A 72089-nucleotide genomic window follows, 5' to 3' on the forward strand; every position below is an offset into this window, starting at 1 on the left:
AGCACTCACCCTCCCCACTCACCCTCACCACTTAACCTCACCACTCAAACTCACCACTCACCCTCACCACTCACCCTCCCATTCACCCTCAACACTCACCCTCACCCCTCTCCCTCACCACTCTCCCTCACCACTCACCGTCACCACTCACCCTCACTACTCACCCCTCACCATCACCACTCACCTCACCACTAACCCTGATCCCTCACCACTGACCACTCACCCTCACCACTAACCCTCACCATCACCACTCACCCTTACTACTCACCACTCAACCTCACCACTCTTCGTCATCACTCACCCTCACCACTCACCCCTCACCCTCACCACTCACCCTCACCACTCACCCCTCACCATCACCACTCACCCTCACCACTCTCCCTCACCACTCACCACTCACTCTCACCATTCACCCTCACCATTCTGCCTCACCACTCACCCTCACCACTCACCCTCACCACTCACCACTCACCGTCATAACCACCACTCACCCTCACCACTCAACCTCACCACTCACCCTCACCACCCACCACTCACCCTCACCACTCACCCTTCCTACTCACCACTCAACCTCACCACTGACCACTCACCACTCACCCTTACCCTCACCACTCACTCTCACCACTCACCCTTACTATTCACCACACACCCTCACCACTCACCCTCAACATCAACACTCGCCCTCACCACTCACCATCATCACAAATCCTAACCATTCACCCTCACCACTCACCCTCACCACTCACTCTCACCACACCCTCAGCACTCACCCTCCCCACTCACCCTCACCACTTAACCTCACCACTCAACCTCACCACTCACCCTCACCACTCACCCTCCCATTCACCCTCAACACTCACCCTCACCACTCACCCTCACCACTCACCACTCACCCCTCACCATCACCACTCACCCTCACCACTAACCCTGACCCCTCACCACTGACCACTCACCACTCACCTTCACCACTAACCCTCACCATCACCACTCACCCTTACTACTCACCACTCAATCTCACCACTCTTCGTCATCACTCACCCTCACCACTCACCCCTCACCACTCACCCCTCACCCTCACCACTCACCCTCACCACTCACCCTCACCACTCACCCCTCACCATCACCACTCACCCTCACCACTCTCCCTCACCACTCACTCTCACCATTCACCCTCAACATTCTGCCTCACCACTCACCCTCACCACTCACCCTCACCACTCACCACTCACCGTCACAACCACCACTCACCCTCACCACTCAACCTCACCACTCAACCTCACCCTCACTACTCACCATTCATCCTGACCAATCACCACTGACCAATAACCACTCACCACTCTCCACTAACCCTCACCACTCAACCTCACCACTCACCCTCACCACCCACCACTCACTCTCACCACTCACCCTTACTATTGACCACACACCCTCACCACTCACCCTCAACATCAACACTCACCCTCACCACTCACCATCATCACAAATCCTAACCACTCACCCTCACCACTCACTCTCACCACACCCTCAGCACTCACCCTCCCCACTCACCCTCACCACTTAACCTGACCACTCAACCTCACCACTCACCCTCACCACTCACCCTCACCATTCACCCTCAACACTCACCCTCACCCCTCTCCCTCACCACTCTCCCTCACCACTCACCGTCACCACTCACCACTCACCCTCACCACTCACCACTCACCACTCACCACTCACCCCTCACCATCACCACTCACCACTAACCCTGACCGCTCACCACTGACCACTCACCCCTCACCCTCACCACTCACCATCACCACTCACCCTCACCACTCACCCTCACCACTCACGCCTCACCATCACCACTCACCCTCACCACTCTCCCTCACAACTCACTCTCACCATTCACCCTCACCACTCACCCTCAACATCAACACTCACCCTCACCACTCACCATCATCACAAATCCTAACCACTCACCCTCACCACTCACTCTCACCACACCCTCAGCACTCACCTCCCCACTCACCCTCACCACTTAACCTCACCAATCAAACTCACCACTCACCCTCACCACTCACCCTCACCATTCACCCTCAACACTCACCCTCACCCCTCTCCCTCACCACTCTCCCTCACCACTCACCGTCACCACTCACCACTCACCCTCACCACTCACCACTCACCCTCACCACTCAACCTCACCACTCAACCTCACCCTCACTACTCACCATTCATCCTGACCAATCACCACTGACCAATAACCACTCACCACTCTCCACTAACCCTCACCACTCAACCTCACCACTCACCCTCACCACCCACCACTCACTCTCACCACTCACCCTTACTATTGACCACACACCCTCACCACTCACCCTCAACATCAACACTCACCCTCACCACTCACCATCATCACAAATCCTAACCACTCACCCTCACCACTCACTCTCACCACACCCTCAGCACTCACCCTCCCCACTCACCCTCACCACTTAACCTGACCACTCAACCTCACCACTCACCCTCACCACTCACCCTCACCATTCACCCTCAACACTCACCCTCACCCCTCTCCCTCACCACTCTCCCTCACCACTCACCGTCACCACTCACCACTCACCCTCACCACTCACCACTCACCACTCACCCCTCACCATCACCACTCACCACTAACCCTGACCGCTCACCACTGACCACTCACCCCTCACCCTCACCACTCACCATCACCACTCACCCTCACCACTCACCCTCACCACTCACCCCTCACCATCACCACTCACCCTCACCACTCTCCCTCACAACTCACTCTCACCATTCACCCTCACCATTCTGCCTCACCACTCACCCTCACCACTCACCCTCACCACTCACCACTCACCGTCACAACCACCACTTACCCTCACCACTCAACCTCACCACTCAACCTCACCCTCACTACTCACCATTCATCCTGACCAATCACCACTGACCAATAACCACTCACCACTCTCCACTAACCCTCACCACTCAACCTCACCACTCACCCTCACCACCCACCACTCACTCTCACCACTCACCCTTACTATTGACCACACACCCTCAACATCAACACTCACCCTCACCACTCACCATCATCACAAATCCTAACCACTCACCCTCACCACTCACTCTCACCACACCCTCAGCACTCACCTCCCCACTCACCCTCACCACTTAACCTCACCAATCAAACTCACCACTCACCCTCACCACTCACCCTCACCATTCACCCTCAACACTCACCCTCACCCCTCTCCCTCACCACTCTCCCTCACCACTCACCGTCACCACTCACCACTCACCCTCACCACTCACCACTCACCCCTCACCATCACCACTCACCCTCACCACTAACCCTGACCGCTCACCACTGACCACTCACCACTTACCCTCGCCACTAACCCTCACCACTCACCCCTCACCACTCACCCCTCACCCTCACCACTCGCCCTCACCACTCACCCTCACCACTAACCCTCACCATTCACCCTCACCACTCATGCTCACCACTAACCCTCACCACTCACTAATCACCTCTCACAACCGTCACTCACCCTCACCACTCACTCTTACCACTCACCCTCATCACTCACCCTCACCACTCACCCTCACAACAACCACTCACCCTCACTACTCATCCTCACCAATCGCACCCTCACCAATCACCACTCACCCTCACTGCTCACCCTCACCGCTCACCACTCAACCTCACCCTCACCACTCACGCTCACCCTCACCACTCACCTCTCACTAATCACCACTCACAACTGCCACTCACCCTCCCCACTCACCCTCACCACTCACCCTCACCAATCACCACTCACCCTCACCACTCACCCTCACCATTCACCCTCACCACTCACCCTCACCATTCATCCTCACCACTTTCCCTCACCACTCTCCCTCACCACTCACCCTCACCACTCACCAGTCACGCTCACCACTCACCCTCACTACTCACCACTCACCCTCAACACTCACCCTCACCGCTCACCACTCACCCTCAACACTCACCCTCACCGCTCACCACTCACCCTGACCACTCACCACTCATCCTCACCAATCACATCCTCACCAATCACCACTCACCCTCACTGCTCACCCTCACCGCTCACCCTCACCACTCACCCTCACCACTCACGCTCACCCTCACCACTCACCCCTCACTAATCACCACTCACAACCGCCACTCACCCTCACCACTAACCCTCACCACTCACCCTCACCACTCACTAATCACCTCTCACAACCGTCACTCACCCTCACCACTCACTCTTACCACTCACCCTCAACACGCACCCTCACAACAACCACTCACCCTCACAACAACCACTCACCCTCACTACTCACCCTCACCACTCATCCTCACCAATCACACCCTCACCAATCACCACTCACCCTCACTGCTCACCACTCAACCTCACCACTCACGCTCACCCTCACCACTCACCCCTCACTAATCACCACTAACAACCGCCACTCACCCTCCCCACTCACCCTCACCACTCACCCTCACCAATCACCACTCACCCTCACCACTCACTACTCACCCTCACCACTCTCCCTCACCACTCTCCCTCACCACTCTCCCTCACCACTCTCCCTCACCACTCACCACTCACGCTCACCACTCACCCTCACTACTCACCCTAACCACTCACCACTCACCCTCAACACTCACCCTCACCGCTCACCACTCACCCTCACCACTCACCCTGACCACTCACCACTCATCCTCACCAATCACACCCTCACCAATCACCACTCACCCTCACTGCTCACCCTCACTGCTCACCCTCACCACTCACCCTAACCACTCACGCTCACCCTCACCACTCACCCCTCACTAATCACCACTCACAACCGCCACTCACCCTCACCACTCACCACTCACCCTCACCACTCACCCTCACTACTCACCACTCATCCTCACCAATCACACCCTCAACAATCACCACTCACCCTCACCACTCACGCTCAACACTCACCCTCACCACTCTTGCTCACCACTAACCCTCACCACTCACCCCTCACCAATCACCACTCACTCACCCACACCACCACCACTCTCCCCCTCACCACTCTCCCCCTCACCACTCTCCCCCTCACCACTCTCCCCCTCACCACTCTCCCCCTCACCACTCTCCCCCTCACCACTCTCCCCCTCACCACTCTCCCCCTCACCACTCTTTCCCTCACCACATGTTAAGGGCGCTCCTAAAGGAATCTACAACCTTCGATGATTCCTTTGCGCGATTCAAAGAATCGATTCCTGGCGCATAGGAGGTTTCCATTTTTAATTACAGAGTTTTATTTTCATTCGTATGTTATGTTTTAAAGTTTTCAGGAGTTTTTAATTATATTTTAGCCCCGGTCAACGCCGGATATTTCCCATTCGTAGCAGTTTATTTCAACTCTATAACCAACTTATATTAAACGGAAATAAGGCGATTCTAAGTGAATCTACAACCTTCGATTCGCGATTCAGAGAATCGATTCTTGGCGCGGTCGGGTTTAGAGTTTTAATTACACAGTTGTATTTTCATTGGAATGTTATGTTTTAAAGTTTTCAGAAGATTTAAATGTATTTTCCCCCGGGCAACGCTGGGTATATCGAGTTTATACCACAAATTCGTCGCCTGACAGAGTTGCGTGTCGAGGCCTAGTACCGTGCAGAGCCTCCGGCCTCGCCTAGATTGCCCACCCGGCTCAGGCTGGGTGCTGGGGCCGTTACGCCCCCCCCCCCCCCGCGCTACAATAATACTGTCTAATCGCTATATTTTTATTTTCTACCGACCCTATAATAGTAATTGCACACATTGGGGTGGGGGGGGGAGTGAAGAGGACGTGAAACTTTGATGAATTTACCTCAGAGTCGCGTGTTAATGCGTGCACATATTTTTAATGGTAATTCAAAATGGCGTCCACCCCGCAGCGAACGCGTTGCTATCCGTTGCCAGGGGCAACCGCCGTGGTCCGCGCCGGTCGGCAAGAGTAAATAAATGAATAAAACGTTAAATAAATAAATAAAGATATATCGCACTAAATCGATAATCGGTCCGATTTAAAGTTTAGAGACGAAAAATCGGAAATGCCTAAGTTTACCGCGGGGCCGGGGGCGTGCCCACCTGCAAAATGTAATCTCGCCGAACCCCATGGTCCGAGAGCTAAATCCCCCGGTAGGGAGCGTACGCAGACGGATGGACGGACGGACGGACAAAAAATGAATTATATAGGTTAGATTGTGTATATGGTTGTACTTTATACTGGTAGGAACGAAGTGGACCAGACCACCAATAGATTATATCGTCCGTCCGTCCGTCCGCGTTTGTCCGTCCGTCCGTCCGCGTTTGTCCGTCCGTCCGCGTTTGTCCGTCCGTCCGTCCGCGTTTGTCCGTCCGTCCGTGTATCAACATCGCCCCCTACTGCAAACACTTGGCATGACCCTGTCCGACAAGATGGCCGCCCGCTCCCCCTGCGATGTGAATTAAAAAAGATGGCCGTCGCTTCCGGCGCATCACGGCAAAACTTTAAACTTCGCTTCAAAATTACTTTACTGAAACGCAGCACGTTTATTTAAAAAATTACTTTACTGAAACGCAGCACGTTTTTATAACACAGAGACAAGAAACATTTATTAACACAGAGACGAGATACATTTAATCGCCTTATTTGTGCACGAAAAGCACGGCGCGAGGCCTAGTGCGGCAGGCTTCGCGAGGCCTAGTGCGGCAGGCTCATTAACACAGAGATGAAACGCAGCACGTTTATTAAAAAAAATTACTTTACTGAAACGCAGCACGTTTTTTTAACACAGAGACAAGAAACATTTATTAACACAGAGACGAGATACATTTAATCGCCTTATTTGTGCACGAAAAGCACGGCGCGAGGCCTAGTGCGGCAGGCTTCGCGGGGCCTAGTGCGGGAGGCTTATTAACACAGATGAAACGCAGCACGTTTATTGTTGTTGTTGTGCATATTGGCAGTGGTGCCTGACTCGGCTGAATCTGCAGCCCAGCAGCGGCAGAGCAGAGGCAGCGAGAGGCCTCGTCGCTGCTGCTATTCACTCGCTTATAGTTCTACCGTGTTCACTACATCTCTGTCGTGTTCACTACATCTGCTGTGTTCACTACATCTCTGCCGTGTTCACTATCATCTCTACATCTCTGTCGTGTTCACTATCATCTCTACATCTCTGTCGTGTTCACTACATCTCTGTCGTGTTCACTATCATCTCTACATCTCTGTCGTGTTCACTATATCTCTGTCGTGTTCACTATCATCTCTACATCTCTGTCGTGTTCACTGCATCTTTGCCGTGTTCACCACATCTCTGTCGTGTTCACCACATCTCTGCCGTGTTCACTACATCTCTGCCGTGTTCACTACATCTGCTGTGTTCACTACATCTCTGCCGTGTTCACTATCATCTCTACATCTCTGTCGTGTTCACTATATCTCTGTCGTGTTCACTATCATCTCTACATCTCTGTCGTGTTCACTACATCTCTGCCGTGTTCACCACATCTCTGCCGTGTTCACCACATCTCTGCCGTGTTCACCACATCTCTGCCGTGTTCACCACATCTCTGCCGTGTTCACCACATCTCTGCCGTGTTCACCACATCTCTGTCGTGTTCACTACATCGTATTCACACGCAAGTATTTCTACTTGTGCTGCAATCTTTGATTATTTAGCTGCTGGCTGCATGTTTGGTTGCGATGCTACCGTTATAGCAGCACCAACTGCGGTTGGTTCTGGGTCCATGGAAACGATGCTTTTCACTGCGAGTTTGTAAAGGGTTCCAGCAGCAAATGCGGTCTCTGTTTCAGCAAGCATCTTTTCAACGTGGGCGTCCAAACAACCATTGGGGTCTTCAAAGTCGTGGTTGTTTTCGGTATCCATGTCGTGCGCGCAAATAAAAACTCGAAGTGCCAAACAAACACTGCTCAATGTAGTACTGTTATATGAATATGCCAAACGCCCGTTTATTCAACTCTATGTAGACGACATAAAATGCACCAAGGTGCCGTTTATTCCCTCTATTTTATTTCACCTTTATACTAGTAAATGCATTCGAGTTTCCCCATCTAAGGTCAATTAATCTCAGATGTGATCGTTTGGAAATGAAAGACTACGAGTCTTTAAATCTCACAGCGTTTCTTGTCAAAACAAACACTTTTAATTAACGTTACACTAGAATACAGTAATTTTTTCTTTAACTCCTCTATACCCGGTCGATATCCCTGTACCGGTACTAAGTATTATTCCTACCAGCCCACCCCGCAGGGTCCTGTTTAATCCCTAATCTCTGCCATGACATGAAACAAGAAAAGGTAAAAAAGAAAAAAACAGAGCACTGTAATACAATGCGCTATTGGACATTATTGTAAAAAATAAATAAAAAGTCAATCCTATGTGTTAGTGAATGTTTTTATATTTTAGGCAGGAAATTCTTTTCAAATGTAGATTTTTTTTCTGGGGGGGGGGGGGGCCCAGACGCCCTGGAAGTTTTGGTCCCCCCCCCCCGTCCCCAATGTTGACTCCATGGCTACGGCCTTGGTACTGAACATCTGTGACAAAGAGCTTCACAGCGTGTCTCTGTCTCCCTGTGTCTCCCCGTGTCTCTCTGTCTCCCCGTGTCTCTCTGTCTCCCCGTGTCTCTCTGTCTCCCTGTGTCTCCCCGTGTTTCTCTGTCTGTCTCCCCGTGTCTCCCTGTCTGTCTCCCCGTGTCTCCCCGTGTCTCTCTGTCTCCCCGTGTCTCCCCGTGTCTCTCTGTCTCCCTGTGTCTCCCCGTGTCTCTCTGTCTGTCTCCCCGTGTCTCTGTCTCCCCGTGTCTCTCTGTCTCCCTGTGTCTCCCCGTGTCTCTCTGTCTCTTGACGCATCCCATCAGCCCCCAAATGACTTCTTTATACGGGGGGTGCGGTTCCTCCTCGTGACGTCAGCGCGGTCACGCTCCGCGGTTACGTCACCAGCAATGTACGGGGGAACACCCCGTGACGTCCCCACCATCACGCGCCCCGGTGACGTAACCCCCGTCACGCGCGCTAGTGACGTAATCCTTGCACACACCCCCCCCCCGTTGCGCAATCCACCATCAATATATTCCGAATGGTCGATAGCTGTTTCCCATTGGCTCTCTGGCCACACGTGATAACCACAACATAAATTAGCATATTATTATCTCGCGACCACATCTTGAACTCTGGTTGGCTGCTCTGAGTATAAATTAACATAATGATGTTGCATGGAGCCAATCACGACACGAGCTCCGCGAATAAATTAATCATCATACACACATGCGACCAATCGGATGTCCGTAACTAAATTAACATAACATGAACGCCTCGACCAATCACATCGCGCCGTGGTCTGCTACTGTCTGAGCTCTGGATGCGAACTGTAAGCGGCGAGTCCAGAGTCGTGAGTACGTAGTTGTTGAGTCCAGAGTCGTGAGTTCGTAGTTGTTGAGTCCAGAGTTGCTACACGAGGTTGACGAGCGGACACCTCTCACGACAAAGCGAGGAGCGGCAGCAACAAGCAGCGGCGTCGTCATGTCGGCGGCCATGGAGAGTATCCTCCCTCTGCTGCGGAAGTAGCGGCGCCCAGGCCTCAACAATAACACCCACTACTACTACAACCACTATTACTACTACAACAACTACCACTACTACAACAACTACCACTACTACAACAACTACCACCACTACAACAACTGCCACTACTACAACAACTACCACTACTACAACAACTACCACTACTACAACAACTACCACCACTACAACAACTACCACTACTACAACAACTACCACCACTACAGCAACCAACACTACAACTACCACTACTACAACAACTACCACCACTACAACAACTACCACCACTACAACAACTACCACCACTACAACAACTACCACCACTACAACAACTACCACCACTACAACAACTACCACCACTACAACAACCAACACTACAACTACCACCACTACAACAACACCCACAACAACTACCACCACTACAACAACTACCACCACTACAACAACTACCACCACTACAACAACTACCACCACTACAACAACTACCACCACTACAACAACTACCACCACTACAACAACTACCACCACTACAACAACTACCACTACTACAACAACTACCACTACTACAACAACTACCACCACTACAACAACTACCACCACTACAACAACTACCACCACTACAACAACTACCACCACTACAACAACTACCACCACTACAACAACCAACACTACAACTACCACCACTACAACAACACCCACAACAACTACCACCACTACAACAACTACCACCACTACAACAACTACCACCACTACAACAACTACCACCACTACAACAACTACCACCACTACAACAACTACCACCACTACAACAACTACCACCACTACAACAACCAACACTACAACAACAACTACCACTACTACAACAACTACCACCACTACAACAACACCCACAACAACTACCACCACTACAACAACTACCACCACTACAACAACTACCACTACTACAACAACTACTACTACAACTACCACCATTACAACAACCACTATTACTACTACAACAACTACCACTACTACAACAACCACTACAACAACCACTATTACTATTACAACAACTACCACTACTACAACAACCACTACAACAACCACTATTACTACTACAACAACCACTATTACTACTACAGCAACTACCACTACTACAACAACCACTACCACCACTACAACAACCACCACTACAACAACTACCACCACTACAACAACTACCACCACTACAACTACCACCACTACAACAACTACTACCACCACTACTACTACACTACTACAACCACTACTACTACCACCACTACTACTACAACTACCACTACTACACTACTACCACTACTACACTGCTACAACAACTACCACTACTACCACTGCTACCACTACTACACTACTACAACAACTACCACTACAACTACCACCACTACAACTACCACCACTAAAACAACTACCACTACTGCAACAACTACCACTACTACAACAACTACCGAGGGTCACAATGGCCAGCGCGATGGGTGGTGGTGGTGGTGATGATGGTGGGTGGTGGTGATGATGATGGTGGGTGGTGGTGATGATGGTGGGTGGTGGTGATGGTGGTGATGATGGTGGGTGATGGTGGGTGGTGATGGTGGTGGTGATGATGATGGTGGTGGTGATGTCAGTCGGTGGAGCGGTAGTGTAGAGGTTGTCAGCGTGCTGCGTTACGAACCTGGCAACCCGAGTTCGATTTCCGCCTGAATGAGTCCTGGACCTCCCCTAGGTTGACTCAGCCTCAAATGAGTACCTGGTGCGGTGTGTAAATATCGCCACTAGGGAGACAAAGGCAGCCGGGCGTGGTGGTGGCCACCCACGTCCTTGTGTGCCGTGCCGGCCTTAATAGGTGCTCGCTAACAGCACTTCCTCCAACAGCCTGTTCAGGTTATACGGGGAACTTTTGTCTTTAGTGGTGTTGGTGACGGTGTTGATGCTGTGAGGTGCAGTGGTTAGCGTGCTGCGCTACGAACCCGGCGACCAGTGCTGGGCCTCCCGTAGGTTGACTCGGCCTTAAATTAGTACCTGGTTCGATGTTTAAACCTGGCCACGAGGGAGACAAAGGCGGTCTGGCGTGGTTCTATCCACACCACCCCCTCATGTTCCGTGCCGGCCTTCATAGGTGCTCGCTAACCAGCCCCAACCATTTGTTAAGGCTCCACGGGGGATCTTTGGTGATGTGAGTGAAGTATTTTGAATGCTCACTGTGGAGAAGCTGCCATTCCTCTGTTGGGAGCTTAGTTTATTGTTTTTACCCTGTGAGCCAAGATGCTCTTAAATCGGGTTTCATCAACAAAAAACTTCACCGCCTGGATCTCTGGAATACAGGAGGTCCGGTGAACTGGTTCTGGCTCCAGTCACTGAGTGGTCAACACCAGTCCTCCTCAGGGTAGGGAATCGCCAAACAACAGGGAGTGGCTCTGCTTTTGAACAAAATAATGAAGGGAGTGTGGGAGCATGGGTGTGAGGTGGGAAGCTGTACATCTCGGGCTGCTGTGGGCTCGTGTTCCCATCAACAAAAGGTCGGGTGCCATGGTGGCGAGATGTTAACTACCTCGCTTCGTATACAGAAGGTCGTGGGTTCGATCCCAACTCTGACACCTGTTTATTTGAAGTTTGCGTGTCTCTCCCCTTGGTGGTTTTTTCTCCACATTTAGAAACATGCTTTTTAGAGTATTTGGCTGATGCTATACATTGCCACAAGATTGGCCACTTCATGAGCTGTCAATTGTGGTTCTGAAAAAGAGCAAATCGCTTGGTGGGCCTTACCTGGTAAAATAAAAAAAAAATTAGTTTAAAATAGTTTTAAAGTGACTTAACAGCGGATGCAGGTCCATGTCCTTGACACCAGGACTTACCGTGGGAACTGATCTGCCCAATTACCATCAGATTGTCATCTGTGCCTGCCATTCTTCCACTGCGGTGGTGGGCGTCCAGCCGTCCACCTAGGACCCCATTTAAACCCACAGTGGGCTGGTTTCGGCTCGCTAGTGAAGGTTGTAAATTATATTTGTTTTCATTTACTTGCAGATGCCACCCCCTCAACTCCCCATTGGTGAAGGAGCAGTTGTGGAGAGAGTGGAGAGCTTTCCATACCTGAGCAGTGTGCTTATGACCAACCCTGGTTTCACAGCAGAGGTCTCACTCAAAAAATGAAGCAAGTTTGCACAGTAGGGGGCACGGGTGATGCATCTGTCGGTCATCTCCGTCAACCCATGGCACCTGGGTCTGTCCCGTCATCTCCTATCAGTGAGCCTTCAACACTTCACGTGGCCTCAAAGTGCTCCTTGTCTGGCAACAAGCGCCGTGATGACGTCGCCGCCACTTAGTGGCGAATGGTGGCTGTTGTGGTTGTGCTGGTGTGAGCTCCATGACTGTGATGGATGGGAGTTGTGATGATGGTTGTGGTGATGGGCGTGGTCGTTGTGGTGGCTCTGGTGGTTGTTGCGGCTGTGGTGGTGATGGTTGTGGTGGTGGCTGTTGTGTTGACTGTGGTGGTGGTGGTTGTGGTTAGAGCGATGGTCTTGCTGATGACGGTTGACCCCTTGACCGTGACCTCAGAGCACCTTTTCAATCTGAAGTTCGCGGCGAAGGAGCTGACCCGGAGCTCCAAGAAGTGCGACAAGGAGGAGAAGACTGAAAAGGCTAAAGTGAAAAGGGTGAGGGAGTGTGCACCTAGCCTGGCATGGGATGTGGGGGGGGCGGAGAGGGAGAGCATGCCCCTAGCCTGGCACAAGGGCGTGTCTGTGAGTGATTTGGCGAGCAGCGTGTTGCACTACGAACCCCAAAAATTAGTACCTGGTGTAGCGGTGTGTAGAGATAATATCACCAGCAGGGAAACCAATGGGGCCAAACGTGGTGCTGGCCACCCACACTGCCGTGTACTGTTCTGGCCTTCATAGGCGCTATTCTGTCATAGCACTTGCCCCAAAAGTATGTCAAGGCTATACGGGGAGATCTTTGTGTTGTGCACCTAGACTGTGAGTATGTGAGCTTTCTCTTAGCCTGGCAGACACATGCGTGTCTGTGAGTGAGTGAGTGGGAGTGAGTGTGCACCTTGACATCTGTGACAAAGAGCTTTATAGGTCATCGGATTTGTTGTATATGTTGGTTATCAAAATTTGTTATGTTGTATGCGTGCGTGGGTGAAATTATTATGTTGTATATGTGGGTTATGAATATTCAGTGAAAATAATAATAATCAAATGAAATTTGGCCAAATGTGTAATTATCCGGAAATATGTTAATTTATGTAATTATGCACATTTAATTATGCCAATTCGAGAGGTAATCGTAGTAATTATGCGAGTGGGTGTAATTATGATAATGCAAGTCGTTATGATAACCAGACCCCGCCTCGGTGACGAGGGTGGGTTATCGATCGGAATAAGGCAATTAATCGTATGCAGTTATGCAGGTGTGGTGTAAGTATGCAAGATTGACTTAGATTAACTCGGCATCGTTGTCTAGGTTCGTCTCATTCTCGCTTTAACATTCCCAGAGTGGGTATTCGTGGTTATATTTTAGGTCCCCGGTTCACCCCGTTATCGCTTTAACATTTACTGAGTATGTATTAGTGTGTTTATTAAGGTCACCAAGTTCAGATCTCAACGCAGAAGCAGATCTTATGCATAGATTTCAGGAAAGAATCACACAACCACTTCTGTATTAATCAATTTATTACTAATTCAACCTCAACTATGATATAGTATGCGAACTCTCAATCCCGGAACGTCAACACGGCATCAATACAGTATCATCAACGATTGTCTGATTTCACTTTGACAACGGCACATGGATCCCGCATAACGCGATGGTTTGTTAGTGAGAGAGAGAGTCGTTAAAATATGCAAATACTATGCTCAGAAAAACCTTAACGTTAATGAATGATTATACTCAATATTGTTCACGCAGTACCGCACTCCTTATTGATCATACGCAACCCTTATCACGTTGTTAGCACCTTGGGTCACGGGACAGTTGAATATTCTGTAGAGGATGCGAGTACGTGCGGCGATTATGACTGAAAGATACTTGAAAGATTATACGGCGATAAAAAAAACACAATCAAAAACAGTTATTATTCTTAAAGGCACCAATCTCAACAAATACATCGGCAGGTTATCTGACAACAGAATGGCTCGGAGTAAGGGCCTGCGACGGTGCTCCTTTTCCGAAGATCGTTATCTTATACCAAGTTTACTAATTGGGGACCAGATCACCTGATAAGGATCTGGTGGGCCACCACTCCCCACGTGAGCGTGGCTCGGCGGAAGGAGGTGCCAAGAATCAATTCGTATTGATGGATCTGTTGGGAATTTATGCGATTAAGAGTACAGCCCACTAAATATTAAAGATAAAAATTACGAATACACTTATAAACGACGGATGGCCATCACTCGGTCTCGTTGTGATGCCTTCACAGCCACGGATGGCTTATGGGTTCGAGTGTGTTTGAGTGGTAAGAGTTGTCTTGAATAGTCAGTGTTCGGAGTCGGTTCTTTATGTCAAACAGACGCCTGGTGGTCGTGTGGTGAGGGGGCGGTGCGCGTCATACGTATCAGTCGCTCCCCTGTCACCGTGGTGAACGGGTTCGGATGCCCGTTGATATGCTGTCGCAGTTCGGAACCCGGTCGGTAGGTGGCGCCCACAGCTCGCTCGCAGCGTGCAGTGTTGGGTCGTCGACCAGGGTGAGCACGGAGCCTCGTCGCCAAACCGCGACCCTCCCCACTCCGGCGGCAGCAGAGACCTCCGACTCGGCAGAGGTTGACCCACGCAGGCCGAGTTGAGCTGTCAAGCGGGTCTTGCCCGCCTACAGAGGAGATGGGGAGCCGCTTGAGTCGAGCCCCGAGAGCCGGCTCCGGTGAGCCGATCAAACTCGGCTGAGTCCCAGACGAGCTGAAGAGTCGAGCCGACCCGCTGGTCGCAGCTCGCTCCTGAGTCGACCCTCCCGGTCGAGCTGGTTTCCAATGCTCAGGGTCCTTTCTTTTATGCCGAAAAACCCCTTTGGATCCTGCCCACAAGGCGGGGTTTCTTTCGATTTTTGCTGTGTCAGGATCTGTCCGTAGGTAGGTGTGTCCATGTGTGTGTCCGTACGTCCGTTTGTCCTTGTGTGCATCACCCACGGTATATTCCGTTGTCATACTCCCTCCATAAAATCCACGAGCAAACAATCAGATGTTACAAATTGCCTCATAGTCGTCTCTCTGTCTGGGTGCGATATTATCTCTTGTCTGGCCTTCTTCATGAACCAAAACACAGACGTTACAAATCGTCTCATAGGCGTCTTTGTCCGTGTTGCACGACCTGGAGGGAGGGGCAACACTCCCTCCGACCCTCACCGACGCACAAAGAAATGGTTAAAAAGTTTTAACATTTGTCCCTTACCATTTCACAGTTATGATTCGGTATGTAACCTAAGGTCTGTCGTTTCCCATCGTGGTGCTTGACTCAAGTGGAGGTGTTTCCCCGAGCGTATACACACTCCTATCCCGCGCTGCGGGGATACAAAGACGGCCGGGATCTCCCTTTCTCTCCGACCCTGGGTTTAACATCGCTCTTTTATTATGTATTTTATATTCGACCTGGTGGTGATTCATCCCGTTATCCTGGCTTTTCCATAAGTTTTACTTTTGTCTTTTCATGCATATGCTTATTATTATTAATTTATTTCCGATATCTTAGGTTAAGGGGTAAGTTTCTTGATCCTAGGAATTCGTATTCCTTGGTGTCTGCATGGTTATATAAGCGGAATATAGTTTACGGTGAATAGCGTTAACATTGATGTTATGTACGATATTATGTATTGTGATGTCTTTAACTTAACTTGTTTGTCAGGGCTTTACTGACATGAAGTTGCATTTCATAGCCCCGCAGTCTTTGCCCCACCCTATCTCTGCTCGCCGTTGTTGTTGCTGTCCAGCTGACGCCGTTAACTCAAGGCCTCATTAATTTCCGTCACTCCTTGTAGGTGAGGGCGGTTGAACCTTGGAGTCAGTTCTGGTTTTTGTCTGCCTGCTTCTTCTTGTGTCCCCTGACCCCGGGAGTTATTATTTCTACTTTTATGGCCTGTCGAAGCCCGACTCGCTGTTGCTGGGCTGGTGGGTCGCTGGGTTGGTGTCGTTCCCGGCTTTTTGCTTACGTTTGCAGTTCGCCGTGCTCTTAATTTCCTTCCCTCTTCAACCTTATATCGACTATTCTCTCCTGTCTGGGTGCGATTCAATTTTGACTTAGGAAGGTTCTGATTGTCATATGCTTCGGGTCGAGTTGTATAGATGGAAATAACATTTCATATTGACTTAATGATGGTGATGGTTCAGTAGGCGTAACTTGTGGCCTGGTTTAATTGGAGTGGGTGTGAATATCAATAACTTTAGCCTACCCTGTTGTTAAATTCCGACTTTAACGTTACTTTAATAGCAATACAGAATAATTGAGCTTTTTGTCTTAACTAGGCGAACGCGAACTTCTGGTGACCCCCGCAGCCTTGTTGTTCAGCTGAGTCTGCATCCTTGAGATATACAACACTCTTATTCGTCTCACTGTGGCCATCCAACCTTCTGCTCTGGGAGTGTTATTCTTAATTTCAGGTCAAAGGCCCCCTCACGTTCAGACGTGCAGGGTTGTTTAAATCAGCTCCCTCCCCTGTGCACACAGCCTTGAGCTGACCCACTTCGTTTGACCACTCACCCTGGATTTAATAATTTAATTCCTTGGCCTTTTTGGGTTTATCTTTGCTCCCTCAGCTGCAGGAGGACAAGGCGTATTTCTACCTCCTCCCTGTGTGCACGTGTTCCAACTAGCTCGGAATCCCTAAACACACAATCAGTGATGATTCCTGGCTTTCTGTGGTTGTGATTTAGACAAAGGCGCCTCTGCTTCCTTCCATTGCCTTTGAGTTGACACTGCCCTATTATTCACCCATGTGCTGAGGTCATAGAATTCGTTTTGACTTCAGTAATATTAACATTCAGTATTGGATTAGCAAATGGCAATGGTTCATTGATGTAGCTCGCAGCCTGGTCTCCAATTTGAGCGAGCGCGAGGATCGATAATTTAGCCTACTCTGTTGTTGAATTTCGAATTTTGACGTTACTTTAAAACCATGCAGGATGGTTGGGCTTTTTGCCTTAACTATGTCTGGCTGACTCTCCCACTGTCTCTGCCGCCTGCACGGGTGACATGTGCCCGTTCATCAGGCCTTATCTTTCCTTGAAGCAAGGTTGCAAATTCTGCCATCCTAGCCCTCCTCCAGTTCATTACTTAACAACACCTGGTGTTTTGCAGTTTGCTGCGCTTTGGTGTGTTTTCATTCATTAAAAAAACAAGTAAAAAGATAATATATAAAAATATCATCAAACATTATTAATATCAATTTTGGAAGAAGGGTTAGTATACAACAGATTCCTCTCGGATAAACAAACTTTCTGAAAAATTCTGATTCTGACCTAGCATGGCACACACGTATGTCTGTGAATGAGCATCACCTAGACTGTCACACATGTATGCATATCTGTGTGCGAGTGTGAACATGGTACCTATCCTGGTGCACACATGAGTATATGTGAGTATCTGTGAATGAGTGTGCACCTAGCCTGGCGCGTGCGTGCTGTGTAGGCGATCGCGAAGGGCAACATGGAGGTGGCGCGGATCCACGCGGAGAATGCGATCCGACAGAAGAACCAATCGCTCAACTACTTGCGCATGAGCGCTCGTGTGGATGCCGTGTCGGCCCGCGTGCAGACAGCCGTCACCATGGGCAAGGTGCCAAACCCATGGACACTGCGCATGCACGCTACGTGCACGTAGAGACACATGGTCACTTACAGTTGCGTACAGACACGCGCCTCATGTACAGACATGCACATTCACACAAAGACACATCGAGGCACACAAAGACACTTGTACAGACACAACAACAATCGCCATTCGCCACTAAGTGGCAGTGACATCACCACTGCGATTGTGCCAGGCTATGTGCATGTTAAGGCCACGTGAAGTGTCGAATGCCTGCTGGCAGGAGGTCAAGGGACAGACCCAGGTGCCATGGATTAACTGACTGAAATCACTGGCAGATGCACCAGCTGCACTCAACTCCAGCCCGTGCCATGCCCGTTTAGCCCCCTCTATCCAGCCAAACAAGCTGCTTGGGCATGCAGTAGCTGGGCATGCAGCCTACATGACCCAGCCATCACAGCCTCATCTGCAAGAGGAGCTCAATGATGGGACTGTTTCCATATCTTTCAATAAATTGTGGGTTCCTCACACAATCAAGCCTGATTAATACAAGGATGGATTGTAGGCAAGCCAACCTGAATGTTTCAAACCAGCAGAGATGTTCGTTGAAAGGGGGTCCACGTTTTGCAAGCATAGACAAGGGAGGGCATAACTGTGGCCGAGAAGACCCGGAGCTTCGTATGGAGCGACAGACCAGGTAGCTTCGACACAGCAGCATTACGCAGCCGATGAAAACATAATGCCGCTCGTCTGATTTGGAGTGAGACCTGCACTGCCACACCGCAATTGGTCATAAGCACACTGCCCAGCTACAGGAACTTCTCCACTCTCCCCAAAACTGCCCCCACCACTCATGGGGAGTGGAGGGTGTGGAGTGTTTGACATAAAATACCCAGGCAAGTGCTTTGTTTGGTCAGGTTCGATGGTAAGGCCCAACCTCTTAGTGATACACTCCAGATTCGTCTGTAGAGTCTCCAACTCCTCAGAATTAGCAGCAATTACCAATTCATCAGCATACATAACATGAGTCGACCTCGGTGAGCGGGGAATTAAACTCGGGTCGTTGGGTTTGTGGCACAGTGCAATAACCACTGCACTACTTCTCCCCACACAACAAAGCAAACAATAGCCGGCACTCGCCACTAAGTGGCGGTGACATCACCATGGCTTTTGTGCCAGGCCAGGTGCACTCCGGGCCAGGTGCTCCTCCATTAACAGATTTTTGGGGCAAGCACCCGTGAAGGCCTGCACTGTGACACACGAGGGGGTGCGTGGCTAGCACCACACCTGGCGGCCTTTGTCTCCCCAGTGGCGATGTTTACTACACACTGCACCAGATACTCCTTTGAGGATTTGGCCTCGGAGAGGGCCAGGACCGGTTCAGATAATTGCTGTTACTGCTGTTGATCGTGAGCGAGAATCGAACCCGGCTCGTCGGGTTCGTAGCGCAGCGTGCCACCCGCTGCGCCACTACTCCCCACATTCAGACAATCACTCATGGCTCCGTGTCTCTCTCCCTGTGTATCTCTCTACCTCTCTCAGGTCACGAAGTCTATGGCTGGGGTAGTGAAGAGCATGGACGCTGCTCTGAAGAGCATGAACCTAGAGAAGGTGAGACTGCCTCCCCATGTCTCTGACTGCCTAACCATGTCTCTCACCGTGTCTCTCACTGTTTCTCTCACTGCGTCTCTCACCGCGTCTCTCACCGCGTCTCTCACCGCGTCTCTCACCGCGTCTTTCACTGTGTCTCTCACTGTCTCTCACCGTGTCTCTCACCGTGTCCCTCACCGTGTCTCTCCCCGTGTGTCTCCCCGTGTCTCTCACCGTGTATCTCCTTGTGTCTCTCCTTATGTCTCTCCTTGTGTCTCTCACCGTGTCTCTCACCGTGTCTCTCACCGTGTCTCTCACCGTGTCTCTCACCGTGTCTCTCCCCGTGTCTCTCCCCGTGTCTCTCCCCGTGTCTCTCGCTGTGTCTCTCGCTGTGTCTCTCACTGTGTCTCTCACTATTTCTCACTGTGTCTCTCACCGTGTCTCTCGATGTGCCTAACTATGCCACCCCCATGGCTCCCCCTGTCTCTCTCGCTGTTTCTCTCTCCGTGTTGCTCACCGTGTCTCTCACCATCTCTCTCACCATCTCTCTCAACCGTCTCTATCTCTCCCCGTGTCTCTCCCCATGTCTCTCCCTGTGTCTCTCCCCGTGTCTCTCACCGTGTCTCTCACCGTGTCTCTCACCATCTCTCTCACCATCTCTCTCAACCGTCTCTCTCACCATGTCTCTCCCTGTGTCTCTCCCTGTTCCACACCGTGTCTCTCACTGTGCCTAACCATGTCTCCCCGTATCTCTTACCATATCTCTTCCCGTGTCTCTCACTGTGCCTCACCGTGTCTCACTGTGTCTCTCACCGTGTTTCTCACCGACTCTCTCACCGACTCTCTCACCGTGTCTCTCCTCGTGTCTATCACATTCACGATTGAGGGTCTCTCAAGTCAACAAGCATGATGGACAGTGTCAAAGACTTTGCTGAAGTCCAGGCAGATGACACAAACCTACTTGTTTGTGGCGACGAGGGCAGCAGTGGTGGAGCCTGAAGGGTGGAAAACAAATTTATCAGAGAAAGTCCAGGAGGGTGGCGGGTTGCGCAGACTGGGATAGATGAATGTCCTTACAACAATCATTTCAAGCATCCTAGATAGCTAGATCAAACAAGTGATGGATATTGGTCTGAAGTCAGAAAGGCTGGAAGGGGTGGACATCTTCGTTATAGGATTGATGGATTAATGGAGGCTCGCTTCAACTAGTCAGGAACAGTCGAGGAGGAGAGAGACAAATGAAATAGCTGCGCAATGGGCCGGCAAAATATCGAGGGACCAAAACAGAGAAACTGGGCTGGGGGTTGTCGGGGCCAGTGGCTGTGTGGCAAAGCTTGTCCAGAATGGTGAATATCTCCTGCTCAGAGATGTGGTGGTTTGGGTTGGCAGCTGAAGCTGGGGACTTCCTACTGGTGAGAGTGTATGAGTGATCATGGGAAATAGTGGCATAATGGGCATTAATGGTGTGCGCAGTGATGGATGCGGGTACTTCACGTGAGTAGTCATGGCGAGAGAGGCGCCGAACATTAGCCCACATCCCCTTCGCATCCAGTCCAGGATCTGCTGTGACAAGTTGCAGTGGTATTGCGACTGGTAATGTTTCTGCCGATGCGAGTTGCAAGTGCAATGGCTTCCTCAAGTGGGCCTACTTGCATCAATTTATTCTTGAGTCGCAGGTCAGCTTTCATTTCAGGTGGAACAAAAGATGGATCACGTGCGGTGAGGGTAACAGAGCCTTCTGGGCGGAATTCATTCAGGGTAGCGAGTGCGGCGGTATAAAAATGGTCGAAGGCTGCTTGAGTGTCGGATTCGGATGACAGGTGGAGCTGAGTTTCTTGTTTATCAGCATTGGCAAGAAACCTGCCATGTTGAGTGGGGCCCCTTTTCCGGAAGGTGTAGGGAAATCTGGTTTTGTTGGCTGGCATTTGCGTGGGGCCAGAATGCGCGATTACTGTCAGATGGTCAGTTTTGATTACAGGCTTCACGACCTTCACGTGGCCTTGATGTTTCCTGGAAACAAAGATGTAGTCGAGGATGTTTGGGCCTCTAGAAGGCTGGGTAACGATGGGGCACAAACCAGTGCACTCGGAGTTATCTAGGGGTCAAACAGATTTCAAATCGACAGCCAGAACAATAAATGCTCGAGGATGAAGTTTACCGATGTCTGTCATGGACTTCTCAGCCACCTTGGCGGTTTAGGGTCACTGTGTCTCCCCATACCTCCACATTTCTCTCCTTGTCTCCCCGTATCTCCTCCCTGAATCTCACTGTGTCAACTCACTATGTCTCCTCCCCGTGTCCCAGATCTCGGCACTCATGGATAAGTTTGAATCTCAGTTTGAGACCCTGGACGTTCAAACTGCACAGATGGAGGACACGATGAGCAGCTCTACCACACTCACCACTCCACAGGTACTTGCCACTCGCTCACCACTCACCCACCAATCACTCATCACTGTCTTCGCACTCACCACGTACCACTTGCCACATACTCACCACTCACTCACCGCTCACCCACCAATCACTCATCACTGTCTTCGCACTCACCACATACTCACTAATCACTCACCACTCACTAACCACTCACTGCTCACTCACTGCTCACTTACCAAATATCACTCGCCACGAATCACTCACCACTCACACACTCATCACTCTAGGACTGGTCTCGACATTCAGTGACTCATCAGCAGGGCCAGGCTGTGCCTGAGCTAGGCCAGAGCTGCACCTCTGATAGATGCAGCTCCTGGTTCAACCCTGAACTCTGCTGAGTCAAGTGGTTTCTTGTAATGGGACGACTGAAGGTGTTCGTGATGCTGTCGTGGTGCTGTGTGTGATGCTGTAGTGGTATACTGTAGTGATGTTATAGTGATGCTGTAGTTATGTTATAGTGATGCTGTGTGATGCTGTAGTGGGAAACTGTAGTGATGTTATAGTGATGCTGTAGTGATGTTATAGTGATGCTGTAGTTATGTTATAGTGATGCTGTGTAATGTTGTGTGTGATGCCAGAGTGATGCTGTGTGTGATGCTTTATGTAATGCTGTAGGGATGCAGTGTGCTATGCTTTAGTGATGCTGGAGTGATGCTGTAGTTGTAGTGATGCTGTGAGTAATGCCCTCGGGATGCTGTGTGTTATGCTGTAGTGAGGAGCATGATGATCGTGATGCAGCTGCTTTTACTGATGGTGATGTTTTGTGATTTCACAGCATGAAGTTGAAGGGCTTATGCACCAAATGGCGGACGAGGCTGGGTAACGCCATCAACACCATCCTCACTAAAATCACCATCATCACCATCACTACTACCATCAACATTATTTCCACTATCGCCATCAATCTCACCATCATCACCATATTTACCACCATCATTACCATCATCACCATTACCACCACGATCACCGTCATCATTACCACTATCGTCATCACCAGCACCATCATCAACACCATCACCAGCACCATCATAACCACCATCTTCATCATCTCACCACCATCATCAGCAACATCAGCCGCCATTCACCACCAAGTGGCGGTGACATCACTACGGCACTTGTGCCAGACTAGGTGTGACAGGGGGTGACCAGGGAATGGCTCTGACTCCGGGACTTCGGGCCAAGTAGCTTTACCCGGGCCTGCCCACCATCTTGAAGGTCCTTAATGATTGTGAGCAAAGTCAGGGATCCCGAAAGCACAGAGAACAACCCAGAGCCTTTGCCTATTGATGGTATCATAGGCCTCGACCAGGTTAATAAAACAAAGATGTAGGACCTACTGAAATTCCCTACACCTCTGCTGTAGCAGACGGAGATGGAAAATGGCGTCTGTGCAGGATTGCCCTGACCTGCAGCCACATTGAGGCTCTGCAAGCCTCTCCTCAGTGTGCCTGGAAAGGCGATGTTGAATAAAATATAATCCTGGCCGGGACCTTTCTCAGCACACTGAGGAGGTAGATGCCCTGGTAGTTATTGCAATCAGTGCGGTTACCTTTTTTTTTAAATAGGGAACACCTGGGCATCCTTCCAATTATGTGGAACCCATCCATTGGTCCAGACTGTTGTAATGATGTCATGTAGGGCAGTCTGCACACAAAAGCCACCCTCCGCAGTTAGAAGCCATCTCTTCCCAGCGCTTTACCAGGTCTTAGACTCTGGATATCCCTTCATACTTCCTCAACAGTTTGCACATGAAACAACTTCGCAGGAAGCGGCTACTTTTAGGTTTTGAGGCACAGCAGCCCCAGCAGGGTCATCCCCACTTGCCCCCATGATTTGATCTGAACTGAGGGGTTCCCTTCTCCCAAGACTTCACAGAAATCCTCAGAAAACCAGCAAACTTACCCCTGGGGGTTGGAGATCGGATCACCATTATTTACCCTAAGATTGGAGATAAGTGTGGCACTGCAAGTTACTTTTTTGATGGAATCAGAGTGTTATGTGATCACGAGCTACTGAGGCAGATTCCATCTCCTCTGCAACCCGCAACCCCCACTCATCCTTGCAGCATCGCATGGCTCTCCGAACCTCTGAGTGGAGGCTACGATAAACCTTATTGCAGCTGCTTGAGCCAGTCCTGAACCTTGCCCATATCCCTTCGGCATCGGGAGGAGTGGAGGACAATGCCAATCCCAGCTGCAAACCCTATTGAGTGTTTGATTGGGGTCCTATGTGAACACCCACTACTGTAGTAGAAGAATAGCAGGCACTTCTTCATACAGATGACAAGTCGATGGGCAATAGGCAGATATCTCCTCGCTGTGGAGAGGCTGCCACTTCTCTGTTGGGAGCTGGACCGGTACCACCTGGACCTCTGGATTAAAAGAGGTCCAGTGGACCGGCTCTGCCTCCAGTTACTGAGGGGTGGACAGTCCTCCAATCGGGACAGAAAACTGACAAACAATCGGTGGTGGCTCTGCTTCTGAATAAAATAATTAATGGGGGCGTGGAGGTGAGGTGTGGGAAGCTGTGAGTGCCAGGTGACTGAGCTCTCCTCGCCATCAGCAGGAGGTGAGGAATGATGGGGGTGGTGGTTGTCTTTGCTTACGACCCCACTGAAGATGAACATCAGTGGATGGATGCAGGCAAAGCTGATGAGTCGGATCCCTTCTATGATCTGTCGGGATAGAGGCATCCTCTTGGGTAACTTTAGTGCCGGTTTGGGTTTTGATGCAGGCACCTGGGCTAGAGTTATTGAGAGGCATGGGCCAGATCGGCTCAATAACAATGGTTAGCTGGAGGCTGCTAGACTTCTGTGTAGCCCATGGGCTTGTAATCACCATCGTCTTTACCATCACCATGATCACCACCACTATCACGAACCCCATCACCACCACTCCCATCACCACCGCTGCCACCAGCCATGGCAATGCAGCTGCGGCTCCGTGACTCGGTGTCGACTGTCGTTTCAGGTTGGATCTCAACATGGAGCTGCCTCAGGGTCAGGCTGGGTCCATTGGGTCAAGTGTGGCTTCCACAGAGCAGGTGAGAGTTACTAACCCACTGACCCACTCAACCACTCGCCCACTCACCAACTCACCCACCCATGCACTAACTCACCATTCACTCACCCTCATACTCGCTCACCTACCCACTCGCTCACATACTCACTCTCACCGATCCATTCACCCAGCCACTCATCCACCCACTCCCACCTACTTGCAAACTGACTCGCTCACTGACCCACCCACTCACTCAACCACCCACTCCCTCATCCATTCATGAACTCGCCCACTCACCCAACTACTCAATCACCTACTCACCCACCAGACTCACTCATCCACTCACCAACCCACTCACTAACGCACTCACTCACCCACTCATGCACTCACCCACTCATCCCCCGACTCACCCACTCACCCCCCTGACTCACTCACCAACTCATTCACCAACTCATTCACCCACTCCCTCACTAACGTATCCACTCACCCACCTACTCACCCACTCACCCAGTCACTTATGCGCTTAAACACTCTCTCACCCACTCACCAGCTTACTCAGGCACCCACCCACTCATGCACTGACCCACTCATTCACCCACCCACTCACCCATTTAGCCACTCACCCACTCACTTATGCACTTAACCACTCTCTTACCCACCCACTCACCAACTCAGTCGCATGCCCACCCACTCACTAACTTACCCATTCACGCACTCACTTATGCACTTAACCCCCCACTCTCAACCTCTCACTCAGCTACTCACCAACTCACCCACCCACTCAACCACCTACTCACCCATTCACCCACTCTCTCAGACACTCATCCACTCAGTCACCAAGCCACTTACTCACCAACCTACACAACCATTCACCCAATGTCCCTCACTCACTCTCACTCACCCATCCACTCACCCACTGTCTCTCGCTCACTAACCATATTTTCCCATTTCTGTGTCTTCAGGATGAATTGTCTCAACGTTTGGCAAAACTGCGAGACCAAGTCTGAGACACGGGGACACACACACGGGGACACACACACGGGGACACACACACAGGGACACACACACAGGGACACACACACAGGGACACACATACACAGGGACACATATGCGGAGACGGAGACATGGAGACACAGAGACATGAGAGCAAGAAAACACGAGGACTGGGAGACGGTACACAGGGACCCAAAGCTATGGGGGCATCTATTTTATTTTTAGTTTAGAGTTATTGATTTAAAAAAAACTCAATATAATCTGCATGTGAATACAGAGACATGCACACACCACGTATGTATCTGTGCATCACTTTTCTCACCGTATCTCTGTCCGTCGCTCTTGCTGTCTCTGCATCTTTGTGTGTCTCTGTGGTAGTAGTTGTAGATGGTATTGCTGCTGCTTGAAGCGGTTGTATTTATGAGTGGGGCTTCTCTTGTACAAAAAAAATGTATGATGATGATGATGAAGATTATTAAAGGTCTCATCAGACTAACAGAGAACACCACTGGCTTGTGTCTGTGTGTGCAAGTCTGTGTGTGGTGTGTTGATATATATATATTTTTACATGGTTGAGCCAGGAGACTAATTCCTTACCCTCGGGGTTTCTTCAGAAACATCAAAATGCCACTACGGGTGGCCATGTGGAATGTTTGAATGCTCACTGCGGAGGAGAGGCTGTCACTCCTCTGTCGGGAGCTGGACTGGTACCACCTGGATCTCTGGTATTCAGGAGGTCCGGTGGACTGGCTCTGGCTCCAGCCAGAGGTGGACAGTCCTCTACTCGAGGCAAGAAACTGCCAAACAACAGCGAGTGGTTCTTCTGACCCAAAGAATGAAGGGGGCGGCAGTGTGGCGGTGAGGTGTGGGAAGCTGGAAGCCCCAGGTTACTGTGGGCTCGCCTTCCCATCAACCGGTGGCAAGAGGTGGTGGTGGTTGTTACTTATGCCCCCACCGAAGATGAACATCAGTGGAAGGATCCAGGCAAGGCTGATGAGTCAGAAAGTGGGCGGGGCTAGAAAGGCATTGGTTTTCTGCACCTTTCTAGCCCCGCCCACTTCCCCCCCCTCCCATCCAGTAGTATTCCACGCAACGCTCCCCTCCCCCTACTCCCCCCCTCCCTTGCTCCTCCCCCCTCTAACTTATATAACCCCTTACCACAGCATCTTTCCCACTTCAGCTCAAATTGTCTTGCTGTAGTTTTCACACCTAATGTTGATTGCTTGTGTTGCAATCGAAACGTGAGAATTTTTTATTTTTATTATTTCCCTTCTACGTAACTTTACCGAAAGAACCAAGAATATGAATCCCTGCAGTCACGAAAGCTTTACATCGAAATCTATCACAGGTGTGCGCTAAAGTGGCCCCTCGGGATAGAGTCATGCTGTTGGGTGGCTTTAATGCCCGTGTGGGGTCATGATGCTGGAACCTAGGCTGGTGTTGTTGGAAGGCATGGGCCAGATCAGTCAATAACAATGGTAGGAGGCTGCTAGACTTCTGTGCAGCCCATGGGCCTGTAATTACCAACACGCTGTTCTGGCATCGGTGTGTCCGCACAACATCATGGATGCATGCCAGGTCCAAGCAAGAACATTTTCTGGACTAGTGACGCAACAGTGGATGTGGGTCCATGTCCTTGACACCAGGACCTAACGTGGAGCTGATCTGCCCACTGACCACAAGCTTGTCATCTGTAAGATGCGCCTTCCATTCTTCCACTCCAGTGGTGGGTGTACATCCAGGACTTCATTGAAACAGTGGTCTGATCTCAGCTCGCTGTGGAAGGTTGCAAGCGATAATTGTATCATTGTAGCCAGGTCGATTCTGAAAAAGAAGCTAACCCCGTTCCCCGTGATAAAGAGGTTTATAGCTCATCGGATTCCTCCAGTATACATAAATATTCCGATCTTTAGATTATTTAGCTGCTACTATAAATTTCCATACGATAAAGCCACGTCGTTGAGCGATCACTTGTGGCCTTGTCACTTCTGAAAAACAGCTAATTGCTCAGTGGGCCTTACCTGGTCAAATGAAAGTAAAGTTTTTAGTTTAGTCTATGGATCTCTGTGTGGTCAGTCTATGGTTCTCTGTGTGATGAGTCTATGGGTCTCTGTGCAGTGAGTCTGTGGGTCTCTGTGTGATGAGTCTATGGGTCTCTGTGGTGAGTCTATGGGTCTCTGTGCAGTGAGTCTGGGTCTCTGTGTATTGAGTCTATGGACTGTGTGGTGAGTCTATTGATCTGTGTAGTGAGTCTGGGTCTGTGTGGTGAGTGTTTGGATCAGTTTGGTGAGTCTGTATCTCAGTGTCGGTGTGTGGCTCTGTGTGAGTATATGGGTCTGTGCAGTGAGGTTATTCGTGTGTGTGATGAGTGTATGGGTCTCTGCGTGGTGAGTCTAAGGATCGATGTGAGTCTATGAATGTCTGCGTGGTGAATTTAGATAATTTGGCTGGTGTTATAAATTCTAAAACATAAGCCACTCCGTTGAGCTATTGCTGGTCAGATCGCTTCTGAAACAGTTCCATAGCTCAGTGGGCCTTAGGGGCCGTCCATAAATGACGTCACGCGATTTTGGACGATTTTTGCCCCCCCCCCCCCCTTCGTCACACGGCGTCACAAAAACACAGACCCCCCCTCAAATATGACGTCACAAAGCTCTGCCCCCCACAAAAATAAAACATGCTTCAAATCGCTTTAAACTATTGTCATTGTAGTGCGTATTTAATGTGGCGCTGCACTCTGATGTTGTAGGAGAAAACATTTATTACAAAGTCAATTTAATTAGGTAGAACGTGTTGTCTATTTATTTAAAGTTGCGCATTTTGATGTGACGTCACATTTCTCAACCCCCCCCCCGTCACAAATATCTGACCCCCCCCCCCCTAGGTGCGTGACGTCATTTATGGACGGCCCCTTATCTCGTAAAATAAGAGTTTAACAAGTTTTGCACAGTACTGTGGGACAGCCTCACTCAATGCAACGTAAATCCACGTGGATGCTGCCACTGGTGTCGCGGTTTAATGCTGCAATGTACCTGACTCAGTGGGTTTATTTCAGAAACTGTTTTTCTTGCAATCTGGAAATCTCCAGTCGGAACGTTGCAAAATCGGTGCAAGATTCTTAAAGTTGTGGCGCCGAGGCTGTGCATGCCGGAGTCAGGTTTCATGCATCAAATACACACGGCAGACACGGTACCAGATGGCCTCTCCCCCAGGGAGTTTTCATCAATAAAACTAAAATGTTTTATTTTACCAGGTAAAGCCCACTTAGCTATATGCTACTTTTCAGACGCGATCTGACAAGTGATATCTCAACCGAAGTGGCTTATCATGTGGAAATGTATACTAGTAGCCAAATAAATTTGGTTCTTTCGGTAAAGTCACGTAGAATAATTTTATTTTATACCTACGTGACTTTACCGAAAGAAGTCACGAAAGCTTCAAATCTAAACGCACTTTGATTCTAAATGTGGAGGTAAAAAATGGAGGACTCCCAGACAAACCAACGTGACCAAAACGGAGAGGCAGACGCAGAAACTCCAAAAATGTAGCAGCAGTCATCATGTCGGGATGGAACCCACGACCTCCTGCATACCAGGTAAGAGATAACATCTCGCCAAAGGGAGGGGGGTGGGGATGCAATACATCCAAGATGGTGGGGTAATCACGCATCAATCCCAATAACGGAGTGCTGAGCCATGACTCAACCACAGACCCCTGAGGAGTCGAACCATTGTGAAGGTTTATTTAGTAACGCGATTGGCCTGTGGAATTCTGGGACAATGGTGGAAGGATTCATGATTGCAGGTCTGTTTGCTCCGGGGAATGCCACCAGCTGAGTATGAATGAGACACCGAGTCCACGGTACATTTACATATTAATTAAAAAGATACTTTTCAGGGATGGAAGTTTGCAAACGAAAGAAGGTTAAATTTCGATGGGAGTTACGTCTAAACATTACTCATCCCTGCTGGCAGCTTTGCTTCGTGGAGCTCACCAATGGGACTGTGTCCAGTTATTAAGGGTAACTGCCTCTGACTGCCCAGGAGCGTCCTTCACGAGCCTCCTCCTCCAGAGGCCATTCTTGACACTGCTTGTACCGGCTTGTGCAGTGCCCATTTAACCCCCTCTTATTATACCAAACAGAAGCTGCTTTGGGAATGCGGGCTTCATGATCCAGCCAACGCAACCTCACCTGTCAAGCAGAAAACGAGTTCCTCACAAAACCCAGCCTGGTTAAGCCCAGGATAGTCGGCAGACCAGCCTGAATATTTCTAACCGGTGCAGATGTTGCATTCGTGATTCAAGTTTTTTGGAAGCATGGAGGGAATCACTGCTGTGGCCGAGAAGATCCAGAGCTTCGTGTACAGCGACAGGCCAGGTAGCTTTCATAAAGTATTAAGCAGCTGATGAAAGATAGCGAATCAGACGGGCGGTGACACCTCTGCTGTCATACTAGTGCTGGTCATAAGCACACTGCCCAGGTATAGAAAACTCTCCACTGTCTCCACAACTGCCCCATCACCAATGGGGAGATGAGGGGTGGAGTGTTTCATTACATAAAATACTCAGGCAGGTGCTTCGTTTTGGTGGGGCTGATGGTAAGAAGCCCCCTCTCTTAGTGGCATGCTCCAGGGTTCATTAGCGGAAACGTCCAACCCATTCTGAGTGAGCAGCAACCATCGTCAAATCGTCAGCATAGACACTCACTCGATCAAAACATTAATGGGAGATTCACTCAAGAACTCAAACTTGTTTATTTTCAACAAAACAAATCAACCCCCCGGTGATGGTAACTCCATGATGTTCACTCTGTGGAGGGGTCATTTTGAGGGATGTCCTCCCACCCCCCCACCTCAGCGTTTGCCCCCCACTCTGGGAGCTGCCGACTTCATCGTCTTGGCGATTTTCTGCTTGGGGGCAGCCTTAACTGCAGCCTGTTGGCAGAAAGAGGGAGGGGGAGAGAGGGTTGGCTCCACGAATATCTCGGAGTGTGAGTGCGTGAGAATATGAGTGAGTACATGAGTGAGAGTGTGTGTGAGAGTGTGTGAGAGTGTGTGTGTGAGAGTGTGAGAGAGTGCGAGAGAGTGCGTGAGAGTGCGTGAGTGCGTGTGTGAGTGCGTGTGTGAGTGCGTGTGAGTGCGTGAGAGAGTGTGTGAGTAAATGCGGCAGCTAAAACGCAGAAAGTTGGCACAGTAGGGGGCACAGGTGGTGCATTTGACAGTCATCTCAGTCAGTTAACCCATGGCATCTGGGTCTGTCCCATGACCTCCTGCCAGCGGGTGTTCGACACTTCACGTGGCCTTAAAGTGCATATGGCCTGGCACAGGCGCCATGGTGACGTCTCCGTCACAGTGGTGAATGACGGTTGTTGTGTGGATGTGTTTAGGGTGGTGTGTGTCGTGTGTATGTATGGGTATCAATACATCCTTACATACACACTGGGTGGTGTGTGTAGTGTGTCAGTGTAGTGCAACGGTTAGCGCGCTTCAAGTGCATAGCATGGCACAAGCGCCATGGTGACGTCACCACCACTTAGTGGCGAATGGCAGTTGTTGTTGGAGCAGTCCTGTAGTGGTCAGCGCTACGCTACGAACCCGACTGGAGTTCAATATCCACTCATGGCCACCAACACGTGATAACCCTACAGGAGCCTCGCCGATCAGAACTGAATCCTATGGGAGCCTCGGTGATTAACACTGAACCCTATGGGAGCCTCGGTGTATGAGAGTCTCGGTGATTGACACTGAAGCCTGGAGGCCGACGTGGCCAATGTGAGCCTCACCTTGGCAGGAGCTGTGGCCGACTTCTTGGTTCCAGTCTTCACCTTCTTAGCCTCCTTCGCAGCTCTGAGAGAACGCGACAGATGGGAGATATAAATTCAACGCGTTGTTCCGTAACACCAGGCGCACGTTAGGAATGCAAGAGGCAACGTTTCGGGCGATGGCCCTACTTTAGAGTTGGCACGGCGAGGTCAGAGAGCGGGCGTGGGAGACTTCAGTCCATGGCCTGGGGGATGGGGGTCTGAATTTGAACGCGACGCTGGGCCCCTAGCCACTGCATCTCTATTTAGACTTGAGGAGGAATCCAATGAGCTATGATGCTCTGTCACCGATGTCAAGTATCAGAATCTTAAAGAGAATCTGTATTTAGAATCCAATTAGCTATGAAGATATTTTTCACCCATTCGTCACAGATGTCCACCAGTAGGATTAACAATCTCAATCGTTCACCACCATCACCTCCTCCACACGGCTCTCTCTCAACAGAAACTACATCGAAGCGTTTATTCTACACATCCCTTCAGCCGCGCGCGCACGACATCGGTTCAAGAGGAGCAGACTTCCGGTGGACCGGTCTCAAGACACTGCATGTCCGCCTCCGCTGATGAGGCAATGAATGTCAAAACCGTCCAGAGTGTCGCTCGTCTTGAGGCAACTAATGCCACTGACATTACACACTCCTACAAGACCAAGCTTGCGGATGTAGCTTGGGCAGTGCAGTGGCTAGGAAACGTTAACCCACCTCGCTTGGTATACAGGGGGTCGTGGGTTCAATCCTAAACCCTGACCGCATGCTGTAAATTTGGAGTATGCGTGTCTCTCCCGATGGTCGCGTGGAATTTTCTCCGGGTCCTCCAGTGTTTCCCTCCACATTTAGAAAACACGTTTAGAGTATTTTTGGCCGATATAAATTTCCACGTAAGCCACTTCTCGTTCGTTGGGCTATCATTTGTGATCGCCGGATGTCTTGTGAAAAAGATCTCGACAGCTCAATGGGCCTTACCTGGTAAACTAAAAAGTTTAGTTCTCCTAAGCGCTACGCTGCGCTACAAACTCGGTACCCCGGCAAAGATCCGAGTTCGATTCCCGCTCGTGACCACCATCAACACCAGCAACGATTATCTGAACCAGTCTCGACCTCCGCACTAGGTCGACTCAGCCTCAAATGAGTACCTGGTGCGGTAAGTAAACATCGCCACTAGGGGACAAAGGCAGCGGGGCATGGTGCTGGCCATCTTGTGTACGTGTCGGCCTTCATAGATGCCCACTGCTATTGCTCCCTCTCTCCCCTTCCTCCAGTACCCTCCCCCTCCCTCTTTACTGGACATCTGTGAAAAAGAGCGATACAGCTCACCAGATCCCTCAATATAAATAAAGTGATTCTCTCCCCTCCATCCCTCCCAAACTCCCTCCCCTTACTCCACCCCCTCCCTTCTCTCACCTCCCTCCATCCTCTCTCTCCCTCGCCTCCCCTCCCTACTTTTTTGTAAATACAAGACGTAATGAATCCCGTTGCGTGCTGCATTCACAGACACGACAAAAAACACCCCTCCAATCCCACCGGATGGCTTGCTCGCGCTGAGCCTTGCGGATCTCGGGCTTCTGGTTGCGCTTGGCGAGGATGTCGGAGAGCGTGGCGCCTGTGATGGCGCGCTGAGCCTTCACGGCACGGCGAGACCTCTTCTTAGACACCTCCTCCTGCTCACACACACAGACACACAGATATAGAACAGAGACACACAGACACACACATAGACAAGGAGATATAGACAGAGACACAGACACAAATAAATTTAGACACACATAGACACACAGACAACGCAGAGACAGAGATAGACTGGACACCAGATATAGACAAAGACACGTAGATAGACACGCACATATAGACAGAGATACACCACAGACATGTATAAATAAACAAACACGCAGACACAAGTAGATTTAGACACACAGTCACGTAGATATAGGAACACACAGAGACATACCAAGACACAGGGAGATTCGATGAAACACGGAAAGACAAAGTGAGACACAGAGAGACAGACGGGGGGGGGGGGGGGGGACAGCGAGACACGGCGAGACAGAGAGACGGCCACTTCACCTGCTGGCCCTTCTTGTGCTTGCGTCGGTAGAGGACCGTCCAGTTGATTTGCCTGCGGATTGCGCTTGGAGAGGAACGCAGACTCGCACTTGGCATTGAGGAACTGGAAAACCTGGGGACAGAGCAAAACGGCGGAGACTCAGGCTCGCACAGAGAGATGCAGACTCAAGGGACAAAGACTCACAGAGTTCACTTGCACAGAATAACACTCACAGACAGATTTGCAGACTCACACGCACAAAGACACAGACTCGGTGACAGAGAGGCACATTAAAACAAAGACCCACTCACGCACACTTGTGCAAGAAACTTAATTTAATATTAATTATTAAACTATTCTTATACCAGGTAAGGCCCACTGGAGCTATGTAGCTCTTTATCAGAATGGACTTGACCACAAATGATGGCTCAACGAAGTGGCTTATCATCTGGAAATTTAGAGCAGCCAAATAACTCTAAATGCACGTTGATTCTAAATGTGAATGGAAAAATCAGAGGACCCGTAGAACAATCCACGCGACCATGGGGAGAACATTCAAACTCCAAATATACAGGTGTAAGGATCAGAATGGAATCCACAACCTCCTGAATATCAGGCGAGGTAGTTAACATCTCACCACCATGGCACCAGATACACAAAGACTCAAATAAACACACACACAGAGAGTCATAGGGCTCATAGGCTCACACAGCCGCAGAGACAGGCTTACAAAGACACAAGATTCGCAGAGACAAAATGGTTACGCATAAACTTAGACACATACAGACACAGACTCGTGCTGAGACAGTCGTATAGAGACCAATAAACGTATTTTTACAGGCACACAAAATTCAGTGACAAAAGACTCGTACATAGATTCATATAATCACAAAGACACTCACAAAGACCACACAGATTCTCAGAAAGACACTCGCATAGATACACACCGCAGACCCACAAGGAGACACTCACAGAGATAGTCACAGACTCATACGGACTCTCACACGGCAGTAACACGAGTGGTGAGGTATGGTTTCTGACCTTGCCGTCCACGCGGGCGTATCTGACCCCATGACCTGGGTAGATCTTGTAGCCACTGAAACTGCACAGTTCGAGCCTGCGCAGACACACACATGGTTAGTCACCCCGTGTCTCTCATCTCTCGCTACCAGTACTCACACACGCACAGCCAGTCATCCCGGTCTCTTTTCTATAGCTACTACCATCACCACTCATTCACCCACACGCTCATCCAATCACCATCACTGAACCGTATAACAAAGCTCTCACGAGTAGCACACAGACCGTTGTTAGTGGTCTGGTAAAAACAATGTGCGGCCGGCCAGTAGTAATTATGTTTATTGCACACCGCACCAGGCTCTGTAAACCTCGCGGAAGTCAAGGAGAGGTTCAGATGTTGCTCTCAAACTTGGGGGTATGCCGAATTGATAGCGTAGTGCGGCACTAACCACTCGCTCATCTTATAATTTATATCGTGGCTTACCCAAGGCGCTTTACACAATTAACAAAAGTACATATGAACGTACTGGTGGAGATGAGGTGAATGAAATAGACGAGAGGAAGCAATGGGCAAATCTGTGATGCTTGAAATCGGTCGAGAGCGAAATTGATAACAAGTGATGATGGATTGAATGGTGAATGAAAGATCCAGAAACACTACAATGGCCATCCGGCATCTTACCGTGCCGTGTTGCTTCTTACAAATCTATACATACGGTACTGTTACCACTGTATACTGTACTACTGTATACTGTACTACTCTAAAAGGCCCCACACTGGTTCTGTACAATCTACTTAGAATACTCTTAAACTTGTGAGTACCTCTGTAAAATAATATATATTTTTTTACATCGTAGTTAAACCATAGGCTTTATTTCTTGAAAAGTGTTCATGTACTTGAATAATGTGGTGAACCATAAGCATGACTTTCGGATAACCGGCACATTTGGTTAACCGGCACCCCCCATTACCAATGGATGCCAGCTGAGAGCTGTTGCTGTACTTTGTATATCAAGGCATCACTGTACAGGGAATTCCACTTACGAACATTTGACTTACGAACTTTGTAAGATACGAACAGACCTGCCCGTATATCCAGTTGCCTGTTCGGACCAAGTGTCGTAAGTTCAACCGCCACGCAATAGATGGATGGTGGTGTGGCATCTACATCTGCAGAACATGAAGAACCAGTGGCATCTACATCTACAGTAGAGTATACAACTTTTAAAGCCATTACCCGTGTTTAGTGTATCGACAGGAGTAAAGTTGGACTTCAACTTACGAACAGACCTCTGGAACCTAACACGTTCGTAAGTAGACGAGTCCCTGTACAGGATTCCCTCGTTACTCACGAACTCGCTATCAGCGATGTTGGCTATCCACGAATTGCATCTGGAACTCTGCACTACTACATCGAGAGAGAAATCAAGTGATGAAATTAAGTGAGAGAAAATGTGATGATAAACTGAGATAAAGTTATAAGATGTACATTTTATAGTGATGAGATAAAATGATGCGCATTATAATTAAAGGTAAGTTCCGTGTTACACCGGTTCCCTTCAACGTGTCACGTGTGGAACACGTGTACGGATATTTTTTATTTTACCAGTTAAGGCCCATACTCTTTGGTTCTTTCGGTAATAAAAACAAATCGTCATTGCCTGATGACGACCGCTTGTGTGTGTATACACACTACAGCACAGATACAAACTCATATACTAATACTCATGTAGATACAGTATCACACCACAGTACACTCAGATACAAACTCATACACTAATACTCACGTAGACACACTAACTCACACTACAGTACACTCAGATACAAACTCATACACTAATACTCATGTAGACACACTAACTCACACTGCAGTACACTCAGATACAAACTCATACACTAATACTCATGTAGATACACTAACTCACACTGCAGTACACTCAGATACAAACTCATACACTAATACTCATGTAGATACATTAACTCACACTGCAGTACACTCAGATACAAACTCATACACTAATACTCATGTAGACACACTAACTCACACTACAGTACACTCAGATACAAACTCATACACTAATACTCATGTAGACACTAACTCACACTACAGTACACTCAGATACAAACTCATACACTAATACTCATGTAGACACACTAACTCACACTACAGTACACACAGATACAAACTCATACACTAATACTCATGTAGACACACTAACTCACACTACAGTACACTCAGATACAAACTCATACACTAATACTCATGTAGACACACTAACTCACACTACAGTACACTCAGATACAAACTCATACACTAATACTCATGTAGATACACTAACTCACACTACAGTACACTCAGATACAAACTCATACACTAATACTCATGTAGATACACCAACTCACACTACAGTACACACAGATACAAACTCATAGACTAATACTCATGTAGATACACTAACTCACACTACAGTACACACAGATACAAACTCAAACACTCATACTCATATAGATACACTAACTCACACTACAGTACACTCAGATACAAACTCAAACACTCATACTCACGTAGATACACTAACTCACACTACAGTACACTCAGATACAAACTCAAACACTCATACTCACGTAGATACACTAACTCACACTACAGTACACTCAGATACAAACTCATACACTAATACTCATGTAGACACACTAACTCACACTACAGTACACTCAGATACAAACTCATACACTACTACTCATGTAGATACACTAACTCACACTACAGTACATTCACAGATACAAACGCAAATACTAATACTCATGTAGACACACTAAATGCTATACCCTACTGACACTGTACACTCAATACAAAGATCCCCGTGTAAGACTGCTCGCCCCCAAGTGCTGCTAGCGAGCGCCTATTGAAGGCCAGCACAGTGGCACACGAGGGGGTGGGTGGCCAACACCACGCCCGGCCGCCTTTGTCTCCCCAGTACTTTTTTACACCGCACCAGGTACTCATTTGAGGCCGAGTCGACCTAGGGGAGGCGGCCCAGGACCGGTTCAGACAATCGTCACCGGTGTTTGCCGTGAGCGCGAATCGAACTCCGATCGCCGGGTTCGTAGCGCTATCCGCTCCCCACACACTCAGAGAGAGAGAGACACGAGAGTGTTGGCACAGAGAGACAAGTCGCGATCACACAGAGCGATCCCAGAGACACTGTACACGGCACGCCGGTAGGCAGCGCACACTCGCTCATCCCTCAACCCAAGCCCCGAAATAACTCCCCCGCGCCGCCAACATCGCGCGTCCACGACCCGCCGCGCCGTATCGCGGCCCCCTCGCGCGTCCCCTGCGCGCCGTGGCGGCCTCGCGGGGGAGGCGGCAGGGCGAGGATGCGGGCGGATTGCGCGGGAGCTCTCACTTCATGGCGCCTGCGAGACGAGATGGCCGCGTCGAGAGAGAGAGACGAAGGGGGAGGGGCGAGCGAGGGGGAGGGGCGAGCGAGGGGGAGGGGCGAGCGAGGGGGAGGGGCGAGCGAGGGGGAGGGGCGAAGCCGCGGGTTCGCGCGCGCGCTGATTCGGCAACGCCCCTTGCCCCCACCCCTCCCCCCAGCCCTCGTTGAAATGTGTTAGGAACGGCGAATCGGCTGTCGCCGTTTGACCGACGCGATTTGTTCGTCTTAAAAAAATAATGTTACTACACACCGCGCAGCGAGGTGTAACCGATGGTAAAAAAAATACATGTGACGCCTTCAAAGTATTGAATGAATAAATATAACTGTAATTCGAAGCGGAGGACGCAGTCGCTTATCCCGCCCACGCTGATTCGCGACGACGACACTCCCCGCATTCAAGTGCACGATAAAGGGGACGCAGTCTTGAGATTCGCGACCATCGAATCTGTAGTGTACTACACAATCTCTAAATGACACAGTACAATTATGAAACACTTTTACGAGTAAATAACGACCTCTACACAACTATAATAATGTTAAATTATATTTATAATGTGTGAATTGTTTTAAATGTATACATAATACAGCTACAACGTGAAGGACACAGTCGAGATTTCGTAACCATTGATTCGCGATGACGTCATCACAACTCACATTACAAAAATTGAAGCACGCAGATTCCCGGCATTTAGAATGTCCAGACTCGAGAATATTGGCTCACTGAGGGATTTTTAATGACAATATCGAATGGAGTACATTAACGAAAACGTACATACGAGCGCGTACGGCACGTTTTATTTGTATTGAAACAAAAATGTGCAATCAAAACAACTGATTAATAAGACGAACGGGATACGTGGAGGAAACGCAGTCACTGTTTCTCGCCCGCCCTGATTCGCCGTGACGTTCCAATCAGCAAGCTATAACAAAACATTCCTGCGGAGGGAGCTGTTAGGGACGTTGGGTTGCTCGGTGAATGGCCAGGGTCAACGGCAGCGTGGTGTATTCCGCAAGTATGCCCGACTGTGAGGGCGGGCACAAGCCGGCGTGAGTAGGTTAAACGTTGAGTGTTATAAGGGCGCCAGCCCCTCCCCACCCAGCCCCACCCCTCCCACCCCCCACCTAGCCCCACCCTACCCACCCAGCCCCTCCCCACCCTCCGAACCCAGCCCCTCCCCACCCTCCCCACCCAGCCCCTCCCCACCCAGCCCCACCCCTCCCACCCCCCACCTAGCCCCACCCTACCCACCCAGCCCCTCCCCACCCTCCGAACCCAGCCCCTCCCCACCCTCCCCACCCAGCCCCTCCCCACCCTCCCCTCCCCACCCAGCCCCACCCTCCCCACCCAACCCCTCCCCACCCTCCCCTCCCCACCCAGCCCCTCCCTCCCCACCCAGCCCCTCCCTGCACGACGGACGGACGGACACAATAATCCCCTGTGGGCTGGTGTAACCAGTAGGTTCCAACCAGTAACAATACACAGACACACGGTTGGAGTGCAACAATAGTGAAATATGGTAAGCAAGTCACTAAATATGAATACACATTGAACACGTCCCAAACGGGCGAAGACCCCGGGCCAAACCCAGGACACGCTGGGAATACCCCTGGAAAGCCTAGAGCCTGTGTATAGTAGTGTATAGTGTAGTGTATAGTGTAGTATATAGTAGTGTATAGTGTAGTGTATAGTAGTGCATAGTGTAGTATATAGTGTAGTGTATAGTAGTGTATAGTGTAGTGTATAGTAGTGTATGGTAGTGTATAATGTAGTGTATAGTGTAGTGTATAGTAGTGTATAGTGTAGTGTATAGTAGTGTGTAATGCAGTGTATAGTGTAGTGTATAGTGTAGTGTATAGTGTCGTGTATAGTGTAGTAGTGGGGAGCAGTGGCGCAGTGGATAGCGCGGTGACGCTACGAACCTGGCGACCTGAGTTCGATTCCAGTCACGGCCAACGCCGGAGACGATTATCTGAACCGGTCCGAGGGTCTCCCCTAGGTCGACTCAGCCTCAAATGAGTACCTAGTGCGGTGTGTAAACATCGCCACTGGGGAATCAAAAGCGGCCGGGCGTGGTGTTGGCCACCCACACCCTCGTGTGCCGTACCGAAAGTTGAATGTTGCCGACTGGACCCCTGAGTGTGACAAGGTCCTGGAAAACTTGATAAGTGGCCTAGTCGACTGCGCGGTGTTGGCTCATCCAGATTTCGACAAACCGTTGTATCAGTGGATGCGTCTGGATATAGTACTGTCACAAGCTCAGGAGAGGTGTGACAAGGCACGCCCAATAGTGTTTGCCTCCAAGACTCTCAGTGGTGCCCAGAAGTGATATCCTGCCCATAGGCTGGAGTTCTTGGCACTTAAATGGAGTGTTTGTGACAAGTTCAGTCACTGGCTAAAGGGGCACAAGTTCACTGTGTGGACGGACAACAAACCGCTGACATATGTTCTCACGGAGTCTAAGCTGGATGCTTGTGAGCATAGATGGAATGGGAAGCTTCCACCTGATGATTTTGATCTCAATCGTATTGCAGGTCGGGAAAATGTGGTGGCAGATGTGCTTAGTCGCAGGTATGGGTCACTGCATTTTTTTTTACTCCGTGAATCCATATAGTAAGAAAAACTATTACATTATAAATAGGCAATATCACTCTTAATATATGTTTTTTGAAAAGGCATATATACAACAGCTCAATTGCTTCATTAGGGAATGAAGAGCCTTTTGAGCGCACAATATCGTAGGTGCTGCAGAATACTGGAGATTGGACTACTCAGGATTCTCAGGATTTGTGTTTGGTTCGAGGTTCTGTGGATCCGGGAGATGTGAGTGCTCAAGAAATTGAAGTGTCGGGAACTTGAGTTGCTCTGGATAATACTCGACAAAATGAGACCCGTGTCTTATCGCCCACCTCTGGCAGGGACTTGGGTACTAGCTGCAATGTAGCTCGAGTGACACAAGTTGTGGGGACTGATGGAAATGACAATGCGCCAGGGGGTTCATATAGAAGAAGGGCTAGAAGGGAAGTGCGAACAATAACCCGACTAATTGGGTAAGATGGGTTTGTGGCAAAGGAAATCGCAATCAATGCTAAATATGGGTAGCCATTATCATATTTGTTGAGGATTTCATGAGTTTTTTTATTTACTATACACATTTTTAATTGTTATTCCCCTATTGCCTGTTCGGAGGGGTAGGCTATTTTGGTGAAGCAAAAAGCATCAGGAGGCTCAGGCAGAAGAGTGACCAAGTTCAGTGGGGTGTATAAGGCACCACATTCAACTTAGGAGACACCAGGGACTGATCATCCTCTATGTTCTCCGTACTTGTAAATCGAGTAGCTACTAAGCTGTGTTAAGGAGACCAAGTCCTAGAGGTATACTTGGGTCCAGATACTGGGTCGTCTAGTGGCCTCTGTCGTAAGAGATGCTAATGGGTTCTACTTTTTACACGCTTTTATTTATCTCACTCTGTCTGTTGTTGTCGTTGTTGTATCTTAAAATCTTGTAACTCAATTTTAACCCACTTCCCAATGTGGTATCGAATGCAAACTTGATATACTTATGTCATACTGATGACACTACTATATTTTATAATAAAAAATAAAAATATATATTTTTAAACATTCTTTTTTACATGTGTTGAGTAGTTCCGATGGACGTACTCGGAGACGGCTTTCGCCAGGGTTTATTAAAGCTATTACAATATTACACAGGGTACACAACTCCCAGGGGCTAGGGGTCCTACTCTGAGTCCGGGTCCCTGCTGGCTAGCTCCGATCTCTCTCTCGTGTCGGATCGTGGACTCTGCCGACTCCACCGACCGGAGAGAGAAGCACCTCTACGGCTACCACCGGCTTCTCCCCAGACTCACTATTCGATCCCCTCTCTCTACCCCTGGCTCCCTCTTCACCCTTCCTACTCTACCTGTTCCCACAGTGACCCCGCGTACGTCACGGGGTATCCCTTAAGTACCCTAGGAGACGTGACGTCATGTACACTGTCCAGCGCGCGTGACGCCACGTCCCGTGAAGTCATCGCACTGGACAGCGCACACGACGCCACTACTCACCTCTACTCCTCTACACATGTTATGTTTCGGCTTGGGTCTAATTGTCCACAGTCGTTGGCTGTAATTTGCCTTGCCACGGTCCCTTACGTTATGGCAAACTTTGGGGCCACTTCCTGGAGTCGTGTGGAATTCTTCCATTACTACATTACATTCATGCTTACGATGTGACGATCGATCTACTGCTGGATGGCTGCTATGAATCTCTACACGATGTGTTACTTCGTTGAGCTATCGTTTGTGGCCAGGTAGGTTTTGCAAAAAGAAGCTAAAAGCGGGTTTAAAAAATGTTTTTTTAAATAGATATTTTTTTATTTAAAACAGGAGTGCTGCAATTGTAGTGTGGTCGAGGAAAGAGGGGGGAGGGGTGAATGTAGCCAGTATGAGCGTAATGTAATGAATCACATGTATAATTATCCATGGAGTTAATCATGACCATGGATTGGACCCATAGACTGACGTGACTGCACGGTAGGCCACGTCCACCAGTGCAGTCATCAATTCATGGTTACCAGGTATCTATTCAGATTCAGATGGACGCTGTCCAGGGATTGAGCAGTGAGGTGTTGTGCAACCTGGGGTCGATTGGTGTGCATCTGGTCATAATTACATTTGCAGGAATGCTCCTCAGAACACTTTGAAATAAAGAGTTGCAGTTCCGCAACCCTTTGGTGTCCCTCGGTGGTGGAGTCGCTCGATCCGAAAGTGGAGGGCAGAAGACAATGCAGAGTATCCACGTGACTTTACCAAAAGAACCAAAGAATATGGTATATTATTGTTGTCATTATTAACCGGCCTGTCCCTTCGTTATGAACATGGGAGGAGAGGGATAGGACAAGCTGGTTACACTAGCATGACAATGTCATTAGCAAAAAGATTTAATTCTGAGCGACTTAAGTTTCGTCCAAGATTGTTTAAATATAAGGAAAACAATTGGACCCAGCACGGAACCTTGTGGAACACCCTTTGTTATTTTAATATGTGAAGTATTGGAAATGACGGCAGGAAACTCCTTGACGGGTAACACACTTTTTATTAAATCTTGACTTGTCACAATACAACGTGTGGTCTCTATTCTTCCGACTGCACACTTCACTCAGCTCGTGTAGACTCTCTGCCCCTGGCTACACTCTTCACTTAGCTCGTGTAGACTCTCTGCCTTTGGCTACACTCTTCACTTAGCTCGTGTAGACTCTCTGCCTTTGGCTACACTCTTCACTTAGCTCGTGTAGACTCTCTGCCTCTGGCTACACTCTTCACTCGTCTCGTGTAGACCCTATGCCTCTGGCTACACACACATCACTCGTCTCGTGTAGACCCTAAGCCTCTGGCTACACACTCTGCATGCTGACACTGCATGCTTACCCTACACTCCGCCTCTGGGTTACACAGAGTCCCGGTCCCCACAGGACAGCGGGACTGGGTACCGCAGGGCCCTATCTCTTCCTCTCCGTCTTCAGTCTTCGCTGGTTACACTCTCCCCGTACGCCTGTGTGCATCACCTTATATAGTCCCTCCTCCCGGGAGACGGAGCGGATGCGGACCTCGACGTGAGCATCGCTCCTTAGTGAACCAATCACGACGCGCTATCTCTACGATCCGTTTTCCCCCAGCGCGTGTTTCCACTCCCCAACCAATCACGCCGCGCTGCCACCCGATCACTCCCTCTCCAGCGCGTCACCGGCACACAGCCAATCAGCACCACACAACCCACAACCCCGCGCTGACCCCTGATCCCTCACCGTCAGCGCGCGTCACCACACACACAGCCAATCACGACGCGCTGGCACCCGATCGCTACCCCAGCGCGTATCACCACTACATCACCCCCTCCCACATAGCTCGCAGCCGGCCCGGCTGCTAACCAACAACATCACACAACGTTAACACAACAAAACCCCCACCCCCCAGTGTGCCCCGTAACACAACAACGACAACACAACAGCAACCTATGTACAATTTGACAACTAACACAAGAAAAGTCAACAATAACACACACAACACCTTATAAGAAGCTATATACAGCCCGACGAACAACATAATAAAAGCGATTTCCAGAAAACGAACGCGCCCAGCGTCTCCGTGACTAACGCAGTGACGAGGCGCTCCAGCTTCCTCGACTCCTCACATGGTAGGTCATGAAAAGTAGCGCGACCTGGCGCGAGTCCGTCTGGCCGGTCCGTCATATGGGACGGGACGCTGACGACCGTCCGGTGGTTCCGGCTGCTCTAGACGGCGCGGATCGGGCCTGAAAGGACCGACCCCGCCGCGAAGATCCGGCCGCCGGTGGTCGGCAGCTGTCAGTTCCGAGACACCTGGGAGGAGATCAGGCGGAAGCATGTGAGGATCAGGCAGAGACATTTTCCCCTTTGGGTCGTCGGTCACGTCACATGCTCGGCCCTCACGACACAAGGGGAGGCCATATGGAGGCGAGAACGGTTTCAGTCGGGAGGGGTGGACGTACCACCGTCGCTTTCTCCATTTTATCTGTATGCACTGGGGGCGTGCAACACGCACGACCTCCACGGGTCCCCGCCATGGCTTCAACAATTTAGGCGACGTAGCCAAAGGTGCCTGAGGGCAATGCAGCCAGGCCCTGTCACCTGGTTTCCAGTCGTGCACGGACACCTTTCGTGCACGCAACCGCTCGTTAGCAATTTGGCGAGCCCGCGAATTAAGCCGTGCGGCCTCCCTTGCCTCTGTCAGCTTATGAATATTAAATGTAATATGTTCTGCCAATTTAGAATTAGTTCGTGGTGCGGACAGGCCAAGCTGCGTTTCCATGGGCGGGTCGGCTTCCCGACCGTACATCAGGTAGAATGGGGAAAACCCCGTCGCTGCATGGGGGGCCATTCTATACGCGGCGAGGACCCCTGGGACCTGCAGGTCCCAATCAACATGTGCCTCACACACCCGCTGGCACAGCATAGAAGTCAAGGTCTTGTGGAGTCTCTCCACCATCCCGTCCGTCTGCGGGTGGTACGGGGAGGTACGCACCTTCTTAGTACCCAACAGATCGCACACCTCTTGCAGCAATTTACTTGAAAAAATTTTCCCTTGGTCGGTCAGCAAGCGTTCGGGAGCCCCCTTGTCCAGGACGTAGCCCTGGACAAAGGCATCCGTCACAGCCGCCGCCGACTGGTTGGCGAGTGGCCACGCCATAGGCCACCGGGTAAAATATTCGACCCCCACCAACAGGTACTTATTACCCCTAGGCGTGACTGGAAAGGGCCCCAGAATATCGAGCGCAACGAGCTCGTTAGTGCGCAAGACTTGAATAGATTGCAGCGGTGGATTAGCTGCCACGGGCGGTGGTTTTTGCCTGGCGCACTCAACGCATCCCTTCAGAATATTTACCACGTCGCTCCCCATTCCCGGCCAATAATAGTCACGCTGAAGCAGGGCAAGCGTTTTGTTTACTCCCAAATGCAAGAGGCGTTCGTGTGCGGCCAAAACAACTTTCCCCCTCACAGCAGAAGGCACCACCAGTGCATGCCGCCGGGACAAACTGTCCCATCTCATTAACATGCCTTGTTTAAGTACGTAGGAGCCAGTTCGCTCCTGGTCCTCTTTAGGACCCCCCACCCTGCGGCGCAATGCTAGCAGGGAGCTGTCCGCCATTTGGAGGCGGCCCCACTCACTCAGCGACAGTGAGAGCAGCGAGTCCTGATCCTGAGAGGTAGCGGGGACATCCCCGATTGGTGCGCCCGCGGTCGCAGCCAATGCCCCCATATCTTCCACAACCGGCGGTTTACAGCGCGCCGATCCCGATAGACACGCACATTTCTGACAAGGCAACAATCGCGACAGGGCATCGGCATTTGTGTGTCGCAACCCCTTACGGTATGTGGTCGTGAACTGATAGTCTTGGAGGACTTCCAACCACCGTGACAATTGGCCCGAGGGTTGGGCGACCCTCAATGAATACTGTAGCGCCGCGTGGTCCGTCCGGACCGTAAAGTGACGACCATAAAGATACGGTCTGAACTGTTGTACAAAAAAAACAATGGCAAGCAGTTCGCGACGGGTGACGCAGTAGCGCTGCTCCGCCGGAGACAACACCCTGCTACCATAAGCGACCACCCTTTCGACTCCCCCAACGACCTGGGATAGTACCCCCCCAATGCCCGTGTTGCTAGCATCCGTATCTAGCAAGAAGGGACTCGCAAAATCCGGATAGCGCAAGGGTGGGGCACCCACCAAGGCGTCCCGGAGGGAGCAGAACGCGGCCTCCTCCTCCGGTCCCCATCGGAATTTCACTCCTTTCGCCGTTAGAGCGTGCAAGGGTTTTGCAATAGTGGCGAAGTGCTCAACGAATCGGCGGTAATACGAAGCAAAACCGATGAAACTGCGCACGTCTGAAACTGACGTGGGTGTCGGCCATGAACTGACACAGTCCGTCTTCGCGGGATCGGTAGAGATCCCCGAAGAGTCGACAATGTGACCCAAGTATCTAACGGACCTACGAAAAAGGTGGCATTTGGCCGGTTTAAATTTCAATTTAGCCGATCGCATTCGTAAGAACACCCCTCTCAATCGCTGGAGGTGTTCCTCAAATGTTTTACTGAAAACAATGACATCGTCAAGGTAAATCAAGCACGTATCCCATTGCAAGCCCGACAAAACCAACTCCATAAGGCGCTGAAACGTCGCTGGAGAGGAGTGAAGTCCCATGGGTAACCGGTTAAACTGGAACAGGCCCCCTGGAGTCCGAAATGCTGTCTTAGGTTTAGACTCTTCGTCGAGTGGCAACTGCCAGAATCCCGATAATAAATCAAGAGTCGAAAAATATCGCGCACCAGACAATGCATCGAGGGACTCGTCCATCCTGGGGAGCGGATACGCGTCAGCCACAGAGATCTTATTCAGGCGACGGAAATCTACGCAAAATCGCAAGGACCCGTCCTGCTTCTTAACCAGCACAATAGGTGCTCCCCAAGGACTGGAGGAAGGCGAAATAATGTCGGCTTCAAGCATATCGTTAACGGCCGACTGAACATGTTCCTTCTCAGCAGGACTCAGTCGGAAGGGATTTAGCCTGACCGGTGCCGCATCGCCCGTGTCAATGTGGTGGCGTAACAAATCCGTACACCCAATGTCATATTTATGTTTACTGAACACATCAGAAAATTCCATTAGTAACTCGCGCAGCGCACCCAACTGCACCGCTGACAAATCGTCCGAGCCCGCGCACAGCGAATGGACCCATTCAAGGTCCTCCCTCGGTTCAATGTTCTGCGCGGGGCTCGGATCAACGTGCGCAACCAGCCGCTCATCCGCAGGGACCCGCGCCGCGTGAGCCAGCACGGTACCCTGCTGAATGACGGCTGGCCGCGATCCAGCGTTTAAAACCATCACAAACGGATCCTTGTCAGCCCGAACCAAAGTGTGAGCCACCGACAAATCGACCCCCCCGACAGCCCTGTTAGAAGGACCCAAAAGCATGCCTTATTCCGAAGTCAACCCCACCCAGGGTTTCCGCAACCGGAGGGGAATTAACATCTGTGAACCCGGGGGCACATGCACGGTCTGTGTCGCCAACGCTTGTATCGTAGCGCACGCCGTCCGAATCTCAGTAGGGTTCGTCAAAAATGAAATACGGCGACCCGATGGTAGTTCAATGCAACGCTGATCGATGAGAATTTTAATGGGCATCTTAGCCAAAAAATCAGTGCCCAATAGACAAGGAACCACCAAAGAAGACGAAACGAAAACGGGTCCCGACAATTTGATATCTCCAATGCAAATGGACGCCCTAATCTGACCGATAATGCCCAACGATCCCCCATTAGCGGCGTAAAATGGCACATCCACTGGGAGCAGCGGACGGCATTGGACGGGGAGAATGTTGTAAATGAGGTCCGATATAATAGTCGCCGACGCCCCCGTGTCCACCAACACCCTGACCTCGACCCCATCAATAGATCCCGTAACGACGGATGAACCCGCTGAAGCAGCCACAATTCTGTGCCCCAACTCCGACCATTCGATGTCTCCCCGGTCCCGGCCGAACCCCCCTCGCCGAACCGAATCCCCGAACCCTAACCGGCCCTCCTCCGTCGCCCCGCGACGGCCCATGCGTGTCGAGTGTGTGGGCCGAGCATGTGAGGTGCCGCGACTTGCCGGGGTTTGTAGGGATGACTTGGGGCCTTGGTCGTCGTCCAGCCGAGATCCCATGGCGCGCTGACGTGGAGCGCGGCAACCGGACGCCACGTGGCCCCGGAGGCCGCAGTTATAACACGTAATGAGGGTCGTCGGTGATCTCGGTTGCTCCAGCTTGCGGGCCGATCGTAGAGGCGACCGACCCCCCGACCTCCAGTCCCCTGGTCGTCCCGCGGTGAACGCCTCCTCTCGTGGACTGACGACTTGGGGTTCGGTGATCACCGGACCCGGAGCTGAGGCCACGGCAGCGTTGCAGACGACCCCCTGTTTGCGTTGAAGGACCTCGTGCGCTTGTATACTCGTAGCGACCCGCAAGGAAGAAATATCGATCTCGTCGGCCGTGTTGATGGGGACCCCCAGGTCCTGCGCCAACTTAAGCAGCTGCTCCAAAACCATCACATCCTGGCCCTTCTCGTCCATACGAGGGAATGCAGCATCGGCGAGGGCCAGCAACGCCGTGCGATAGGCGAGCGCGGTCTCCGTGTCCGCCTTCCGCCTTGCATAAAAATGATGGCGACACGCCGAGGGAGGTCCGTAGACCTTGGCCATGAGACCCAGCGCTGCCTTAAGCGTGGAGCGGTCCGACCTCCGTGCTGACATGAAGGCCGCGAGCGCGTTGTCGTCCAACATGGCAGGCAGTGCCCGCAGCGCCGTAGCATCGGACCAGGCAGACATCTCCTGATGCGCCAAAAACCAGCGCTGAAATTGGCCCCAGTCCCCACCTTCCGCCTTGACGGCTGACAATGCGGGAAGGCGCTGTTGAAAAATGAAGTCGTCCTCTGCCTCGTGGTTCCTTCCCGCCACCCCGTCGGTGTGTAAGATGGCGGCCCCAGTGGCGGATGTCTGATGGCGGTCCACCGCGCGCGTTGATGACGTAAGAGGGCGCGCTTGGAGAACCGCCGCCACGTGGCGGTCGCCGTTCCCGCCAAAAGTCGACGCAGATGAAATGGCGGGAATCGCCAAGTCATTTTGGCGGGAATCTGCGGGGCGACCCTGTAGAATGTCCGCCGCCGTCCCCGCTCCAGCCGACGAGCTGATTTCTGCCAGGATGGACGCGGCGGCGAGCAGCAGCTCCGCCAGACGGGAGTGCGCCTCGCGGAGCACGGCCTCGGTCCCCAGTCGCTCATCCGGCGCCGTCGGCGGATCTTGCAGCGTGGGCCATTCTTCGTCCTCGCCCCCCGATGGCAGCTGGCCCGGGTCGTCAAGGTTGTCCTCGCGGTCAATCCCGTGGGTCCGACTGGTCTTCCTTGTATCCATGCTTGGAAGACAGTTTCACTTCTGACGCCAGTTGAAGTATTGGAAATGACGGCAGGAAACTCCTTGACGGGTAACACACTTTTTATTAAATCTTGACTTGTCACAATACAACGTGTGGTCTCTATTCTTCCGACTGCACACTTCACTCAGCTCGTGTAGACTCTCTGCCCCTGGCTACACTCTTCACTTAGCTCGTGTAGACTCTCTGCCTTTGGCTACACTCTTCACTTAGCTCGTGTAGACTCTCTGCCTTTGGCTACACTCTTCACTTAGCTCGTGTAGACTCTCTGCCTCTGGCTACACTCTTCACTCGTCTCGTGTAGACCCTATGCCTCTGGCTACACACACATCACTCGTCTCGTGTAGACCCTAAGCCTCTGGCTACACACTCTGCATGCTGACACTGCATGCTTACCCTACACTCCGCCTCTGGGTTACACAGAGTCCCGGTCCCCACAGGACAGCGGGACTGGGTACCGCAGGGCCCTATCTCTTCCTCTCCGTCTTCAGTCTTCGCTGGTTACACTCTCCCCGTACGCCTGTGTGCATCACCTTATATAGTCCCTCCTCCCGGGAGACGGAGCGGATGCGGACCTCGACGTGAGCATCGCTCCTTAGTGAACCAATCACGACGCGCTATCTCTACGATCCGTTTTCCCCCAGCGCGTGTTTCCACTCCCCAACCAATCACGCCGCGCTGCCACCCGATCACTCCCTCTCCAGCGCGTCACCGGCACACAGCCAATCAGCACCACACAACCCACAACCCCGCGCTGACCCCTGATCCCTCACCGTCAGCGCGCGTCACCACACACACAGCCAATCACGACGCGCTGGCACCCGATCGCTACCCCAGCGCGTATCACCACTACATATGTGTAATGACAGAAGAGTCAACTTACAGTGCAAGTGGACTATGTATGGACGAGATTTTATCACAATGTAACTTTTTGAGAACGGTCTGACAGATAGCTCTTAAACAATTTGATTGTACCTTATTGGTTCTTTCGGTAAAGTCACGTAGAAGGGAAATAATAAAATAATAAAAATAAAACATTATAAAATACAATTCTCACGACGTTTCGGCCACAACGAAGGCAGCCGTCCTCAGGTGAAGAACAGGGCTTTACCGAAAGAACCAAGAAGATGAATCCCTGCAGTCACGAAAGCTTTAAATCGAAATTTCATTTGATTGTACTGTCTGAACATTTCAGTTGACCAAGTCTTGTGAGTAGAGCACCATGGTCAACAGTTTCAAAGGCTTCTGACAAGTTAAGGAATAGTGCCCGTTTTTCCAGGTAACTGAAGAAAAAATGTTTTAATACATCTGTAGTGGTGATACGCGCTGGCAGTAGGGATCGTGGGGCAGCACGTGGTGATTGGCTGTGTGTTGGTGACGCGCGCTGACAGTGAGGGATCGTAGGTCAGCGCGGGGTCATGGGTTATGTGATGGTGATTGGCTGTGTGTTGGTGACGCGCGCTGACAGTGATGGATTGTGTGGCAGCGCGTGGTGATTGGTTGTGTGCGCTGACACAAGCTGGAAGAAGGGATCGTGTGGCAGCGCGTGGTGATTGGTCGACTAGGGTGGGTGCTCACATCGCGGTCCGCATAGGCTCCGTTTCCTCGGAGTGGAGGGCTATATAAGGCGGTGCGCTCGGGCGCTCGGGGATGTGGTGACCAGTGAAGACGGAAGACGGAGGAGGAAGAGATAGGGCCCTGAGACACCTAGTCCCGCTGTCCTTGTAAGGACCAGGACCCTGTGTGGCTCAGAGGCGGGACCTTGGGACCCGGGGCCGGACGTCCGTGTGAGGGCCGGGCCGCGGGACCCAGTGGTCGTGACCCGTACCCAAGCTGGGGTGGGTCTGGAGGTTCCCCCGGATGCTACGGGGCTGGAATGCCTGTGTGTGTGTAGCCGAGTGGAACGTGTAGCGTGAGCTGTAGTAACCACACGTGTCGGGTGGAACGTGTAGCGTGAGCCGTAGTAACCACACGTGTCGGGTGGAACGTGTAGCGTGAGCTGTAGTGACCACACGTGTTATTGTGGCAAGACAAGTGTTAATAAAGTGTGCTACCCGTCAAGTGGTCTCCCGCCGTAGTTTACTATACTACACATCCATCATAGCTGTGGTGAAGCAGTAATCTGCTCGAAAATCGACTGTTTACTTTTTAGACATCAGTTTATTCGTGATTTACATATTTTTTCGATATTGAGACCCATAGACTCACCACACAGATCAACAGACTCGCATAGACTTATCACAGAGACCCATAGACTTACCACACAGACCCATAGACTCACATCGAGCCGACCCACAGAGGAGATTCATCTTTTTTCTTGTTGTGTTGTTCTTTTTTATTTCGAACTTCTTAACGATTCAAATTGAATTGTTTCAAAGCACACAGATGGGCTAAAACGGACTACTTTTTGTTGTGTGCTTCCCGTGATGCTGCAACATTCAGCCTGAACTTGTCTTGTGGTGCTGCAATAGTAGTAATGACAGCAACAGCGTTAGCAACAAAAGCTGCATAAGGGGCCATAAATGACGTCACGCACCTGGGGGGGGGGAGGGTCAGACCTTTGTGACGAGGGGGGGGGGGGGTGAGAAATGTGACGTCACATCAAAATGCGCAACTTTAAATAAATACACACGACAATGACAATAGTTTAAAGCGATTTGAAGCATGTTTTATTTTCAAAATGAAAATATGGTTTGTGGGGGGGGGGCAGAGCTTTGTGACGTCATATTTGAGGGGGGGTCTGATTTTTTTGTGACGCCGTGTGACGGGGGGGGGTCAAAAAACGTCTAAAATTTCGTGACGTCATTTATGGACGGCCCTTAAGCAGCAGTAAAGGCAGTAACAGTAACAACAGCAGCAATAGCAACAACAACAGCAAAAACAGAATCAACAACTGAAATAACAACAACAGCAGTAGTAAGAACAGCAGCAACATTAGCAACAGCAACAACACCTTGCGATGGTGACGCTGCTACTTCTGCTGCTGCTTGCAGGTCGCCTTGCTCTTTGCAGCGACTCCAACTGAGCGAGCTGAGCGGTTTGGTCAAGCAATGCCCCCCCCCTCTTCCCCGGACAATGGGGGGGCCATACCCAGAATTTATCTTGGTCTGGATCGACAAACCAATTCTATCTCGTCTAAACATCGCCGATACTGTGGTGGGACTCGCCAGCAGCCTTGGCCCAGCATCCAACGTCCAGAAGGGAGTGCTGATCGGCCGGCTGTGCTACAATCTGCTGCGGAAATGCCGACCCTACCCGACCAGTTGTTTTGCAGATTTTTTCAGTTCTTCCTCTGCCCTACATCCAGACGATCATGTAAGAACACCTTAATTGCCATACTGTTGCTAATATCGGGTATCGAGCCATACCCTGGACCTTAACGTTTAATTGATCAAGGTTGATCCAGGATCTGATCTATGATTGTGGACTCGACATTGGCCGTTTCCAAAACCTGGGTATATGACGACTCACCGACTCATTCACCTGCTCACCCACCCAACCACTCGCTCACCCACCCAACCACTCGCCCACCCACCCAACCACTCGCCCAACCACCCAACTACTCGCCCACCCACCCAACCACTCGGCCACCCACCAAACCACTCACCCACCACTCACTCACCTAATAATTCACCCATTCCGCCACGAACTCACCCACTCCGCCACTTACCTACCCACTCACCCAATTGTTCACCCACTCACCCACTAATGGAGACACTCATCCTCACACTCACACTCACCTAATCATCCACTCGCTCATTTACTCACCAATTTACTCACCCATCCACAGTACACCACATTCTACAACTTCCCCAAATTGTGGTTTAGTATTTCCAGGAAATTACATGTTACTTATGCAACTCAGCACTATCTTAAATATATATTTAATATGAATATAATAAAAAATATTATAATCACGGAACATTTGAATTAAATATTTATTTTATTCACCAAATGTACCAGGCCTATATATATAGCTATTGTAATCACAACCATATAATAGTCCAGGAGTGGTTTCCAAATTCAGTGTCTCAACAGCACTAAAGTTGGGGAAATGGAGGTGATTTTGGTGCAAGCCATTATGTTACTAGCATTGGCGTCCATCTACCCAGGTAAGGTTAATAAAAACCTACCCACTCACACATCCACCCACTCATTCACTCACTCACCCATTAACCAACCCACTAATCCACTCACAAAGCCCACTCACTCCCCCACTCACCACGCTCCTGGGAACCAGTGGTGGAGGCTATGTATAAGGTAAAGAACCTCACCCACTCACTCACCTGCCTACTCACCCCCCCCCCCCCCACTCACCACCCCCAGGGGGGCCAGTGGTGAGTTCTAGGTACAAGGTGAGGACTCTCACGAGCGACTGGATGGGTGCTGGGACCGGCGCTGAGATCAGCGTGAAGATTAGAGGAGCGTGCGACACCCTAAGTGCCACCCTCTCCTCATCTACCACAGGACTCACCCCCTTCCTATACGGACAGGTACCAAGTGTCACTCCATGTCGGCGAGTGAGTTTGTGAGTCCGTGTGTATGAGTGTGAGTCCGTGTGTATGAATGTGAGTCCTTGTGTATGTTAGTCCGTGAGTGAGTCCGTGAGTGAGACTGTGAGTCCGTGTGAATAAATGTGAGTCCGTGAATCTATGAGTCTTTGTGTGTGAGTCAGCATGTGAGTGAGTCTGTGAGCCCGTGCGTGAGTCTGTGTCTGTGTGAGTCTGTAAGTCCATAAGTGAGTGTGTGTGAGTGGGGAGTGGTGGCCCAGCGGTTAGCACGCTGCGCTATGATCCCGGCAACCGAAGTTCGAGTCCCTCTCACGACCAACACCACCAGTGACGGTTATCTGAACCGGCCTTGTGCCTGCCTTGGTAGACTCAGACTCAAATGAGTACCTGGTGTGGTGTATCGTAAATATCGCCATTGGGGAGATGAAGGCGATCGGACATGATGCTGACCGCCTCCCCCCCTCGTCTGTTGTTCCGGCCTTCATAGGCGCTACTCGCTAACAGTGCTTACCCCAACAGTCTGTTAAGGCTACACAGGGCAGCTTAGTCTTTTGTAGTGGTGTATGTTTGTATGTGTTATGAGACTACTGTGGCTTGGGTGGAGGCAAGGTCTTGACTAGGCCTCAGGCTTTATATAGATCTATGGGCACTATGGTGTGTAGGTCTCTGTGAGTATGATTCTATGGGTCTCTATGAGTATGGGACTCTATGGGTCCCTATTGGTCTATGGGTCTCTGGGGGTCTATGGGTCTCTTATGAGAATGGGTCTGTAAGGGTCTCTGTGGGTTTCTATGAGTATGGGTTTATGTGGGTCTATGGATCTCTGATAGAATGGGTCTCAGTTGGTCTCTGTGAGTGTAGAAACATGTTTAGATTAAATTTCGATTCATAGCTTTCGTGACTGCAGGGATTCATCTTCTTGGTTCTTTCGGTAAAGTCACGTAGAATGAAAATAATAAAATAAAATAAATAAAACATAATAAAAAAAAAATCTCACGACGTTTCGGCCACAACGCAAGCAGCCGTCCTCACGTGAATTTACTGAAAGAACCAAGAAGATGTTTAGATTATTTGGCCGCTATACATTCCTACACGATGATGATCATATCAGCCACCTGGTTGAGCTTGTATTTGTGATAGCCTGGTCGCTTTTGAAAAACATCTATATAGCTCAGTGGGCCTTACCTGGAAAAAATATTTTCAGAAAAATATATAATTATTGCAATTGTAATTCTTAATAAATTATGTTTAATTTAACTTTTGTGTATGAATAAAAAGTCAAATTTTTATCTCATTTATATTATTAAGTTGTGTAGATCAACCACTCACTCATCCACCCATCCACTCACACCCACGCACTCATTCACCCACCCGTAATCGCCTTTTCCTACTCAGACAGACGAGTTCCACGTGACTGGGGACCACGTGGGGCCCCTCTTTGACGTCACAGTTTGGCACGACGGCTCTGGATATTACTCAGCATGGCACCTCGAACGGGTGGAGGTTGATGAATCTCCTGGAGTCACCGTTGAGTTCCCGTGCAATTGCTGGGTCTATGGCAACACCCCCATCACGCTGAAGCCCCAGGTGAGGTCTGGCGAGTGTGTGGGTGAGCAGGTGGCTGGAGTGGGTGGGTGAGTGAGCGTGCAGGAGGAGCTGTAGCTTAGCTCATTGAGTCTCCCACCCACTCACCCACCCATCCACTCACTCATCCATCCACCAACCCACTCACCCACCCACTCACCCACCCATCCACTCACTCATCCATCCACAAACCCACTCACCCACCCACTCACCCGCCCATCAACCCACCAACCCACTCACCCACTCACCCATTCACTCACCCACTGAACTACCCGCCCACTCACATACTCACTCACTCAACCACTCAACCGCCCACCCACTTACCCACCCATTCACCCACACACTCACTCACCCACCTACTCGTCCACTCACCAACTCACTTCTCTTCTACCACTAGGTACCGCAGGGGACATCTGGCTGCCTGCGAAAGACAACTCTGGGGTGCGGTGAGCCTCCTCCTAACCCTTCACTTTTATCCATCACCCTCGCCTGGCTCACTCACTCACTCATCCACCTACCCACCACATCGTGATTGAGTGAGTGGGTGAGTAAGTGGGTGGGTGAGTGGGTGAGTGTGTTTGTATGTATGTTGAACTTCTTTCGCACCGTACGAGGCGAACCTTGCTAATCGGCGTGAGTTGGTGACTGTGTGTGTCGGTGAGTGGGTGAATGTGTGTATATATATGAGTGGGTGTGTATATGTATGTAACTATTTGAACTTCTTTGGCACTGTATGTAGTCACCCATGCTAATCAGAGGTGCGGGAGAAGGACAAAACTAAACACAACAAGCAGTTCTAAAGAAAGGAGTTTTCAATCTGGACGATTTAAAGTGGATAACTCCAGTGGTGTCCTGATAGGAAAAGAAAGAGCATTCCAGACGGCTGCAAAAGCAATTCTGAAAGCACGCGATGCAATTATCGTTTTTGCTCTGTTAGCCAAAAGCTACTGCAATGATGAGTTTGCGTCATGGTTTATGCTCCTTGATGAGATCAGCAAGTTATTGTGGTTCATTTGTGACAAACATTTTCTGTGTAATGAGTGTGACCTTATAATGTATTCGTTCGTTCATCAACTGGAAGCCAAAGCAGCTCGGCGAGCACTGGATGGACATCGTCGGATCATGCAATCGTGCCAGCGAATTTTGCAGACGCTGCAGCTTGGGAATGCTTTTTCCAGACGTCCCATAGTTAGTTGCAATAATCAAGCCTTGTCGATACTACACTACACGCCACCGTGTTGGCTATTTCACGGCTCAAAAGTGGTTGAATGTGTCTTAGAGCCCTGAAATGAAAATTGCAGGACCTGACGAGATTTTTCCCCTGGTGATCAGATGGCATATTCTGGTTGAGTATGGTGCCGATGCTCAAGATGAGTAGTAAACTGAATCATGGAGTCTGCAACCACCACACCTGTTCCTTCCACACACCAACCAACAGGACCTCCGATTTTTCTGGATTAAGTAACATTTTGCTTCGTGCAAACCACACGTGCACCACTCGCGTGCAATCTTTGAGGTACCGAGTCTCTCCATATCTAACTTTCCCTTCACTGCAGCGTACACTTGTGTATCATCTGCATATTTATGGGATGACATTGGTGATGGGAGAGACGTATTTTGAAAATAGGAAGGACCTGATGACGGACCCTTGTGGTACGCCAACTAGGCATGGCATCGGCAATGAGTGTTCGTCGCCCAGCTTGACGAACTGTGATCGACCATGTAGGTATGCCTGAATCCACTTCATGTGCCGAACCCCATACACTGAACCTTGACCTTAGCTGCCCAATATGTATATCATGGTCGATATTGTCGAAGGCATCTGAGAGATCGCAGCCAACCAACACTGCGACATGATCTTGTAGAGGTCATCAGTGATTTCTAATAGAGCTGTCGCAGTGCTGTGGGTCTTCCAGTATGCCGACTTCAATATGCTGAATCTGCCCGTTGTAGCGATGTGGAGAAGCCACCGCCTCGGACACAGGTGCTTTGAAATCATACTCAGGTTTGAGATTGTGCGATAGTCTCCAGGATCACTATCGCTCAAACCAATTATTTTCAGGAGTGGTGTCTGGGAAACAGTCAGTGGCGCAAGTGCATCTGAGCATGATTTGAGAATCAATGTGTGGATGTAGTCGAGCGGCGATGTTTAATTTGGCAGCCGTTGGATGAACATCGACACTTATACCACCGACATTAGTGCCAGGGTCTCGAGTTTTGCATCAATTCCATGTTGATAGAACTCAGATGGCAGACCGGGAGAATCCGTTTCCTTCAAGTTGAAAACTGCCGTCTTAATCGTTACTATTTTATTGGCAATGAACGTCGCAAGTGCTGTGCACAGACCGGGTTGACTCGCTGATGGGTGGTTGGAGTGCAACAGGACCCTTCACGACGCACCACAGAGCAAGGGGTGCACGAGCCGAATGATTGATGCGCAGAGCCATAGAACAATTTGCGAGACTCAATAACAAGTTGTTAGGCAGATCTGCAGGCGACTCTGTAAGTGTGTATATATGAGTGGGTGACTGAGTGGGTGTGTGGGTGAGTGTGTATATATGAGTAGGTAAGTGTGTGCATATATGAGTGGGTGAGAGATTGAGTGAGTTGATGAGTTGATGAGTCAATGAGTGTGTGAGTGAGTGTGTACAGGTGCTGCTGCTACTACTCGCTACTCACAGCACTTGCCCCACCAGCCTATGAGACCCTATTTAGGAAAGAAGGGAACGTTTTTATTGTTTTTATTTCAACTCAGCTCGAGCCCGGCACACAGCACCCATCACAGAACAAGAAGGAGGTGTGGGGCATAAATCCTGCAAGCAAAAGTCTCGAGATCGACAGCATGGCAGGGTTTGGTGGATAGGGGCGAGTTGGGCACACCGCATATTAGGCTTCGAACTCTCCGCCCTCTGTATTGAAGCTCGTGGCTTAAGTGTTCGATGTTTGCAAGGACGAGGAGGGAGCTATGCCACTGTTTCCACGAGGGGACAGTTCGTGGTCTTTCCAATTTGGTCAAAATAATCAGAACCACAGGTGTCAGGCCCCACAGCGTGGTTTCGACTGAAGGGGAGAGATCGGTGCCACAGCGAGGGGGCGAACTTTAACCTTTACCTATGTCACGTGTGTCCCCTCCCCCCACACCCCTCCCCTCCCCCCGCAACCCCCACTTCACAGGACAAGCCCCCCACAATCCCCGGAGTCAGCCCCCCACAACCCACGCAGTCAACCCCCCACAATCTACAAAATTAGCCCCCCACAATCCAAGGGGTCAGCCCCCCACAATCCACGGAGTCAGCCCTCCAAAATCCACAGGGCGGACCCCTACTGCACAGTGTCAGTGATGGCATTAGCCCTGGTGAGCAGCGCGTGCATCTGCCTGGCCTCGCTTACCGCGCTCACCGCGCTGCTCACCGTACGACCGCGGCGAGCGCCCTGACTCACTCCTCACCTGCTCACCACCTACTCATTCATTAATATACTCGCTCACTCAACTACCCACTCACTAACTCATGTACCCACTCACTCACCTACCCACTCATTCACTCATTAATATTCGCATCCACCCAATGACCTACTCACCCGCTCACTCACCCACTCATTAATTCACTCACTGACCCACCCACTCACTCACGCACTAACCCACCCACTCACCCACCCAGCCATCCACTGACCCACTTACTCACCCATCCAACCACTTACCAACCCACTCACAGTGCTTGCCCGTACAGCCCGCTAGAGGCTATCCAGGGCATATTTGTCTGTGTGCTGCTACTTGCTACTCACAGAACCTGCCCCTACAACCCTACTAGAGGCCACCAACTCACTCACCTACTCAGTCACCCATCCACTCATTCACTGATTGCTAACAGTTCGCCAGATTTAACGCACAATTTGGGATCAAAAACAGTAAATTTTGCTTCCCCAAAGTGATTGGAACGCCTACGATGTTCCCTCTCTTGACATCTCCATCATTCTGCAATCTAAACTAAAACAAACTATTAACTTTGTTTATTTGACCAGGTAAGACCCACTGAGCTATGTAGCTCTATTTCAGCGAATTGGTTATCAGATATGATAGCTCGACGAAGTGGCTATCATCATCGTGTGCGAATGTGTAGTGAGTTCAACCGAGTCGCAGACGTACTCTTTGGAGGCAACACATTTCTTAATACCAACGCACGGGGTAACTGCCCCTTAACAGAATAATAATGAATAAGAATAATAATGTATGGTGGTGACCACCAGGCTAACTACACTAATTATAACGTAACTAGCTACAACGGACCGGACCGCAGCTTGGGTCCAGGTCCTCGTGTTGGAGACTCTGTAGGACGTAGAACGTAGAGGAAGGTTTCTTCAGGATGAACAACACCAGCCGGTCCCTCAGGGGGACTCGGCTGACATCCTCTGCGGCGGGGCCGGCTCCGCCCCTGGCCACGACCACCTTCCAGAACCCTCTAGCAGAATCTCGGCCCAGACCACGTGACCACCACCCAGCCCCCACTTTGGGCCCCTCTGTAGACTTGACCGGTCACGTGTCCTCTTGGGTCAACCAGAGTGCACGACCTCCAGTAACCCCTTCCCTATGGCCAGCACTCGCACACCTGATCCTCTAGGGCTGGCATTGCACGCCAGGCGTGATGGCATCCAGCGCTGTCAATCAGCGCTGACCGAGCCCCTCTAGGGCCGGTACTGCACCCACATCATAGTGGTGTCCGCGATGTCAAGACACCGCACGCCGTGCTTCTCTAGGGCCGGCATACACAGTGACATCCTGCGATGTCACTACAAATGCATAACAGCCAAATTCAGTAATCCCTCTCCTTTCTATCCGCAAGTTCTGAATTCGTGAGTTTCTTATATTCGCGAGCTGCTAAACGGTACAGTATACTAATTCCTTATTCGCAACTCGCCGTACTCCAGTATTCGCGAGCGTACGTAGTGCCAGACCAGAACGTTTTGTCCTCAGTCTCACAGTAATCCCGCTCTCAACTCGCTTATTGTGCACTAGTTGTTCGGGGGTGCCTCCGAACAAGTAAATCAACACCGAATCGCCTCGTTCTGCAGATCGATTCCAACGTAATCGAACGTCTGTCCATGTGCCGCTGTCGTTCAAACCTACGTGCCCCTGCATGATAAGGACGGGAAGTGCAGCATTCATCACAGATAAAGTTTATATATAGATTGTTACTTTACACGTACTTACGACAGTCGACTCGTTTATACGCTTTGGTATCAATGAGTCGACTGCGAGGTCCATTAATAAGAGCGTGAATGCAATCGGGGAAAGTGTCGCGGCGAGCGCTCCCCACAGTGCTATAATGATAACAGCTGCGCGGCGTTGTTATCAAGTGCCTGTATCTCCTGAGGAGTTGTCCTGAATTCCTCACCATCGCCAATACCTCCATAGTCAAATCATCATCATTATCATCACAGCTAATTAAAAAACATTGTTGCGAACAATGTATTATTTATTGTAGTCTATGTTATTAAACGTTTGCCATTTCCCACCTATGTTCACTCATACCAGGAACGTAACCAATGTTTTACCATTAGGTTTCTGCATTTGCGAATTCTGTATTCGCAAGCATTTTCAAGAATGTAGCCCTCGTTGATAGAGAGGGTTTACTGTGCTCGAAATGCGTGACCTCGATTCTAAGTGTGGAGGGAAAAATCGGAGGACTCGGAGAAAAATCCACTTGACCACCACGGGGAGAGAGATAGAGAAAACATGCAAACTTCAAATATACAACAGGTGTCGTCAGGGTCGGGATCGAACCCATGGTCCTCCTGTATACCAGGCAAGGGAGATACGTTGTATATATGCCTTTAAAAGATATATATATATTAAGTATTATATTATCTATTTTAAATGTCATGGCTCCAGGGAGACAAATATGGGTCCGATGCCGAAAGTCGGAAAAACAGATGATGAAGCCAAACCAGCACTAGAATGAGCAGCAGGTAAACAGAATACAAAAGACATCGATCAGATGTGCATGATGAGAATAACTAGAGCTGAGGAGGACCTTGAAGCTTAAGTATATTTGCTTCCCCAGAAATTAACCTCACTCATGTAGCAAAGGAGGAACACGTTCATGACCGGCAATACAGGAATGACCCTTGCATGGGCAAGGAGTGACCCAGGGGATTTCTGAGAGAGCAAATACAGGGCAAAGAGACAAGAATGTCCCTTGCCATTTCACTCTCTGAATTAACAAACCCGGTGCCTGGAAAGTTGAAACGGTCAAATGTCAACCACTGCATATGAATATTCTTAAACATTGCGATATTAAACGTTAACTTTTGTGATAGGATACATTCTTACAGGACAATACAGCACATAGTCAGGGGTTTTGAATACGACTAGTTGCATGTTTTATTAACATCCATATGTAGTGGGTCCAACTGAGTCATAGACGTTGTTCCTTTTAGAGGCAACACTTTTATTGTAACACCGTAATAGAAAGGGGTAACTGCCCCTCTTCCAGAATACACCCTACACGGAGGATTTGCAGCTACAAAGGGTCGAACCCTCACTCGGGTCTCTAACCACGCGGTTGCTTCGTAAGACGAAGAGCTTCAGCTTGAGACGTAGGGCTTCCCACTGTAGGTGTTGAGCTTCCAGCTTGTAGATGTTGATCTTCCAGCTTGTAGATGTTGAGCTTCCAGCTTGTATAATGCAGCGACCCCGGTCCCTCTCAGGGACTCACCTTATATCCCCCTACGGTCGGGGCCGCTCCGCCCTCGGCCCCGCCCGCCTTCTCGAGCATTCTCGTTCCCTCTCGATACCCCTCAAGAGCGCCCCCCGGACACCTGATCACCCACTAGCCCCCCCCACCTGGACCCCCTGTGTGGACACTGGATCACGTGTCTATGGGGTCAACCAGAGTGCCATGGCCCGGGGCAACCCTACCCCTGGGCTAACACTCACCCCCGTCCTCCTCGGGGGAGCCCCCACCACACGCTGCGTGTGGTGCCCGCACTATCCCAGTGCTCGCCAAGCCCCGCTAGGGCTGGTATTACACACCGCCACCCACGGTGCTGTCCACGATGTAGGAACATCGAACGGCACGGCCCTTCCGGCCCTGCACCGTACAGTGACATCCCCGATGTCACTACACATAAATGAGTGCCATGAGATCTGGGTGAAGCATATAAACTTGATAACGAATTATGGAAGTTTTGTATTAAAGTATTGAACCAAAGGATAATTCAGAAAATATACATAATACGAATTATCTAAAATCTACACGACCAAAATAATATGTAATCCAGGAGTATAACCAGAGACTGCCCGACCACCTTTGCCTTCCCTGTAACTGTCATTACATACTGCTGCAAAAATACAGATTAAGGATAAGTCGACCTAAAGAGGGAGGAAGGCCGTTTCACAATAAACAAGGCAACAGACACACACCACGCCTAGGGGCGATGAAGTGGGTGTGTGCCGACACAAGTCGTGGGATGACCTCCAGAGGGGGAAGTTTGATCGGGGTTATGACATCAGGTCCCAGAATGCCTATGGAGCCAGAAGCAGGAATGAACTCAGGGTGATCCGATGGATACACCACGTGCGCAAAGATGGGAGGAGAACTTTGACCCGTAATGTGTCTTAGGTAATTAATCACATGAGCTACACATTCTATATAAACAGCACCCAAAATCATACAAGTCAGTCTTGCAGAGGCAAACTCCGGGGTATGGTCCTCATAAGCAACCAGAGTCTCGAGTCTTGCAGAGGCAAACCCCGGGGGCTCCCGTAACCAGCCAAGTGTCAAGAGTTTTGCAGAGGCAAAGGCTCTGTGTCGTTCAGTGTAGAGTTCTGCGCTGGCGTTTTTCCTTATGTTTTGCGTCACTTGCAGAGTCAAGGACTTCGATAAGTTTTAGCTAAGAGTTGTGAGAAGCTAAGACGTATGCGAATGCAATTTAATATAATACTGTGATCAGCTAATACGTGTGAGAAGTTAAGTGAAGATTTGAGTTATACACCAACATTGAATGAGCATGAAATATTGTCCAAGGCTGGAAAAGTTGTATTGTCCAAGTGACTGATGTTCTATGAGCCTAATGAGTTTTGGAGAGTGAGGGAGGAGCAGGAGACCTCCTGAGGAGGGGGGGGGGCACCAAGGGTGCTCGTGCTAAGCAGGCAGCTGCTGACAAGAAATTAGCAGCGTGGCCACAGAGCACTCCAACTGCGGATCGAGCCTGGCGTACAGATAACCTGCAAACGTGCAGAGCAGCAGCTAACGGCTGACCACGAGCGAGCTGACTCGGGAACCCCGAGCACCCTCCAGCTGTGGATCGAGCACGATGCACAGACAAGAGTGTGAAGGAGCAGCGAGCAGCAGGGCCACGAGCGCACTATAACTGTGGACCAAGCTTGCTGTTCTACACATCGTTGTGGGACTTGAGGTATTGTTCAGAAAGAAGAAAGAAGGAGAAACATTAACTTTACACTCACTATTTTAACGGTAACTTGTACAGATTGTGGGCCAATAAGAATCTCAGCTTGCATGCCTCACACACCATAACGAGGGAATTGTGTATGGTCGCATTACCACGAGACAGCCTATTGTTTTATCTGAATCACGTGATTGTGAGCTACGATCGTTGATGTTTTCTAACTATTTGATACGTATTCGATGACAACGCATTCTGTGCTAATATTGACACTTTGAGCTTCTGCCTATTGTTCTGGTTTAACCACGTGATCGTGAGATTTGACCATTGATGCTTTTATAATCCAGTACGGAATGATACGCACGTATTTTTGCATGGGTACTGTAGTCGCTATTTTTATAAAAAATTGATGTTAGGGTAAGTTGAGATGAAAGTTACTTAAATCCGTGCTTCATTGCCGTAATGACGAACTGTATCCTGCGGTGAGATCTGCATCCAGAGACCTGACATAATTAAACACAATTGTTAAAGTGAGAATCATACATGTTGAAGCAAGAATCATTGACATTATCACGATTGGTGATACATACCCATAGACAACGAGAGAGCCATTAATAATTATAATCGCACCACATAATAACTGCACACACACAAACACACAATCACATATACATACCTCTAGACACGAGATCACACACACATAATCGCACATACCTACCCCTAGACAACATATTTAATTAACATTTTTAAAATCACAATATATACACCTTGGCGCCCCCATTTAAACTCACTTTTATCATTAAAATGTCAAAAAAAGTCCAAAAGTGCGAATGTCATTTTTTAGTCGGTCCTTGACTTACGATCATTATTCGTTTCTGAGACCCGCTCGTAAGTGGAACGCTTCGTAAGTCGGAACATAGCAATGTACGGTATTTAAATGCTCATACGGTCACTGTTATTGAATGTTTTACGGTTCAACAAAATAAAGCATTGTTAAACTCATAAATAAGAAATATTGTACATTTGCATTAACACTGTGAAAGATACTATTTAGTAAATACAACATAAAATAAAGTAACATTGAAAAAAATCCGTTTTACTTTCTTACCTTGAGTCCTGATGCTGGCTTGCTTGTCGGAAGGGGTGCAGTGAGTCACGACAATTGCACACACCCACAGACACGTGAACACACACACGGGGCATGCGTGCAAATACAGACACAAAGACACACGGACACACGGACACACTGGGCACGCGAGCACGCACACAAACACACACTCCAACGACATCGATCCCCCATAACAAACCGTTGAAGAGCAGTGCTTATGAAGGCCGGCACAGCACACAAGGGGGTGAGTAGCGCTTTTGACTCTCCAGTGGCGATGTTTACACACTGCACCAGGTACTCATTTGAGGCTGAGTCGACACTCACTTTCAACAACAACAACAACCGCCATTCGCCACTAAGTGGCGGTGACGTCACCACGACGCTTGTGCCAGGCCATGTGCACCTTGAGGCCACGTGAAGTGTCGAACGCCCGCTGGCAGGAGGTCACGGGGCAGACCCAGGTGCCACGGGTCGACTGACCGAGATGACCGAGATGACTGGCTGATGCACCACCTGTGCCCCCTACTGTGCCAACTTGCTGTGCTTTAGCCACCCGGCGCTCCGCTCGTTGTTGTGAGCGTCGCTCCTCCGCCCTCCGTTGTTGTTGGAGGGCGACTGCCTCCAACTGCCCAGTAGCGTCCTTCACGAGCCTCCTCCACTGAGGCCGATCTTGACACCGCTTGACATCACTTTCACACACACATTCACAAACACACGTGTGCACACACAAACACTCCCAGCGCGAGGCTTACTCATTACATCTCGCGGAAAATTACTCTGCTGAACAAAATAGTTCAATGGTTCAGTTTGCAAGTGCGAATTCGCGTTTTAAGTCAATGTAAAAAAAATCATGGAAGCGGGTTCGTAAGTGCCGGTGTTTGTGAGTCGGGTGTTCGTAAGTCGATGACTTATCGTACAACGTTATTAAAATTAAGTTAGTTTTTGTGAATCTGTAAATTGTGTGGCATACTTTGATGCTATTTACTAGGGAATTACAATCCTAACTGACTGAAAAAAACTCCTGACGATTGTGATTTTGAGTGAGTGGGTCAGTGGCTGAGTGGATGGGTGAAGGGGTGTGTGGTAAGGTATACTGAGCTCTTTTTAGAAGCGACCTGGTTATCACAAATGATAGCTCAACAAAGTGGCTTATCCCGTGCAAATGTATAGCAGCCAAATATACTCTAAACGCACGTTGAATCTAAATGTGGAAGGAAAACCCGTAGGACTCGGAAAAAATCCACACGACCACGCGGAGAACACGCAGACTCTAAATATGCAAGCGTCAGGGTATCGGGATCGAACCCACGACCTCCTGTCTACCAGGCGAGTCAGCACCCCTAACTGGTAGCAGCACTTCCCTCACACGCTCGCTCACCCGGAAAAAAAACCACGGTGCCGTGGTACGGCCTTCCGAAATTCGCACTGGTGCAGCTCTAGTCCACAGCGCCACGTCCGCCCGCCCACTTCCGTTATTTTACCTTTTCTTTCAACATCGTCTCGAATGGGATTTTAAGCTGCGCATTTGCGCCGGGGTCCCGAATAAACGAAAAAAAGATAGAAAAAGAAAAATGCGCAATTAATTAATTATATTTATTTTTGGCGACTTCATCCCACCGCGCACATAAATGCTGCAACCCACCAGAAATCAATCCTCTCGTTCTTCACCAAGCACCCGTCGTTGCCAAAATTGCTGTAGTCACAAACGAAACTTTGATTAGCGCATCGCGTAGAGCTCGTCGAGAGAAATAGATTGCCGTATCGTTCGCCTTCAACGGACATAAAATTACGTCGCAATGCAGTGCATGCGAGAGCCGGGGGCGTATGGGACCTCGGGGTCCTGCCATAAGGTTCAAATGTCTCATCACGCCTGCTCTGGTCACAAGCTGCCTATCTTCTTGCTGTCCCTCCTCCACCCTGCGCCCAATCTCACTTTCGCTCCTTCTCTCTGCTTGCCCCCTTACACTGGAATAAACTCCCTCTCCACCTCCGACTCTCCCCCTCACTTTCCTCTTTCGCACTCCCGTCAGATCCTATCTCTTTTCTCTTGCCTTTCCCTTTCTCTTCCGTAACCCCTACCAGCACCACCTAACACCCTAACGCCTTCACTGCAGCAGCCTCCACCTCGCTCCCTCCACCCTCGTCACTACTCAATCCCCATTCCTTATCTTGCCATTTTGTGTCATAGTTGGTAAGCATTGTCAAGCACCTTGGTGAAAGCCCCTTTTTACATCCAAAATATAATATAAATACTAAATATATTTTTTATACCAAGTAGTTTGATAAGCTTTCCATGACTGTATCAGAGCAATTTTCATTTGGTACAAATAAAATGCGAGGTTGCAGTCGAGGGATGGCTCCTTATCAGTTAACTATGTTGAGTATTCTGATGATCTGGTGATTGCTACTCACTCAGATAAGGATTTGGAGTCACTGCTGCTTGATCTAGAGCATGCTACTAAGACATGGGGCCTTACAATCAGTTCTACTAAAACTCAGCATCCGCCTGGGTATTTTTTGTCATCAAACACTCCACCCACTCAACTCCCTATTGGTATCTTCTTGGTTCTTTTGGTAAAGTCACGTAGAAGGGAGGTAATAAAATAATAAAAATAAACATCATAATTTTATTAAAAATAAACATAATAATTGTATTATGTTTTATTTTTATTATTTTATTACTTCCCTTCTACGTGACTTTACCGAAAGAACCAAGAAGATGAATCCCTGCAGTCACGAAAGCTTTAAATCTAAATTTCCCTATTGGTAATGGAGCAGTTTTGAAGAGAGTGCAGAGGTTTCCATACTTGGGCAGTGTACTAATGACCAGTTCCAGTTTGACAGCAAAGGTCTCACTCTGAACGAGTCAGGTGGCATTATCTTTCCATCGGCTGTGCAACACTGTGTGGAAACTACCTGGTCTGTCGCTTGTTGTATGTGTCGGGTTATGAAATTTTGATGAAAATAATAAAAATTAATAATTTTCCGAAAAATGCGCAAATCACATTAATTATGTTAATGTGTGTATTAACATGCATAAGTTATGATAATGCGTGTAATGATATGCATAAATTATGATGGTGTGAGTAATTGTATGCATAAATTATGATAATCGCGGAGATAATCGTAGTAATTTATGCGGATGCTTGCGATGATGTTAATGTGAGCAGTTGTGGTAATTAGGCTCAGCTTCGTTTATCCAGAGTTATGTCAATCAGGATAACACGATGATCAATGATTAAACGTTTACCGATTATCCTAGTGTGTATTATGATATTTAGGTCTCCATTTTCATATCTCATCACAGGATACAGTTATCAAGAATAAGATGGTTTTGCATGGACTTGGAAAGAAGCACTCGAACAGTTGGTGTTAAGCAATTTTATTCTAACAAGCATGTGACATTCTATCATGCAGGTCAAACATGCGTCAATAATTCATGAATAACCAAACACTTATGCATTTGCGATAACATGCATTCGATTAATATGAATAACTAAAATTCTTATGCAATTACGAGATTAAGCATTGACTAAAATGAATGAATAACCACTTATGCATTTACTAAATTGAATAACTCAAAACTCTTATGCATTTTCGATATTGTGCATTCGACTACTATGGATAACTAAAATTCTTATGCGATTACGAGATTAAGCATTGACTAAAATGAATGAATAAACACTTATGCATTTACTAAATTGAATAACTCAAAACTCTTATGCATTTTCGATATTGTGCATTCGACTAATATGGATAACTAAAATTCTTATGCAATTACGAGATTAAGCATTGACTAAAATGAATGAATGAACACTTATGCATTTACTAAATTGAATAACTCAAAACTCTTATGCATTTTCGATATTGTGCATTTAACGAACTGAATGACCAAAAATTATTATGCAATCGTAACCTCTACCTCTCCACCAGGCATCTCATTAGTTCGTTTTTGTATCGATCACAATCGGCGACTGGCCGAGTTTGAAAACAAGCATGACACACTTCATTTTGCGGTAATAAACAGCACTTATTGTATCCCAGAGGCGAAGGTCTATGTGAGGGCGGGTGTGGGGAGAGCGAGTCTGATTTTTTTAATTAATTCTTCGGCGAGATTCTCTGACAAAGGGGAACTGGTTTGACAAGATTTTCTCTCTCTGTGCACGGTCGATTTGTAATGAGAATTTCGGGAGGTTTTAGTTTGCATCGACGAATCTATTGGTCGTTTATGCGATAAGAGAAACAAAAAACTTCACCCTCTTATAACCGACGGATTCTTAATTACTCAGAGGGCCACGATTCCTTACGGCCAGCTGGTGTTCAAACTTTATAATTAGTCTTCTGATGATTGTCTAGGGTTGGTCCCATTGTGAGAGAGGTGGATTGTCTCTTGGATAAATTCTTGCATGCCCCGCGGGAAGTAGGTGTGTGCGTGTGTGTGTATGTGCTTCCTGGAGGTTGTGAGTGGGGGAGGTGATACGGCCCTGGTTCGCAGATTCCTCTCGCCCGTGCGGGTTGCAGCCGCGACTTTCTCCGCAGGGAGGTGAGCGGCGGCGCTTGGCGGCGCTTGGCGGCCCTCGGTAGCTGACGGCGCGGTGGCGCGCTCTTGTAGCTGACGGCGCGGTGTCGCGCTCTCGGTAGCTGACGGCGCGGTGGCGCGCTCTTGTAGCTGACGGCGCGGTGGCTCGCTCTTTCTCTCCACTGCTGGATGACGAGTCGGTTCTCGTTGGTTGTTGCTCTGGCGATGAACGATGCTTTCGTTCGTTGCTGGTATTGACGTTGGGTTGAAGTTGTTGGCTCGAGAGTGATAGCTGGAATCTCCGTCCGTTTCACTCGCAGCTCGGCGGCTCAGTGTAGTAATTCTTCTTAGGTGGTGCAGACCTCAGCTTGTCAATGCACGTCGCTACCCCGCGAACATCGTCATTCTGGATGACGGAAGAGCTCCTTCGTTGTTGGCGACGAGATGAGATGGGGGGCCTGAGCCCCGGTGAGAGAGATGGAGGCCGGAGCCCCGGTGAGGATCTGTTTGGTGGGGCCCGTGGCCCGGACGAAGTGATGGGGCCAGAGGCCCTGACGATGTGTGATGGGGCCAGAGGCCCTGACGATCTGTGATGGGGCCAGAGGCCCTGACGATGTGTGATGGGGCCAGAGGCCCTGACGATCTGTGGTGGGGCCAGAGGCCCTGACGATCTGTGGTGGGGCCAGAGGCCCTGACGATCTGTGGTGGGGCCAGAGGCCCTGACGATCTGTGGTGGGGCCAGAGGCCCTGACGATCTGTGTTGAATGGATTTTTTTTTGGCTTATATCGAGAATATCCACTCAGTTTCCCGAGTTGTTCAAAGTCTGTCATAAAACCTTCTTGTGGGTGGGGCCATCTGCATCCGTGTTTGTGTGTGTCCGTCCGTGTGTTTCGCGTGCGTGTTTGTCCGTGTGTTTATTAGCTTTGAAGACACAGCTGTGTGTCGTTCTGGAAGGGGGGGGGGGCTCGTGACGGCGCCAACGAAGATATCCATTAGCCAGACCGATGATTCGCGTCGAGTTCTATATATATAAAAGAGATATTCGAATCCATGTTTTTGTTACTGAATAATATTTGTCGCGACAACCTACGCGTTAAGCGAGCTTAATTATTTCCGCCCTCGCTCGGGGATCATATATTTTGTCTCACACAGCTTAAGTTGTTTTGGTTTGGAAGTTGAAATGCGACTTATTCCATTATGCCCCAGTTCTGCCGAAACCGTGTTCCCGATGTTTCATCGTGACCCGATCTCTCATGGAGATGTTATTCCTTGCGTGTGCAATTTTTTGCTGTCCGTGTTGTGGGAAGACAAAGACGGTTGTTTCCACGGTGGAAGCACCCGGCACATGCACTTATTTATTTATTTCCCAGAGCGTGTTAATTTCCTTTGAGCCATTGCCCGAGAGTTTTATTGGTCTCATTTCCTTGCTTTTGTGCCTGCGTGTGGAGATCCTCTCGGAAAGACAAAGACGGTCGTGTTGCTGCTTCCCCTGGGTCGTTGTGTTTGGTTAATTTTGAGAGCCTTATTCGCCGTTAGCTCCTAGGATATTCACTTTAATTCCGTACTTATTATTTGACTTCTTGTGATTATTTAATCTGCTATCCCGGCTAGGAATTTTGTTTTGGAGCGAAATAGATGCCATAATTGTTCTTCGATGCTTCGGCCCGGCCGTGTAGAAATTCTTTAAAGGTAAATAATGTCAGTATTTTATTAACAATGGTGAGTCGCGATTTTGGTGCAGACTGTAGTCTGCTTTCCAATTGGAGTGAGGATGGATACT

The 72089-nt window shown here is 49.7% G+C and overlaps 2 protein-coding genes across 3 annotated transcripts; one reads left to right on the plus strand and one right to left on the minus strand.

Moving 5' to 3' along the window:
• Positions 1 to 9259: 9259 nt before the first annotated feature.
• CHMP1B (charged multivesicular body protein 1B) lies at positions 9260 to 26860 on the plus strand. Of its 2 annotated transcripts, XM_078879746.1 has the most exons (9): positions 9338 to 9580; positions 13168 to 13265; positions 18223 to 18369; positions 19885 to 19953; positions 22237 to 22344; positions 23141 to 23184; positions 25335 to 25407; positions 26327 to 26394; positions 26439 to 26565. In XM_078879746.1, exons 1-8 carry the CDS (start codon positions 9562 to 9564, stop codon positions 26369 to 26371), a joined length of 603 nt encoding a protein of 200 aa, XP_078735872.1. In that variant the 5' UTR covers positions 9338 to 9561; the 3' UTR covers positions 26372 to 26394; positions 26439 to 26565. The 2 variants fall into 2 exon arrangements, with proteins under 2 accessions (XP_078735871.1, XP_078735872.1); XM_078879745.1 differs by having other exon boundaries at positions 9260 to 9580; positions 26327 to 26860.
• Positions 26861 to 31092: 4232 nt separating this feature from the next.
• On the minus strand, positions 31093 to 38706 carry LOC144949809 (large ribosomal subunit protein eL24-like). Its single transcript, XM_078879752.1, is given in 7 exon segments — positions 31093 to 31291; positions 32140 to 32203; positions 33699 to 33835; positions 34239 to 34292; positions 34294 to 34350; positions 35260 to 35335; positions 38649 to 38706. Coding segments are annotated over 7 exon segments (474 nt in total). The 5' UTR covers positions 38654 to 38706; the 3' UTR covers positions 31093 to 31210.
• Between the last annotated feature and the right edge of the window lie 33383 nt (positions 38707 to 72089).

This window comes from Lampetra fluviatilis, chromosome 55 (assembly GCF_964198595.1).
Source record: "Lampetra fluviatilis chromosome 55, kcLamFluv1.1, whole genome shotgun sequence".
Taxonomy (NCBI): domain Eukaryota; kingdom Metazoa; phylum Chordata; class Hyperoartia; order Petromyzontiformes; family Petromyzontidae; genus Lampetra; species Lampetra fluviatilis.

What these genes read in the sequence shown, in the direction of transcription:
- CHMP1B (XM_078879745.1), top strand. An exon ending in CCACACTCACCACTCCACAG is followed by an intron (nt 22,345 to 23,140) that starts GTACTTGCCACT and finishes GTGATTTCACAG; the next exon opens with CATGAAGTTGAAGGGCTTAT. An exon ending in GTGTGGCTTCCACAGAGCAG is followed by an intron (nt 25,408 to 26,326) that starts GTGAGAGTTACT and finishes CTGTGTCTTCAG; the next exon opens with GATGAATTGTCTCAACGTTT.